The sequence below is a fragment of the Canis aureus genome, chromosome 26, assembly GCF_053574225.1.
Source record: "Canis aureus isolate CA01 chromosome 26, VMU_Caureus_v.1.0, whole genome shotgun sequence".
NCBI lineage: Eukaryota > Metazoa > Chordata > Mammalia > Carnivora > Canidae > Canis > Canis aureus.
Genome location: NC_135636.1, coordinates 33,155,924 through 33,228,012, shown reverse-complemented (window position 1 = coordinate 33,228,012; position 72,089 = coordinate 33,155,924).

Here is a 72,089-nt window from a genome sequence, read left to right as displayed (position 1 = left end):
AGTAAGTGATGGAGCAGGGATATGAACCCAGGAATTCTGATTCAAAGACAGAGTCATAATCACTCTGTCTTTGAACCACTCGTCTACATGACGAGAAAGAGTCATGGAGCCTGACACACCTGAGTTAGCATCCCAACTCCACCAGTTCGCCTGCATGGTATTGGACTATGACTTATCTTCTTTGAGAGGTGTTTTAGGACTGATAAGGATGACGATGACGGGAGGAGCCCTTACTTCTAAGTGCTGTTGGGAAGAGCAAATAAAGCCAAGTCTGTAAAGCTTGTGCCCTCAAAGAGGGGGTACAACCCCCAGCCCATACAGTCCCTCAACTTAGCACAAGGGCTGGTCCAGTTCTCTTACACCTGCTCTGACCCAGCCCCACTATGCTCCTCCATATTGAAATACAGAAAATGATAGAAAAGTGAGACATTGTCTTTTTACTTTCACAAACCCAGATGTCATTGCTACCCCATGGCCCTAGAAATTAGTACACTAAAGGGATCCTATCTTCCTTGCCCTCCTGAGAAGTCCCAGTATTCTGGTCAGGCCCCATTACTGGGAAGCTAAGAGGATCCTTCACTCCACAAAATAGTCATCATTCATATTATGCACCAAGCCCTTCACTTGGTGTCAGGATCTAAGTGTGAGCTATATATAGACACAATCCTCAACTACACAGAAATCACAGTTTACTGGAGAAAATGGGCTGCATGAAGGAAGGGGGATTCATAAATGAATACAATTGTAATCAGTGTCTCAAAAGGCACAAAGGAGTGCTGAGATATCCTTTAGTATGAGTGGTCAGGGAAGGCCCTACTCTGTGGAGGAGACTTAAAGGATGGAAAGGAGAAAATCAAAAGAAGGGCAGGCAAAGGGCATCATGGTCAACTGAGACATCACCTGGAAGATGCTCCCCTAACTCCCCAGGCTTCCCTGGGGACACATGAGAACAGAATTCCCTAAGCTCTTCTACTCCAGCTGGAATCTGCCATTCCGACTTACTCAAGTAGTTTTACCTCCTCTTGGCATCAGTTTCTCCATCTGTACAGTGGTGCTAACACTTGTTTTGAATGAGTGGAGTTTTGCCAGGGATAATTAAAGGACATGGTGTTATTGGCTACTATTTAATAAGAATGTTATCACATCTCAGTGTGGGATACATTAAGAAGGATTCAGACCCACATGACATCTTCCACACAAGGTCCTGTTCAGGACATGCTCCATACTGGGCTTCTGTCCTCCCAGATGCTGTCACCTAAGTGACCCAAAAAGTCTCCCCTGATGCTTTTGGTGACTTGAAATGTGGTTCAGGTTTTGCAGAGATTATGACAGTATTGTCCTGTATTTCTCTGAGTTTGTCATGAAAATGGTAAATACTTTTCTCATGTCTGTCTCCCAAAATGGAGGTGCCCATTTGGTCAGGAACCCAGAAGGGGCCCCTGAGCTCTCCAGACAAAGGCCTCATTCAAACCTCAGGTCATTCTCAGGCTCAAGCTTACAGCAGAGAGACCCTCTAGGATTCCTAGCCAGCTGAAAGGACGAGGGGAACTCTACCAAAGTCCTTGTGGTGTTCCTTTGTTTGAATCCAAATAGTGTTAATGTTCCATTTCCTTTATTTACCTTGGTTCCTGTGTTCGGAAAACCTTCCCTTTCAGCCCCCACCTTCCTTTTCCCTCTGGCAGCAGTTCACCTTGGCTTCCACCAAACAAAGCTGGGTTTTCAGGACTCACAGCCCGAAAGTGTGAAGGGAGCCTGCCACTAGGCCCCTCCCTCATCTTGCCAGTCTCAGAGGAAGCTCCTTTGACCTTTCACTGTTATTATTACTATTATCCTCATTATTGTGACAATTGCCACCCTGGGCCCACCCTGCCTCCCAACCCCACTTCCCAAAGTCCCATTGTTCACGGTTTCCACAGTCACTTCTCTGCCTTAGCCACTTCCTGCTCGGGCTTCACACCCACACACCACAGACCAAGCCCTTCAGGTAACCCCAAGGCCCCCAAGCCATCCTCCAAGCCCTGTTACTCATCTGCTTTCACCATCCGCCCTCCAGCTTCCCAGCCACACTGATCTGCATTGCTGATTCACTTTCTTTCTTAACCTCATCCTGGCCCAAGTCTAGCCACATGTGGCTTTTAAATTTAAAAGATTTAAAGATTTAAATTCGTTAAAATTAAATACAATTTAAAAATCAGTCCCTCACTTGCACCAGCCCTGTTTCAACTACTCCACAATCACAGCATGTGGCAAGTGGCTGCCATATTGGACGAGGCCAGTATAGAACATTTCCATCTTCCTAGAAAGTTCTGTTGGATGATGCTGTACTAGAGAATGGGCAGTAGTAAAAGTGCTCTTTCCAAAATGAAACAATAATGGACATGGCCCTCTGAGATGTCAATCTGGTTGGGAGAATTAAGTCATAAAGCAGAAATAATAATTTCTTAAGGATAATTAAAAGAACCCAGATAATTCCTACTGACCACGGCTCTCAACCCATCCCTCTCTGTTTGATCAGGCCTGCAGAGTTCAGTCTGCTGTCACACAAGGGAACACAGAATTTACCAGTACATTGATGATCACTCAGTTGTTCAGTTACATTAAAAGGATACATTTTTGGAGCTGCTCTGGGTCTTCCACGTGGATATGAGGCTAACAACTGGCTGAGATTAAAAGCCACTACTCATCAGGATGCTATTTTTTTGCAAAACAACAAATAATTGGTTTGGTCTGATTGTCTCTCTCTACTGTGTTGTCATCATTTGGAAGTCAATCTAGAAAAGGAAGGAAGGATGGGTCTGCTGACCATTTGGATTCATGTCCCATCTCTGCTGCCACTTAATGGCAGTGCCACCTTGGTAAGTCACGACATCCCCATTTTCTCATTTTTCTCATTCATAATAGGAAGGTGACAATCCTCATGCTAATTCTGCATAAGTGTTGGGAGGATAAAATGGGATAATGAAGGGTGGAGTATCCTATAAACCGAGTATTCAGCTAACCAAAAAGGGAAACAATCCATTTAATGCAATGGCCAAACTCAATTTATCAGTCTAGCCGCCTAAACTGTGTAACCGGCCTAGTGATTCACCTAGGAGCTGCACACCAGGTACAATCATGCATTTCTCCAGCTTCTAAAATAGTGCTTCCCAACCTTGATTTTTTTTTTTTTTGTATTTTTGTGCCACACTTTTGATTATTTGAAATGTTAGCAGAATGCCTTGCAGAATTAAAATCCCTGAATAGCAGATTTTAACAAGTCAGCCATGACAATAGCACAATCACTACAGGGTTATAAAAATGTCTCACGAAGTCTATGGAGAGTCTGACAGACTTGCTCTGTACATCCACGAATTTGTCATGAAAATGGTAAATACCTTCCCCATGTCTATCTCCCAAAATGGGGGTTACTGGCTTGTGCCTCTGCTTCCCCTTCGTCTCTGCGATGCTGCTGGAGGATGCCTTTCATGCTTGTGATGAGATGCTGTTCTCATGCATTTCAGAAGGGGGTCTTTCCTTGCTGCTGGTTTGGCATCAAGCTACAACTTCTAGCTCTTAGTCATAAGACATTACACCCCATCATAATTCCATTGAACCTAAAAATCCACACAGCCATAATACCCACCGGCTCTTACGTGTTGATCGAGAATTTGACAGCGTTGCCTGCTGTGAACTCGATTACACCCCAGGAGCAATGACATCCATTTGAGAACTACAGCTCTCCAGTGAGCCGGGATTCCAGAACTAAGAGCAGGACACTAAAATCTACAATGCAAACTGGTTTTAGAACCCAAATTCCAGAACAGCTGCTAGGTTTTGTCTGCATCATTGCACAGGCATTTGGACAACCCTTTGCCCATCAAAAAGAATTTTTATGTATATCATCTCTGATAAAGTCCTCTAAAGCTCTATTGTCTGATGATTCCCCCACCCACCTGGCATCACCTCTGTGATATCATCTCCTCCTACTCTCCCTTCACCCCATCTACTTGGCCAAGGCAACTTCTCGATTTTCCTTGCATAGGCCAGACTTGCTGCTGTTTCAGAGACTTTACTCCTGTTTACTCTGCCTGGAATGCTTTTCCCCTAATTATCCACATGGCTCCCTCCCCCACCTCCTCTTCAAAAGCTACTGTCTCCTGAGGCCTCCCCCAAACATCCCAGCTAAAACTGTTACCCTTGCTCCCAGCATTCTTTATGGCCCCCACCCTTACCTATCCCCACTTAGTACTTAGCACCCCCTGAAATACAAATACAACATTATTTCATTTATTGTTTGCCTTTCCTCCACCTAATGATAAGTTCTACGAAAACAGGGATATTCATTGTATTCGTAGCACCTGGAAGCATTAATTCTGGCACAGAGTTAGTGTGCAGCGAATATTTGTCGAATGAAGGAACGAACGAATAAATGCCATCTGGCCTTAACAATAACTCACTTCAGGGAGGAAAGCGAGGGCCAGAGAGTCGGTGGTTTGGCCAAAGTTACGCTATTAAACACCAGTCAGGCCTGGACTTCAATCTAGACTCAGGATTTACAAACTTTGTGGCCTTTGGCCTGATCGGATTGAGCCGAACTTTCTTCCTTTCCAAAGTGGGCATTGTAATCCCTCTCTCCAGCCCTTGCAAACATCCTGCTCAGAAAGCTCAGAAGCAGCTGGGAATGGGGAGGAAGGGGATCGAGCCAGAGGGAGCCTCAGGTGGTCTCAGGAAACTGCCCCAGTCATACCAGTGAACCAAAGTCCCAGGCAGAGGGAGGAGCCAGCATAGATCTGCGGGATTCTATCCTACAGACCCCTGGCTCTTTCTGTGTTTCTCTGGGAGGCTGCGCTCTTGTTAAATAAACACTGAAGAGACTGAACGCAGTCTCTAGTTTCCACCCACTCTGGCTTTTGCAGGCACATATGGCACGGAGAAGGCCTTTCTTTGAACCAGGCCCAAGATGCCCCCTAAGCAGAAGCAGATTGACTGGTTTGCATACACCTACAAGGCTGGCCCTCCTCCAGTTGTTATCGTTTTCCCTTTTTAGAAATGGCTGAGTTATCATCCCCTCCTTTCTAAGCTTCCCCTCCGTGGCAGGGAATATGGCTCAGAGATCAGACCTGAGCTGGGCATTCACCTCGATCTGACATGTGCCCTCTTGCCGCGGTGTAACTTGGGAAAATGTCAAAGGGATGAAAGAACACATTTGCACTCTGCCTTTTAGTTGGCCATGTTCGTGGGTGCTCAAATTGCATCCTAAAGGAAGTGAGAGTTTGGGGTTTGTGATTTGAGCTGAGAAGCCAAATGGCTTTTCGACAACTTGCAGCAAAAGGCCCAGAAATGTTGATGCCATGAGAAAAAAAGAAGTAAAAATACACAAAACTTTGAGGAAATCAAAGTTAGTGGCAATATATTTATTTTTCGACCCCTCTATGGATGAAATTTCCCCCAGAGTCTCTTGGAACTCTAATAGCCTCTATTTCAAGCTAAAAGTCATTTTATTATTTTAGAAACAATTGGAAAAAAATTTATTTGATCCTACAGTGTTATCACTTACTATATTCCCTAGAAAATAAGTATGAATTTACTAACTGATTGCCTCTGTAAAAACTTTAAGTTGCTCTATACATTAAATCACGCCTTGCTAAATTGGAAGAATCTACATACTTTAGATTTCTTAACACTTGAGAGGCCATAGACACGGACAAATAAGAGCACCCTTCAAAACTGTTGTCAGACCCAGCTACAAAACTCACTCAACTTCACATCAACAATCCTTCAATATAAGTAGGTTTATAATTTCCCTATCTATACAAAGGCAAGAGTATATGGTCACTTACCTGCCCTGTGCTCCATACCAGGTATCCGGTAGCTGAAATGCACATCTCAGGGATATATGTATGTACATTAACTTATTTGTTATAAAATCTCACCAGACATGTGACTTCTGATACACAATACAGTGTGAGGAGAGTATTGCAAAACATATCACTGACGTATACGAAAATCAGGTTATTTGCTTTAAAATGATACGTTGAATGTAATCTATACAGAGAGCAAAGCAATTAATGGTAAACTTGATAAGGCACCTTTTAAAACAGATGCTATGCAAAATGCATTTAGTCCAAGTGTGTAACATATCATCTATATTTTTGCTGTTTCACTTGTTTTAGAAAAAGAAAAAATTCTCAGAGCTCCTCCTCACAGCCATACTATAAAACAACAAAGAAAATATTCCTAGGAACTCATTAACAGACATAAAGGCATCTGATAAAGCCTCTGCCTTCTCAGATTCCCAGTGGAATGCCCAAAAGACTATAAACATGTACTAAAGTCTGCCCCAGCTTCAGACATGTTCTAGATGGTAAGGGAGACAAAGAAGGATGGCAGATCCCAACTTCACCTATAAAATGGCCCCCCATCTGGAGAAAGAAGGGAGGAATACTGAACATAAATCCATCATTGGGCTGAGAGCCACAGATAAAACAAGCCATAGGACAATGGGGTCCCTCTCACCCTGGGGGTTAGCAACACCTGGGTTCCACTGCTGGCCTTGTTGGTCTCACACCTCCTCCTGGTCCCATCAGCCACCATATGTAGCATACCTACTGGTTTGTAAGACCAGAAAGTGGGGCACTGGACACCATGTCAAACATAGAGAAGATATGGTATGTCCCAGCCACAAAGGCCATCATCAGGTCCACTTCTGTTTCTAGGTCTACCTCTGTCCTGAACCACTGGAAGCTTCTGGGTGTCAGAATCAGAAATGGCAATTGAGAGTAAACCCAGGCATTTCTCTTCTAAATTTCAACCTAAAGGAGTTTGTAGACACTTAGGGGAACTTATATAAAGAAACTTTTAACCGATCTTATTTAACTAGGAGCTAACACTGGACAAGCAGTGATGTTCTTTACTAGCAGCTCCCTGGGTTTATAGAATCTTTGTTTAAAATTTATCTTCTAGGATCCTGTCCCCAAGATTGTGATTAAGTGCAAGGAAAAGAAGACTGAGAAATTTTCAATTTTAGAAAGAACTGCGATGCTTCTAATGGTGGTAGCCTATGGCCAACACTTTGAGAAGCATTGCTCTAAAAGCTAAGAGGTTTTATAAAGACTGAAAAGACCCTAATTCTAAGATAATTAACTCTGTTTCAAAAAATGATGGACATTCAAAAGAATCAGGTTAAATATCTAAGAAACAAGGCAAAAAAGAAAGTATTCTTATTCTAACAAGAATCAAAAAGATATTGAATTTATCAAACTACTATTTGAGATCAGGAAAAATTGCACTGATAAACAATGATTAGAGAATTTTAAATTAAAATGAAAAGATTTTGAATTTCTGAAACAATGTCAGGTTAAGGGTGATGAAAATCTCCTCCTTCCCATTATGGACTGATAGAAATCCTGGATAAATTACAAGATATTTTTAAAGTGCATACATGAGAGTCCTCAAAGAAAAGAAAAATAAATCTCAAGAGTCTGAAATAGGGGAAGGAAGTATATGAGCTAACACGGCATGGTCCTGGACAGGTTCAGATTTAGGTAACAGGTCTCAGGAGCCCAGAGGTTTCACTGTCCTTAGGAGGATGGTAATAGAGATCTTCCTCAACTTACGATGGGGCTGCATCCCAATGAACCCATCATATATTGAAAATATAGTAAGTCAAAAATGCATTTAATGCAATAACCTACCAAGCATCACAGCTTAGCCTAGCCTACCTTACATGTGCTCAAAAGACTCACATTGGCCTACGGTCAGGCAAAAACATCTAACACAAAGCTTATTCTATATTAAAGTATTGAATGTCTCATGTAGTTTATTGAAAACTGTCCTGAAAGTGAAATACAGAATGGCTGTACAGGTACAGAACGATTCTAAGTGTACCAGCTGTTTACCCTTGTCATTGCATGGCTGCCTCAGAGCTGGGCTTGCTTGCAGCTGCCCTGCATGGCAAAAAGTCTCCTACCCATATAGGCAGGCTGACCCAGGAAAAGATCCAAACTGAAAATCCCAAGTGCAGTTCCTACTGTACTTTCGCACCATCATGAAGTTAAAAAATTCTAACTTGAACCATTGCAAGTCAGGGATCGCCAATGCCCAATTCAAGGCCTCCACGAGGCATGAGATAGAATCAGCAACATCTGTAAAACCAAGATCCTCGAAGAGGTGTTCAAACTCTGATGGAGACCAGAACAACTCCAAGCATCACCATGAAGTTTCAGTAAGAAAGCTTCTATGACACAAATTGGGTAGATTCTGACAGAACAACCAATCCTTACAGAAGATGAGCTCAGAATCAAAAATCACAAACCAGATGGACAGACCACAGCTATGGAGAGCCACTGGGCATAACAAATAGAACAATTAGGAAGTAGTAGCTTGTTATCTCAAAGACATGATCAAATAAGATATATTACAAATAACTAAAGGAAATAGTAATGAAAGAAAAAATGGGGATGAAAAAAGGGAGCAAATCTGAAACAGATTAACTTCTAGACTAAGTTAGAATTTAATTTCTAGAACTTAAAAATATAGACAATGAATCATAGGGTAGCCTCTTAAGTAAAACATTAGTGAACTGAATGCAATAATGTAATTATTATTATGTATATAATATATAATGATGATCAAGTTGGAGTTAGGCCAGGAATGCCAACATGATTAAACTTTAGAAAAACCCTATAATGAAATTCACCTCATTAACATATTAAAGGGGAAAAAGTCATATGAGCATCTCAAAAGATGCCCAAAAAGCATTTGATAAAATTTAATAACTGTTCTTGATTTTTAAAAAAATAGTCTTAGTACACCAGAGGCAAGAGAGGGAGAGGGGAACTTCCTGATACAGCATATATACAGCTGTATATCTCTGTACAAGTTCTAACACAAACCATATAGAATACTGAGCATTTAGCAGCATTCTCTTTAAAGTCAGGACAAAGGAAAAGGAATTCTCTTATCATTGTACCTACTCAGCATTATGTAGAAGGTCCTGGTCAATGCAGGCAAGCAAGGAAAAGCAAGAAGTGGTATAAAGGATTCAAAAGAAATATTTCTGCTAGTCATGTAGACAACACTTAAGACAATACAGAAAAGTAATATCAGAACTATTTAAAAATATTTAGCATCACTGCCAGATATAAAGCAGTATATTAAAATTAGTATCATCCTTAGGTAAATAACTAGAAACTATAATAAAATTAAAAACTTCATTCTTTGGAACAACAGAGGTTACAGGGTATCTAAGAATAAATGCAACAAAGGAAATGAAAAAAGTAAGAAATTTATTAATGAAATTATACATTTTATTTGAGAACATAAAATGAACTCTAAATAGAGATACACCATATCATCAGATAAAAGAACTCAAATTATAAAGCAGACAATAATCTCTAATATATAAGCACATGTTTCCAATAAAAATTACAAGGCTTTCCATGGCAATCAATAAGCTGATGTTGAAATTTATATGAAAGAGGAAAGGATCAAGACAATTTTGAATAAGTATGGGTGATCTGCCCTACTCTTTATCACAATGAAGCCACAGCAACTAAAACAATGTGGACATTGCTACAGATAAAGTACACTGACCCAGAGAACCAAGTAAAGAGCTTCAAGAAAGCTCTTTCATATACCTACCAATATACGGTGGCATTAATGAAATTGATAAGAAAGAATTTATTTCATGACATTGTAGCAACTGGCCATCCAAATTGGAAAAAACAATGAATATAATCCCTACTTCATGCCATATATAAGCAGAAATTCCTTATGAATTAAAATCCTAATTGTGAAAAGTATGAGTATAAAACCATTAAAAAGAAATATGGGGAAATATCTTTATAAGCTAACAAAGAAAGATCTTAAGCAAAGGATAAAAAGCACAAAACATGAAAGATTGACAAACCTATTATATTAAAATAAAAAGCTTTTATGAGAAAAGACAACATAAGCAAAAAGAGAAGAGAAGCTGCAGGCATGTGGAAGTTATTTCTAATGCATATAATAGGAAAAAAATCTAATCCAGAACATAGAAGGAATGCCTATAAATCAATATTAAAAAAAGACAAACCAATAAGGAAGGTCAAAGGCTACAATCAAAGATTCATGGAAGCGAAAGCAAGAATGGCCAAAAAAGCTTATGAGTAGTGATCAATATCTTAAGCAATGGGAGAAATATGAAACTTACTACAGTAAGATACTGTTTTACAACCTTCAGATATACACAGATTTAACAAGTCTGATGATACTGTCTGATATTCGTGAAAATGCTGTAATTGGAAAACAAGCCAAAAAAAAAAAAAAAGCTTTCTTTCCCAGGCCCTAGAACATTTACAAAAATATGATTACATAATTAGGCCTTGATGAAAACCTCAAAACGTTCCAAAGAGGACAAGTCTCTTACCGTCTGTGCTCTGACCACAGCAGAGGAAAACCAGAGGTTTGTTTCTAGAATAGGAACCAAGAAAACAGCCACTGGGACATGTGACCTAAATATGAAAGGGGAAAATGTAAAACTTTTCAGGAGAAAATATAGGAGAATATAAAATACACAAAACCTCTCCAAAGTAAGGATTAGCTTGGGTAGAAAATCAAAACTGCAAGTTCAGAATATTTTGGAAATTATAATAATAAAAGAAGCATAACAACACTTGAAAATGTAACTGAAAATGGTAAGATTTCAAATGCCTATGTTTCCAACATTCAGTTGGTCTTTCTATAGACATCTAAAAATAAGTAGAAAAAGAAGGAACTGTTTATACAAATACACATACGCATATGCACACATGCTCACCTGTACACTTGTGTACATATATGCATATGGATATGTTCACACATGTGTATACACATATATGTATGCAAATATATTCAAGTATACAATGTAATCTCTGTTTTGAATAAATAGCATAAACACTGAAAGAACATAAGAAATAATAATGGAAATACCTATTAATAGTATAGTACCAGTGCCACATAATTTGTGCTTTATTTTGTGTTTCTCTAATATTCAAAAGTAAATCTATAACGATTTTACAGTTAGAAAAATAAGAATACATTCGCTAATTAGCAAAAACATCCTTGAATTTTTTTTAAGCAGAAAATGTCTAGGTTTTAGTTGCTTTTTGGTTTTACTTTTACTTTTTTTTACTGGTATTTGCTAATTAGACAATATTTCTAATATTTCTTCTTCACCTCCTGAAATTTTCTTCTGTTATATTTTTGATTCTCACTTCTCTTATACTGATTCTGGTCTGTTCTTCATTAGTACGAGTTATATGACTATAAGATTTGCTCCTCGGCCATGACATTCTCTTTCTGTTAATGAATGTCTCTCTGTCTTTAGCCCTCAGGTTATAGGAGAGTTTTGTCAGCCTGTCCTCTCCAGCACTGACTCATGAAATATGGAATCAATTATTTTGTTCTTATAATGTACATTCAATCTTTCTATTGCACATTTTTCTTTTTTCCCAGGTTTAATGAGTTATAATTGACATATAACATTGTGTAAGTCTAAGGGGTACAAGGTGTTGGTTTGATATACTTATATATTACAAAATGATGGCCACCACAGTGTTAGCTAACACCTGCATCATGTCACACAATTACCATCTTTTTATTGTGGTGAGAACATTTAAGATTCACTCTCTTAGCAGCTTCCAAGTGTATAATACAGTATTATTAGCTACAACCACAGTGCTATACATTAGATCCCCAGAAGTGATTCATCTCCTAGCTGGAAGTTTATATTCTTTGACCAAAATTTCTCCATTTCCTACACAGCCCTCTCCCCTCACCAGCTCCTAGCAACCACCATTCTAGCCTCTGTTTCTAGGAGTTCAGCTTTTCGAGAATCCACATATAAGTGATATCATACCGTATTTGTTCTTCTCTATCTGACTTATTTCTGTTTCGATTCCATACCATTTTCCCTTACTTCTCAATCCCTTTCAGTCCCCAGTGCTTTTTCCCAGGTATCCCTGAGTCTATGATCCTCCTTCCCCCTTTCATGACACTTCCTCTATGGCCTTCCTTGACCCCCATGGGCTTAGTGAACCAGGACCCTTCTTAGATCCCGCTATACCCAGAACACACACCATCACTGCACAGATTTTCCAATCACTTCCTCACATTCTCTCAACGCTTCTCCATTTGATGCTAAGTCCCTCAAGACCAAGATTCTTGGGGCTAGCATGGAGTCCATTTTCGCCAACACTTGGTATTGTCAGACCTTTTGAATTTTGCAAGTCTGTTGGTGGTTTAATGATATCTAATTATGGCTTAGTTCACATTCCCCTAATTACTGAAGATATTGTACATGTTTTGGGGGGGGGGCATTCTCACTATCTCTTCCATGAATTTATGACTATAGCCTTGCACTTTTGCCTATTGCTTTGTCTTCTTATTGATCTGCAGGAACTCCTTATATCATTGTATATTCTCATTTCATTATATATAAAATCCTTTAGAGGCAACTGGGTGGTTCAGTGGTTGAGCATCTGCCTTCGGCTCAGGTCATGATCCCGGGGTTCTGGGATCGAGTCCCACAACAGGATCCCTGCAGGGAGCCTACTTCTCCCTCTGCCTGTGTCTCTGCCTCTCTCTTTGTGTCTCTCATGAATAAATAAATGAAGTCTTTAAAATAAATTAATTAAATAAATAAAATCCTTTATATTTAAAGGATATGTGCATATATAGCACACACACATGCATATATATAATCCATTATATATAAAATACCTTGTCCATCTCTGAGGTTTCTTTGCTTTTAGCATATGTGTACTTTGTTATACAAAGCTCCTATTTCATCTTACTTGACCTCTCAATGTTTTATTGATGAAAACTTTTCCTACTGCAAGATCATACAGATGTTCTCTGATATTTTCTCTCGAAGACTTAAAAACTGTGTTCTTTCTATTTAGGTCACATTTCAAAGTGGTCACTCCAGTAAGTGTTTCTGAATTAATGAAACAAAGTAAGCTCAGTTCTGTACTTGGAGCACCTGATCCTTGGGAAGTCAGAGAAAGATCTAGACCAGGATGTGGCTTTGCCTCTGAGTTAGAGAGCTTTTTCCAGGTTCTGCTGTCATAATCAGTGTCCACATACTACTTTGAAAAACAAATGTTTGTCACTCATATCACACATTAGCTGTTGTTCAGCTATGGCTCTGAGACTCAGCTACGAGCTGTGGGACGACTGCAGGTCTGCCCATTAGGGGACCAGGCTGAAGGCACAATCTCTATCTGGTTGCCACATGTTGGGTATCATGGTGGAGGAGCAGAATAAGAAAAATTGTTGGAGACTTTCAGTGGCTCTGCAAGCTTCTACTTAGATGTAGCAAACAGGTCGTTGGGCAAAGTAAATCATATTATAGGCCTAAAGTTAATGGGATGGAGAGAATATTTGGTCCACAGAGAAAGGTGACAAGGGCAAAAAGGGGATTAAGTACTGTAAACAAATAATACATTCTATCACAACTGCTCCTTTCAAACCAGGCCAGTTGTGTATTTATTAAAGAGACTTCAAAACTTGAGCTTACGCTCCACTTTGGGTCTGGTGGAAGTGTTGACACAGTTCAAAATGGCAAGCTTTCTTTGGCATCTCCAGCCTAGTCCCCCAGCTGTGGCTCACACACACATTCACTGCTGGTGCAAAGGAAGGTAAGATCTCCTCACCGCATGCCTCGAACAAGTTCTACATTCCAATATGGCCAAGGCTCAACCACCACATGCCAACACCCTGGGCCCCATCCTGGCCAGCCTAGAATTGGCCACAGAGCTTCAGGTTGAGTGAAGTTGTGATGATCAGAAATGGAGAAAAAAGAAAGAAAAACACAAGTCCCATTGGCAAGGGAAAGGCTGCCTGGCATCCAAAATGTGCAAAGAGCTCTTCTGTAGTTTGGCTTGGCTGATCTTGGCTTAACCCACATCCATTCATTACCTCCACCTGGCCAGGCTGTGACCCACCCTCATTCTGTCTGTAGCAACAGATAATGTGGATAGGCATGCCTGAGCAGTCGCCTGTCAGAGTTCCCACTTCAGTTTCTCAAGACCTAACCCAAATGGGAACACCTCCCTCGAAGCAGCCCTGTGGGCTGCTCGTGACCACACTCTGCCCTTGATAATTAGAATGGAATCTGAGCTCACCCTGGAATGCATGGGACGTGCAGAAAGAGCCCAGCAGCATGGTTCCTCCAACCATATGTCCCAGCCATAGCAGAGAGGCACATGGGGTGGAAATATGCATGGGGCGGGCAGGGGGGAGGGAGCACAGAACCCAGCATTTGCCTGCTCTTCTCTCTGCACTAAGCAGCTCAGAGGATTTAGCTAAAGAGCACTTCTGCTGTGCAGTAAGCGTCTTGGCCCTTTGATTTAAGCCTTGGTTCTCTAACTGTGGTCCCTGGTGGTCCCTGGATCCATTGACTGGAAACTCGTTAGAAATGCAAATTCGCAAGTTCTACCCCACACTTGCTATGTCAGAAACTCTGAGGTTGGGTCCCATCAATTCGTATTTTAACAAGCCTTCCAAGGGATTCTGATGCATGCTAAAGTCTGAGAACTACTGTATCAAAAGGTAAACTAGTCCTTGGGTTCACTCCAGCACAAATCCTAATTTGGGGCAAATTGCATCCTAAAGGAAAGCTTTGTCAGTTATAATCCCTAGTAAAGACCTAAGTCAAAGTTTCTCATTGGAAACCATCAATGTTAGACACAATTCAATGCAGAAGGTAATAGAAATACTTCACAATGAGAAGAGGAGGTACCATAGCATGAGTTCTGAGCATGAGTAGGAGGCTCAGAGCATGAGTAGGAGGGTCAGATTTCCTACATTTGAGCTCTAACAATATCACTCTTATACGTGACCTTGAGCACATGACTTAAACTCTAGTACTGTTTCTCCATCAGTATAATCGGAGAGTAATAGTATCTTCTTAGTATTGGTGGAAGGCAAAGGTTCTCAAAGTGCAACCCCTCCTCCAGACTGGCATCATCAGCATCCCCCAGGAGCGTGTTCGTAATGGGAATTCTCAGGCCCCATCCCAGACCCACGGTACTAATTATCTCTTGCTGGAAAAACGCTACCCCAAAACTTAGCAACTAAAAACATCAAACATTTATTATCTCATATCTGCATCAGAAATCTAGACACACTTGCCACATGGACCACCCTATAGACCTGCCTCACAAAATGGCAGCTTCTACCCCCAGGAAAAATCATGCAGGAGAATGATGGAAGCTACAACAGTTTTTATAACTTTATTTCAGAAGCAACATCCCATCTCTCTTATCATATACTGCTCTTTAGAAGCAAGTCCCTAAAACCTGTTCGCACTCAAGGGGAAGAAATTACACAAGAGCATGAATAACAGGAGGAGGACCTCTTGGAGGCTGCCTACCACACCTGTTGAATCAGAGACTCTGGGAGTGAGGACCAGACACCCGTGTTTTAACAAGCCCACCAGGTGATTCAGATACATGTTGTTCAAGACTGCAGTGAGACGATGGAGACAAAGCACCTCACGCGGTGTCTGGCACATGAACATTCAGTAAAGGTTATTTATTTAGTTATCGGTGTGATTACAGATGGGAACATCTGACTATGGCACTAAAGTTTTCTGCCTGCATCCAGATATCAGGTGTCTTAGAGACCAGCAGTTCTCAGATTTAGTCAAACGTTAGAGTCACCTGTGGAGCTTTTCAATGTCATGTTGGCAAAGCTTCAATCTTGATGATTAAATCCGAATCTCTAGGGATGGGACCTAGGCACGCATCAGTATTCTTTAGAGATCCCCAAGTAATTCTGATACACATTTCAGGTTAAGAATCACAGAAATACACTCAGAAAGCAGGTGAGTTAGTCTACCTTCTTGGAGCTAGACTTTGGCAAAAACAAGCATTGACCCGTGGTTGAAAAATCAAAATAATGAAACAGGCACACAGGCAAATAAACAATCAGGCTCTTTTGCGTTTAACCTGGTAACTTGCTTAACATCCTTCATGCCCTCTGGTCCTGCAGCCCATTCCTGTTTCACTCTTGCCTAGAGCAAGCAGCCTTGCTGTCCCGCCAACTGAGAAAGTAGAGATGGGAACGTGCATGTATTTGCACCACGGCACATGCCTCAGATGCTGGGCTTGTGCCCCTTGCAAATCACAATGTTGGAAGGAAGAAGGACACAGTATGTTCTCTCTGGTCTTGAAGGAAAATTATGCAGTCACTTAGCTCCACCTGAGATGGCTAGAAATCAAGCTGCCAGGCAAGAGGGACAGGGCCACGGGCCAGTGCAGCATCTGGGGTGATAGAGCCACTCTTGCCGTGAGTTCTCTATAGAACAGAGCTCAGCCAAGCTGTCCTCCCTGAGCTGCCCACTCCCAGCCCCAGAGCCTCCCTGACACAGGGCAAACTTTCGTGAGGTCAGTCTGTCTCCCCCACCAGCCACCGCCCCAACTAACCCTAGGGATTAGACTTTGGAACTCCGACCTCTGGCAGTTCTGGTTAGCATCGTGATCCAGCTATGCTGCCCAGGGAATTGTCAGATGCTCAGATGCTGCTCCAGAATTATTTCTTGGAAGCTCCTACCAGAGGGCTAATTTGGTCACAAGTCTACCTTTCACAGGACTATTTAAATAGAAGCAAAGAAGTCACAAGAGGGGAAACTTTTTTTAATTAAAAAAATAATAATAAGCCTCCACTCACAGAGTGCTCATTAAGCAGCTCAGTCTTTCATGACTCAAGAACCAAAACCACCACTGCCAGCTGGAGAGTGGTGGGAGAAGAACAGCCTCGGGGCAGGGAGAGGACAGCTGGTGGGGCCAGTGGGGCCCCAGACACCATGAAGGTGAGCAAAACCTTTGGCCTCAGACCATCCTGGGTCTCCTTCCAGGCTCTGATGCTGCATCACCCTGACAGGTCTCTCTCTCTGCTCCTGTTCCCTGGTCTCTAAAAGTGGAATTATAATTATAAGGGCAGCTTGAGGATTAAATAAGATCATACACATAAAAGGACTTCGTGGGTGTGTGGCATGAAGTGAGTTTCTTTTCTGGGACCAGAAAGGAAGAGGAGGGGGGAGGAGAGGAGAAGGAGGAGAGGAAGGTGGCAAGCAGGCAGCAGTAAGAAGCTACCTCTGGCTAGAGGGAGGACTCCACAAGTGTCAGGAAGCAGGAGGCCCAAACTTGGGGACTCTCTCAGGCAAACACACAGTGCACGTCTCCACAGCAGACGGCCGAAATGCTCCCCTCCAGCAACCATTGCTAATCAGTCAGAGTGGACATGGGAGAAAATGCCAACCTACAATTCTTGGAATAGGCTCATAATTTAGTGAAGGAAACCTCCACAGACTACTTCTCACTCGAATTTCTCTCAATACTTGCTTTTATAATTCTTACGTCTCAGTCTGCATCCAAATGATGTCAGAGATGTCAGAGATACATGGCCAGCATATATAGGGTCCTGACCCAAAAAAGTAGGAACTAGCTGATGAGGTGATGGCTCAGCAGTGCACCTCCTGGCACAACGACTTTTTTCTACTTCCATGACCCACTGCCTGGGTGTCCTGCAGGCTGTCTCTCTCTTGCCTGAGGCAGCCTCCATCAAGGAAACAATCCTGTGTCCATGCAGCGCCAGGTCAGCTCCGTGGCTATTTTTATGATCATAATGCAACAATGGAGTCACAGCCTAGATCAAATCCTTCTCATATACTCTGTCTCTGGAAAGTTCCCCTTTCATGAACTCTGCAACAGAAGGGCTGAGGCTGACAGTTCCAACACAACCTTCAAATCCCAAGACCCCAGAAGAAAAGATCTTTCCAACTTGACATCTGTAACAATTTCCTACATCCAAAATACATCAGCATACACGCACTGTACAATTAAAAATAAAATTGGGCTGGATGTTCAGACATTTGCAAATGATTCCTTATTTATGACAACTCCTTGTTTAGGAAAAAAAAAAAAAAAAAAGTCTTCCATGACAAACGTTTGCCTCCCTGGCCGGAGGTGTGCATCCAGGAAACGTTCCCTGCCCGCTGCCTGCGAAACCCGGAGTCAGGGCCCTGGCAGCCTGCAGGGCCCTCCTTGCCCACTTGTAATGAACTGTAAGAAAGGACACCATGGCCTACTTTTGAGGAAACCTGCTGCCAAATCCAAAATAGGGAGGGGAAAAGAGATGGGAGGGAAAAGGAACTTTGATTCTGGAAATTATGACTTGCTGAAATCCTTCTTCTCTTTCCTTATAATCTGTTTCACTCTAGACACAACCTTAATTATAGATGGGCAGGTGGGACCAGGCCAAGAACAGGGCTTCAGCTGGAATGCGTGCCATGGAAACGCTGGGCTCAGAGTCCCCAGCTTCTCCTGGTGCTTCGGCTGCTTCTGGGGCCAGCAGCACCCTTCTCCAGCAATTTCCAAATGCTAAATGAACAACGGGACTCCATGTCCTGATTCAATACTCTCAGGTCCCCCCCTCAACAACAACAACAACAAAAATCAAGGATTATAGACTCTGAGAAAATAATTGATTGTGTCTTTGTGGAAGATGACCTGCAATAAAGCCATTTTACTCTTATTCCAGCCACCGTGAGTCTCAATTCCCATCTCTCGCCCTCAATAAAGCATAGAGTGCTACAAAAGAAGTTGTGAAATCATTATCTAACACCTCATCCAGGCCAGTCACTTCCTTGTGTCTTTTCTCATTGAACTCAGGTGATAGGCACGTGAGGCTTGATTACCCTCCCATTTTAAAGATAAGGCAATTGGAGGTCAGTAAGGCTGAGTGACTTCTCCAAGGCTACACATCTGTGAAGAGAAAGAACCAGAATCTGAAACTGGGGATAGCCTGTCTTCCTGCCTCCTGGCTTCGCTCTTTCCTTTCCAATGTAGTCCTTCAAAATCTCTCCTCTGCTTAAAATCTAGAATAGTTCCTCTTGCCCGCAGGATCACGTTCAAAGCAAGGCAGCACATCTGGAAGGGTTGGGGTCCTGAGCTGGGGGCGATGGCAGGGAACGAGGCAGCAGTCCTGTGTGTGCCCTGTTTGGTGGTCAGCGAGCTACGTGTATACACGCATGGAAGCCAGAGGACAGGAGTCCACACCTGCCACCAGGTTGTTATCCGTTCCTCATGAATGAAACGAGAAAAGTGTGGGGCACCTGGGTGACTCAGTGGTTGAGTGTCTACCTTTGGCTCAGGACATGATCTCAGGGTCCTAGGATCGAGTTCCACATGGGGCTCCCCTGCCTGTGTCTCTGCCTCTCTCTATGTGTCTCTCATGAATAAATAAATAAAATCCTTAAGAACAAAAAAGAATGAGAGAAGGAAAGAAGATATGGATGAAGGAAATACTGGGTAGGTAGGAATTCCTTCCAATCCTCTGGGCTTGGTTTTCACTATGTCCCTGCTGTAGGGAACCACAGATCTTCTGGGTTAGTTGCAAGAAGACTTTGAAGAAGGAAGTCAGAAAAGTGCCCCACCCCAATCCTCTACACACACACACATACACACACACACACACACAGTAAAATAATAGCAAATCATGTGGGGTTTGAAAAGAGTTCCCAATACTCTTTTTCTTGGGTGCCTTTTCTATTTAAGACCATGAAAAAGTAAATTGACCATATGCTGCAGATTTATAAAAGACCTTTTTCAAGCAGTTTTTGCAGCAAAACTGAGGGGACGGTAAGGAGTTTTCCTATACCTGCCCGGCCCTCACATGCATAGTCCCCCCACCCCCCATCACCAACAGCCTCCGGCAGAGTGTACTTTTGTTACGAATGATGTACTCGCATTGTTCCATTGGAACACCCAACGTTCATTATTCATTCTTGGTGTTGTACCTTCAACAGGTTTGAACACATGCATAATAACACGTATCCATCATTATAGTATCATACAGAGTATTTTCACTGCCGTAAAAACCCTCCGTGCTCCACCTATTCATCTCTCCACACCACCCAGCACCACCACCCCCAAATCCCTGGCAACCACTGATCTTTTTACTGGCTCCATTGTTTTGCCTCTTCCAGACTGGCATGTAGCTGGAAGCTTATAGATGAGAACTTTTCAGATTGGTTTTGAACCTTCACTTAGTAATATGCATTTAAAACTCTTCTTTGTCATTTCATGACTCCAGAGGTCATTTCTCTTTAGTGCTGAATAATACTCCATTGTCTGGATAAACCACATTTATTTATCCACTGACCTACTGAAGGACCTCCTGGTTGATTCAAAGTTTTGTCAGTTATGAACAAAGCTGCTGTAAGCACGCATGTGCAGGTTTGTGTGTGGACAAAAGTTTTCACCTCCTTTGGGTAAATATCAAGGAGCATAACTGCTAAGTTATGTGTGCTAAGAATATCTTAGCTTTGTAAGAAACTGTTAAACTGCCTTTCAAAGTGGCTGTACTATGAAAATCTTTTTTTTTTTTTTCTATCAGAAACCATCTCCACACATCCGATCAGCCCCCAGGTGATACTATAATGCTCCAAAAAGGCAGGAGCCAGGCCACTGCTACACTCACCCTTGTCAGACACTTCCCATGTTATGCCCTTCCGCCTTCTTAGCATCCCTTCAAGGGAGGTTTTATCATTTTTCCCACTTCTTACAGTTCGAGGAATGGGGAAAAAAAAACCAAAAACAAAAAACAGAGAAGATGAGTAACTTGAGTAAGGCCACATAGTTAGTCAACAACCAAACTGGGATCCGAGCCCTATAGTCTAACCTTGCTCTAACCAGAGGTGACCAGAGCACCACAGAAATTCATGGCTGGGGATTGACAACAAATGTTTACCAACCACATTGAAATCATGGTTGAGGTCAGAGGATTCAAAAAAAAGAAAAAGATGCTTAGGAATTACTGAGTCTAATTACATCTTTTCTGAAATTCTGAATCACACCTCTGCATGATGTTCCATGGAAGAGTGAGTAGAACATAAAGTGATTCTTTAAGAATGGTCCATTTCTTGTCAAACTGATAGGAAGAAAAAAGGTGAGGGTGGGCCACAGGTAAGGATGTTCTGGGACCGGGGCATGAAAGCATGTGGAGACATCAGTAAATATTGTTACGGGAATGAAGGAATACCTCTGGAATGAAGACCCATCAGCGAATGGATCTCTCGGGCAAACTTATTTGAGTTACCTTTTTAAATGAGACAGCCTTTCTCAACCATCCTGAAAACCAACAAAAATATCCTCAAATCTTGCTATAGTCCAGGCTTTGTGTTAAATGTGGGAAGGAAACACACACACACACACACACACACACACACTGTATTTCTGTAATCAAGGAGTTATATATTTGTAATGTGTACTTAAGCAACTTATTGACATCATAAAACTGGAACACTTAAGATCATTTACTTACACAAGGAGAGAAAGACAGTAATCTGTCACTTCTCCCAAAGGATCATCAGCTAATGAACACGCTCCTGAAGAATCCTCCCAAAGAGGGAGCAGCAGGACTGGGGACAATGGGCTTTCAGGATCAAGACTCAGAAGAGCTGCAGGAAGAGGGGCGATATCTCGTAACAGTGTCTCCACCCCAGGAATGTCCAAAGAAAAGGACAAGACTGACCTTTAAAGCCAAAGTAAAAGAAAATTCCCAAGAAAGGAATCCTAGGAATATCTACAAAAGGGGATTAGGGACTAAAACCAGGAACAATGGATACAAACCAGAGGAATCCCCAAACATTTGTTCTTTCCCTACATTAATGTGTACCTTATTTCCAGAGTTGACGGCCATTAAAACTTCACACGACATTTGTCAAAATGCACTCCATGAAACATGAGTTCTATAGCATGTTCCTTCACTCATTCCTTCATCATTTGACAATTTTTTTATCCAGCACCTACTATGACCCTTCATTATACTGTGTTAGGAGAGACCAAAATGGTTATGTCCCTACCCTCCCATGGCACATGTTCTAACACAGGAGCCAGGTAATAATAAACATATAGATATGTAGAATGATGGCAGGTAGCACTACATGTTTGGGTGAAAAATGAAATATCAGGGATCCCTGGGTGGCGCAGCGGTTTGGCGCCTGCCTTTGGCCCAGGGCGCGATCCTGGAGACCCGGGATCGAATCCCACATTGGGCTCCCGCTGCACGGAGCCTGCTTCTCCCTCTGCCTGTGTCTCTGCACCTCTCTCTCTCTCTCTGTGACTATCATAAATAAATAAAAATTAAAAAAAAAAGAAAAAAGAAAAATGAAATATCATGAGAAGGGAATGACTGACAGAGTCTTTCTTTAAATAAAGTGATCAGGAAAGTCTTGCTTGCTTTCTTGGTTCTTTCTTTCTTTCTTTCTTTCTTTCTTTCTTTCTTTCTTTCTTTCTTTCTTTCTTAGAAGGTAACATTAAGTAGAGTCCTGAATTCACTGAAGGATCAGACCTAGGAATTTCTGGGGACAGTGTGTTTAAGTAGGGGAGAGAGAAAATGTAAAGGCCCTGACATCAGAATACTCTTAGTCTGTTTGAAGATCAGCAATGGAAGTTAATGTGTGAGGGGAGACAGTAGTAGGGAATGAATTAGTAGATGGGGGAGGGGAGAGATTAAGGAGTGCCATGCAAAATAATTTGGATATGATTTTTAAGTATGATGGGAAACCATTAAGGGAAGCCAGGGAAGTGATGTTAACAGGTGTTAGCCCCACCTCTCTTTGTAATGTCACTAAAAACCAAACAAGGTATTCTAGGTAAGGAGTGATCAGTGCTAAGCCAACTATCCCCTCCCACATTACAGATACAGTACTTCTATTAATATGGCCTGAAATCTTCTTAGCAATTTTCACTGGGGGGTTCTCCCATTTTTGACTCAAACTATACCATCATCTGAAATCACAACTCTTTTTATTTGAGTAACTGCTTAACTGCATTTCTTCTATTATTCTACACTGGAACAGGAGGATTTTTTTTTTTCCAGCGGAATGGTTACTCCTGGTTCTTTCTGTCACGTTAGATTCCGTCCATTATTCCTGCCTGTCAAGTTCTTTGTTCTTCCTGACTGTCATCCCCTGTGTTTGTTCTCCCTCCCTCCCAGCTCTGTATCATTCATATGTCCTCTGTATCTGCCTCCAAGGGGGAAATCAAGGTGCTGATTGGATTAGAAGGTCAAGGATGCGAGGCTGGGACTCCCCGCTGGAGACCTCTCTCCTAGCATATCGGCCTGTTTTGTGTTTGACAGTTCACAGATGTGATGATGTGATAATTTTATGTGTCAATTTCACTGGGCTAGGGGATGCCAGATAACAGGTAAAAACATCATTTCTGGGTGTGTGTGTGTGTGTGTGTGTGTGTTTTAGAAGAGATCAGTATTTGAATAAGCAGATTGAGTCAAGAAGATGGCCCTCACCCATCCACTGAGCACCTGAATAGAACCAAAAAGGAGGAGGAAGGGCTAATTCACTGTCTGTGCTTGAGCTGAGACATCCACTTGTTCCTGCCCTCAGACACCAGCCCTCCTGGTTTTAGATTTCTGGATTCAGACCTGGGCCTATACTATCAGCCCCCAGATTCTTAGGCCTTTGGACTTGGACCAAATTACACCTCTGGCTTTCCTGGTTCTTCAGCTCACAGGCAGAATGTCGTGGGATTTCTTGTCTTCCACAACCGTGTGAGCCAATTCCTATCATAAATCTTCTCTTATCTATATATCTATATCTATCTATGTCCTATTGGTTCTGTTTCTCAGGAAAACCATGACAAACACAAAATATTAGCAAACCATTTTAAGACCTGACAGTGTCTGACATGCTGTAAGCATTCAATAAACGTTCACTATGTTTATTATTACTGCTATCATTATATCTTCTAATCCCTATTTATCCACCTTGTTCAAAGACGTTTTACGCGACTCTTTTCCCAGGTCCAGCTTATCTCCCAGATTCTAACAACAAACTCACTTCCTTAGTCGATAGTACGTCCATGTATAAAAGGAAGGGTTGGACTTGACCCAGAAGAACTTCTGAGTGCGCACAGGCTGAGCTCTCGTGGTCCTTCTTTCCCTTCTATGTGTTCACAAGCTCACTCCTTCTACAACCCTGTCAGGGATCTTTGAGGATCGACCGCAACCTCACTGAATCGAGGTTTCTGGAACCCACACTCGTCTCCTGTGGAGGGGTGGGGGTGACATTTATCTGCCTCCAGACGTCCACACCTCTCATTTTTTTCCCAAGGACTCTCTCAGTATTCATTAGCACTGTTCAAGGATCTCCCTCCCGCATCCTCTCGGACCCTGAGTAGACCATGCAACGTGAGACCATGCGGAGAAGGAGACCCTCTCTTCTGGCTCCTTCCCCTATTCTGAGATAGTGCCTCTGTGTTCTCATCAAAACCCTGTCACATTTTCCAGGCTTTGGTTCTCTCTCTCCCTGTCCCCATCCCTCCCCGGGACAAAACCAGTTGCTCCCCTCATAGACCTACTGCCTTATCTGGAGGTGACTTCAAGCCCCTTTTGGATGATCATCTTTTAGGAGATGACTGTTCCTCTGCTCTCAACACAGTTTAATCCTCGGCTCCTCCAGGACACGGTCTTCTGGTTTCCCTGCCACCTCTCCCATTTTGTTCCTCGGCCTGAGTTCTTTCCATCCTTCTGGTGCCTCTTTGCCCAGGCACTCATCGGGGCTCCCTGGCTAACCGCACTGGGTTCTCTGGTTGCCTCTCCACGCTCTCCCTCCACCGCTGGAAAAATTCACACAAGCAGAATTGCACCGTGGAGAAATTTTCCAGCCACTGTCACCCTGCTTTTCAAAGCCTCACCCCACAGATCCGAGCTGACTTTTTCCCCTCACTTAGAAATCCACCTTCCCATCAACTAACTGTGCCCAGTTTTTAACTCCTCACTTCATCATCCCTCCCAAGCTTCCCGTCGCTTCCGCTCAGCCAAATGATGCCTCTTTGTTGGTGAGAATCTGGCGGAACAAGTCAGTGACCCAGATCACTTCCTCCACCCCATGGAAGATTAAATTTTCAGGGAGGAAAGACATGAAATCGTCAAAAACCCTGCTTTTAATTCAAAGAGACTTTCAGCATGTATATGGACAACCAAAGTCCCCGTCACTGTGGTTATTTATCTTGTGGGGACAGTTTTGATCTGCACCTGAAATGCATTTTCCATTTGCTGCATTTGCATTTGCTGGGTGGCCTTTTGTGTGCGGCATGTAGATTCTACAAATACATTAAGGTCATTCCTTTATACAAAAACATGGACAGATCCAGGTCAAGTCTGCGCTAGCAAAGGCAAGCTTGTAGCAGCAAAAGGAAAGAAAGTAATTTAACTGGAAAGATACAGGGGATTGAGGCAAAATGTTAATTTGTCTCAATTTTCTCCTCCCTTTTCCTGCTTGGCCCAAGGTGAGTTCCCTTTGCTTCTTCCAGAGGCTACATAGGAGCCTACGCTTGTTCCATTGAATCTATAAAATGGGAATGATAAGTTTTCCCCATGTACTTCACAGGAATATCGTCTTGCACAAATGAGATAAAGCAGTGAGAGACTTTTCTGGGAGAATTACAAAGTGCTCAATAAATGCGATGAATTTCATAGGATATTTTCTCCGATTTGCTAGGACTGACTTCCTGAAAATTCTCTGTGGTCAGAGAACTCATGATAGAAGAACTTAATACCTTGTGTGAAAAATAAGGTTAAGGAAAGCAAGAACATTATTAAACCCAGTGAAGGGCATATATATATCTTCTATATCCAAAAATGAAACGCTCAAAGCAGGACATGAAGTCGGTAATTATGTTTATAACAATTCTAGTTGGAAGAACAAATAGGGCACCAAACACAGGAAGGTGAGAAGCTGCGTGGAGAGTCAGACCAGAGCCCAGGTTCCCTGACTGCACAGGAATCATGTTTGTCGTGTTCCCAGGATCCGGAGCTCAAGGGACATGCGCTCGAAGTGCTGGGCCCCCTTGCTGCCTAAAGACATAATAGTCCAGGCTCTGGCTCCTTGACTTCTGCTCCCTGGGAGCTCCTGCCTCCATTTCCCCAACAACACCAATCTGTGACTGCATCCAGGGGGCTCAAGGATGGGCTTGTTGCGCTTGATTCACTGACAATCTGGCTGCTGGATCATGCACAACTAGGATATTAACTAAGAAAAAAAGCTGCCTAAGGAAACCACACTGCTCCAGGTCTGAAGCTCATTTCTAAATAACGATATTAACTCATAAAGACAGGGGTCGGCATTTTGGCCTTACTAGAGCTGACTTACTAAAACCAAGAGAAATAAACACGTACACACGTATTCACATAAAACGTTCAGAATTCAGATTTTAAAAGTCCAGGAATATTGAAAATATAAAATAAAACCAGCCATAACTGGAACTGCAAATAAAGTTTGCATCTTGCTAGCAAATGTGAGCCATAAAAATTCCAAGATTCTGTGGTCTGGTTGAGGGCAAGACTATTTCCAGAGCTTCACACAGAGATGCAGATATCCATACAGTCGGTATTAAAAAGTCTCATAAAACAGACACACATAGGCAGCTACAAATCCACACATACAATAGCACAATACAAATACATTCACACACAGATATACACACGGAGCTCATGCTTTCATGCGCAACGACACAATCATCCATCTATTTTCACAAACACACTCATAAATAACCAGACCCAGCAACTCAGACATCACCATGATAAAACACATAAATGCATACTTATAGATAAATACAAAAAACTACAGTTGAAAACACCAATACAAAGGCCTTATAAACACACAACCCCCCCCCCCCACACACACACACACAGAGTGGTGTGGATGAATCACAAGCAAGATGCAAATACACCCCATTCACTAACGTACCATCGAGTGAGCACACACTCACAGGAGGCAGAGACACGCATGGGCTGCAGGGGCTCCCAGGCATGCACAAACACAAATGCACATATACGCATGTGCCTAGATACTCTTTAAGGCCCTGGATGACCCCAGGTCCTTACCTGCCTCTCCAACTTGATAGAATAGCACACTCTCCTCCCCTGGCAGCTCTCCTTCTGTTCTAAGAACATCCTAAGTGCTCTCCTGTTCCAACACCTTCACACATTCTATTCCCCTAGCTCTTCACATGGCTCATCCTTTCTCACTCCTCAGGCTTCAGGCTCAACATCACCTCCCCAGTGGGGCCTCCCCCACCACTGCACCACGTAGTAGGTCACTTAGCCACTCCGTAATATACTCTGTTTGTTTAAGTCCTAATGGCATTGAGAGCAATTTCGGAATTACACATTTTTGTGTGTCTGTTCCTCTCACTGGACTACAGGTACCAAGGCTGTTTCTCTCGTCATTTATATTCTGAGTCTAGCAGAGTGTCTGGTAAACAGTGGGCACTCAATAAATAACTGTTGAATACATAATTTATTGGAAAGGAAGCCAACGAGCAATGTGTTTTTAAGCTGGCTACCATGAAGAAATTCTGGGAAACAGTGTAAATTATCCCATCCTGGGAGCAAGTGATCTGGAGCATTGATATACTGATGCCTGACAGTCATTGACTGGGGGCTCTTCCTGGAACATCTGGTCTGCTGTGCAAATGGGCAGAGCAACCCTCTATGGTTGTGAAGGGGGAAAGCCTTTAGGCACAGAGATGCAGATCCAGGCAGCTTAAAGTCAGTGAGAGGACACTCAAAGTCTGAGGGTGGGGGCAGGGCACCAATAGCTTGTGCTCCCAGCTTCCTCAGCGGACTACCTTAACTGATAAGAATCAGCAGACAGCAAGTATATGGGAAAGGGGACCCTGCTGGTGACTGTGAATGGAAATGAGATCAGGGGGTGAAATAGTTCTTTAACTGGCAATACTGCCCAAAGTAAACAAATCTGGGAGCACCAGTGTGCCAAAGTCAGTGACAGTGACCAGGTCTAGTAGATGAAGCCACTATGGCTGGGTTTTGGCTAGGGACAGCTTATGGCAAGTCATTCCCAAGAGAGGCGAGATGAATTCTGCTAAAGATACGACACCCCACACTTGGAAAACTCCAGGCCCTTTTGAATAGAAGACTCTCCAGCTGCAGGATGGGAAATCTTGTGGTTGGGACAATGTTCTGCAAACAACTCTAAGCCTTTGAAATACATGTGCAAAGCAAGAGTCATTTGGGGATGGAAAATCTAACAAGCTCAGCTGGTCTTCTTGAGACACATGATGTACTGCACAGTAACCTCATGACAGGGAAGCAGGCAGCTGGATCTGCTGCCTCTTTGTTCCCTGGCCATTTCCACTGTACCCTTGCCCCCAATGCTGATGCCGATGCCAAGTATAAAGTCAGCTTTTCTAACAGAAATAGAAATCAGGTCACGATTATTTTACTATGGGTGCCAGTCATCACCAGAGACAAAGACTATGTCACCTGCACAGATGGCCCTGGGTTTACAAGATGCACTATTCAAAATGCCAAACTCCTAATGAGATCATGTGGGGGGAGGGGTGTGCTCTTAAGGAAGGCTCCCCGGCCCGTGTTGACTTGCCACGTGTAAGAACAAGGCATTGACCTATTATAATTGAGCTCCCTTATAAAAACTCATGTAATTAACTCATGAAATCCAGCTCCAAGGGAAGGAAAGTCCTTCGGAGAATCTGCTGTGAACAATGAAATTTAGGCCTCAAGGCTGCCTATCTGGGAAGGATGATCGAGAATCCACCAGCCCACAACCAGCAGCAACACTTTCCTATCCCTGGAAAATACTCACCAATAAGTGCTCCAGATCAGTGTGTCTCGGAGTACCAGGTCCAGACCAGCAGCATTAGCGTCAGCCTCACCTGAAAATGTGTACAAATCACAAACTGGGGTGGGGGTACCCCTTACCTACTATCTTAGTTCATGCTGCTACTGTAGACTGGATGGCTTAAGTAACAAAAATGTATTCCTCCCAGAACTGGAGGCTTGGAAGTCAGGATGAAAGCCGCAGCAGACCCAGTGTCTAGGGAGGACTGTCTTCCTAGTTCACAGCTGGCCATCTTCTCTCGTGTCCTCACATATGGAGAGCATAGTGGTGAGAGGGAAGGAGAGAACGCCCTCTTTTTTTTTCCCCATAAGAGCACTCATGCCATTCATGAAAGTTCTATTCTTATTATTTCATTACCACCCAGAGGTCCCATCTCCCAACACCATCAAATTGGAGGATAGTGTGTCAATGTGTGAACTGAGGTTGAGGGGGGCGTCACAGACATTCAGTCCATAACGCCTACTGACTCAGAAGCTTTGGGAGGGGAGCCCAGCCACCTGTGCGGTAACAGGCCCTCCGGGGGATTGTGTTGCATGTTCAAGTTGGAGAAACACCTCTGTAGATTGACAGACAGAATTTTCCACCTCCCAAACCCTCTCTCAGACACCCAAATAATGCTGTTGCCTTGGGAGAACCAGACAGTCAGGTCTGGTCAAACTTGCAAGGACTTTGCATTCAAAATGTTACAAGCGAGTCAAATAGGTTTTGTTACAGTGGAAGATGTGTTGGCAACAGATGTAGGGAAGAAAGCTGCTGCTCTAGACTCCCTGTTTGAGGGTCCATTGGGTTACTCTACCCAGGTAAGGGCCTTTAAAAGCTAGGAGTCCCCTCCTTTCGAGTGTCTGAGGTTCTTTATTCAGTGGTATCTTATTTTAAATAAACATTACATAACCCCATGCAATCAAGAGGCAGATCAGCAAACAGACAACAGCCAGCACCCCCGAGGTTTCTAGAATAAGTAACAACCATTTTTACATCTTCCCCCATCAATGAGTTTTAGCTCTTTTAGTACTTGCTTTGAAGGAAGCCACTCAGTATCTATCTCTTTGTGTCTGTCTTCTTCCACTCAGCATTGTAACAGAGAGATGTGCTGAATACAGCAAGAGCAGGAGAGTTTCAAATACTCCGTATCCTTGGCAACACTTGGTATTGTCTATCTTTCTCATTTTTATCATTCTGATGGGAGTGTGTAGATATCTTATGGTGATTTCTATTTGCATTTTACTAATGACTAATGAAGCCAAAACACTTTTTCGTAGGCTTACTAGCTACCTGGATATCTTCTTTTTTTAAAATTTATTTTATTTGGGGGGCAGGAAGGGGCAGAGGGAGAGAACCTTCAAACAGACTCCCCACTGAGTGCTGAGTCTAATGCAGGGCTGGACCTCACAACCCATGAGATCATGACCTGAACCAAAACCAAGAGTTAGACACTTAAGGACTGGGCCACCCAGGTGCCCCAGTCTGGATATCTTCTCTTGTGAAAGGCCTCTTCAAGTTTTATGCCTATTTCCTCTCGGGTTCTCTGAGCTTTGTTTTGTTTTGTTTCCTTTTAATTGATTTGTAAAAGTACTTTCTATACTCTGCCTATGAGTCCCTTGTTGTAAATATATGTAATTTAAATATCTTTCACCTTATTGTTTGCATGTTCATTCCCTTAATGGTATATTTCAATAAACACAAGTTTGTAATTTTAATGAAGACCAATTTAACGATCTTTCTTTTTTATGGGTTGTGTTCTATCTTCCTTAAGAAATATTGGCCTACCTAAGGTCATTAAAATATTCTTGAATTTGCCTTTATAAAGTTTTATTGTTTTTACTTTTACATTTTAGAACTATAATGCATCTGGAACTGATTTTTATGTATGATGTGCAATACAGCTCCAGATTTTTTTTCCTGTGTGAATATCCAATTGACCCAATATGATTTATTAAGGGGGAACTTTCTGCACTGCAATGCAGCATCACCTTTATCACGAATCAAGGGGACTTCTATGTTTGGATATGTTTCTGGATCTCAATTTGCTCTCTGTTTTATCTTGTGTTAAGACCCCAGTGTTTTAGTTACTGTAGTTTTAAGATAAATCTTGATATAAAGAATCAAGTAATCCTTCCAACTTTGCTGTTGTTCAGAATTGTCTTGGCAATTCTGAGCCCTTCATGTCTCCAAATAAATAAATATCTTTGTTTATATGTTACTATTCAGATAGTCTCTTCTTGGGTTAATTTTAATTAATTATGGTTTTTCCTGGATCTTTCATAATTTATCTACATTTTAAAATGTATTAGCACAAAGTTGCACATTATAACTTCCTTCTACCACAACTCTAACTACATTCCAAATGCTTTTATATATTTCTGCATACATACACACACACACACACATGCACACAAGCACACACACACGAGGACATACAACCAAAGCTAGCTAATATTTTTAGTAGGATTATATAAAATCATAAGCTATTTGGAAATAATCAACATCTTTATAATATTGAATCTTCTAATGTATGAACATGCTATATTCCTCAGTTTACTTCTTTAGTTTTTCTCAACAATGTTTCATATTTCCCTGTGCATAGGTCTTATAAAGGTTTTGATTTATTCCTAGGTAATTGAGGATTTTGATGGCCCTATAAACTATAGTTTTTTATTATTTTTATCTTTTTAAGATATTATTTATTTATTTATTCATGAGAGACACACAGAGAGAAGCAGAGACACAGGCAGAGGGAGAAGCAGACTCCCTGTGGAGAGCCTGATGTGGAACTCTATCCCAGAACCCTGGGATCACGACCTGAGCCAAAGGCAGATGCTCAGCCACTGAGCCACCCAATGCCCCAACACTTTATTTTTAAAATGTTCTATTTGTTTTATAGTAATATAAATATAATGGATTTTTAATATTGACTTTCTATTAAGTGGTCCTGCAATATTCAGTTTCTAATTTTATAGCACATATGTAAATTATTTTGAATATTCTACATGTACATTCATATCCTCTATGAATAGGTTAGCTTTATTTCTTTCTATCCAATCTTAGGCCTTTTATTTTATTTTTTTTACTTGACTTATTACATTGGATAGGACCTGTAGCACAATTTTGACTAGAAATGACAATCCTCAGCTCATAAACATTTTCAGAGAGAAAATTTTCCACATATTTCCATTAACTACTGAGTGATTTTTGCTGTAAGGTTTTTTTGTCAATGTTATTTATCAGGTTTTAGAAATTCCTTTCTATTCCTAGATTCTTTAGAATTTTTATAATGAATAGATGTTAAACTTTTTTATTATTGAAGTAGAGTTGATGTCCAATGTTATGTTAGTGTCAGGTGTACAACATAGTGATTTGGCAAGTCTATACTCACTGCTCACCACAGTTAAGTGTAGTCATCATCTGTCACCTTACAATGTGATTACAGATTATTGACTACATTCCCTGTGCTATACTTTTCAACTCTGTGACATATTTATTTTATAACCAGAATTTGTACCTTTTAATCCTCTTCACCTGTTTCACCCACTACCCCCTCCCCAACCACCAGTTTTTTCCCTGTATTTATGAGTTTGTACCCGGGTTTTTGTGTGCTTGTTTTATTTTTTAGATTCCACATATAAATGAAATCATATCATATTTGTCTTTCTCTGTCTGAGAATCATACTCAGCATAATACCCTCTACATTCACCCATTATATATACATCACATTTTCTTTATCCATTCATCCATGGAAAGACACCAAGTTTGTTTCTATATCTTCGCTATCATAAATAATGCTGCAATAAACATAAGCGTGCACCTATCTTTTCAAATTAATATTTTTTAATTTTCTTTGGGTAAATACCCAGTAGATGTTGAATTTTTCAAACACTTTTATTGCACCTATTGAGATGATAATTTTTATTTTATGTTATTAATATACTAAATAATATGGCTATTTTTATTTTATTTTTTTTAAAGGCATGAGTATTCTTTTTTTTTTTTTTTAAGATTCTATTTATTTATTCATGAGAGACACAGAGAGAAAGAGAGAGGCAGAGACATAGGCGGAGGCAGAAGCAGGCTCCATGCAGGGAGCCCAACGTGGGACTTGATCCTGGGACCCCAGGATCACGCCCTGGGCTGAAGGCATGCACCAAACCGCTGAGCCACCCAGGCGTCCCAATATGGCTATTTTTAAATGTTAAACCAATCTTGCATTCCTGGACTGAATTCAACTTTTTCTAGGTGTATTACCCTCTTTAAATACTACTTTATTCCATTTGCTAATATTCTGTTTAGGATTTTTTATCTATATAAAAAAGTGGCCTATAGTAGCCCTTTGTGTAATATTCTTGTCAGGTTTTACTGACCTCATAGCATCCCTATTCTTCTAATTCTTATCTTTGGAAACATTTGTGTAATATTAGTATTATTTCTTCCATAAATATTTTTAAAATTTCACTGGTAAATTAACTAGCACTTGAGGAATATTTTGTGTGTTGGAAGAATTTAACTTATAGTTTAAATATCTTTATTAACAGGTAACTATTCAGATGGTCTCTTCTTAGGTCAATTTCAATAAATTATGTTTTTTCTTTTTTGTATATTTTTTATTGGAGTTCTATTTGCCAAAATATAGTACAACACCAAGTGCTCATCCCATCAAGTGCCCCCCTCAGTTCCCGTCACCCAGTCTCCCCTTCCCCCTGTCTACCTCCCCTTCTACTACCCCTTGTTCATTTCCCAGAGTTAGGAGTCTGTCATGTTCAGTTACCTTCTCTGATATTTCCTACTCATTTTCTTTCCTTTCCTCTTTAATACCTTTCACTATTTTTTATATTCCCCGAATGCATGAAAACATATAATGTTTGTCCTTCTCCGATGGACTTACTTCACTCAGCATAATATCCTCCCATACTATCCATGTTGAAGAAAATGGGTATTTGTCATTTCTAATGGCTGAGTAATATTCCATTGTATACATAGACCACAGCTTCTTTATCCATTCATCTTTCGATGGACACCGAGGCTCCTTCCACAGTTTGACTATTGTGGACATTGCTGCTAGAAACATCGGGGTGCAGTTGTCCCGGCGTTTCACCGCATCTGTATCTTTGGGGTAAATCCCCAGCAGTGCAATCCTGGGTCATAGGGCAGGTCTATTTTTAACTCTTTGAGGAACCTCCACACAGTTTTCCAGAGTGGCTGCACCAGTTCACACTCCCCCAACAGTGCAAGAGGGTTCCCCTTTCTCCACATCCTCTCCAACACTTGTGGTTGCCTGCCTTGTTAATTTTCCCCATTCTCACTGGTGTGAAGTGGTATCTCATCGTGGTTTTGATTTGTATTTCCCTGATGGCAAGTGATGCAGAGCATTCTTTCATGTGTTTGTTGGCCATGTCTATGTCTTCTTTGGTGTAATTTCTGTTCATGTCTTTTGCCCATTTCATGATTGGATTGTTTTTTTTCTGCTGTTGAGTTTAATAAGTTCTTTATGGATCTAGGATACTAGCTCTTTATCTGATACGTCATTTGCAAATATTTTCTGCCATTCTGTAGGTTGTCTTTTAGTTTTGTTGACTATTTCTTTTGTTGTGCAGAAGCTTTTTATCATGATTAAGTCCCAATAATGTTTTTTTCTTAGAATTTTCATAATTCATCTGCATTTTAAAATGTATTAGCATAAACTTCTACATTATAATTTCCTTCTACCACAACTTTAGCTACATTCTAAATGTTTTTATATATCCTATTTTTATTATCATTTATTGCAAAATAATAGTGAATTTTTTCTATAAGTTCTTCTTTGACCTACTGATTATTTAAGTCAATTGTTAAACTTCCAAGCATTTTAGCATTTCTTTCTTTTTTTTTTCCCTTCTGAACATTTCTAATGTTTTTCATGTTTCTTTATTTCTAGCTCATTTCAGCTCTAGTCAGAGGACAAGTGCTAAATAGTTTTAATGTTTTAAGTTTGGTAAGACTTGATTTCTGTCCAAAAATATAATCAATTTTAGTTAATAGTCCATGTGTGATGTTAGGAAGTATTCTATTAATATTCAATTAGTATTCAATTAAGTCAGCTAGGTTTAGTCAATTAAGTAAATTAGGCTAATTTATGTAAACTAGGTCAAGTGTATCAAAGTGTCTTTACTTTTAAAAAAAATGTTTGTTCTTTTGGCTCTGAAAAAATATATTAAAGTCACCCACTGTGATTGTGCATTTATTTATTTGAAATGTTTTTAAACTATGTTAATTAGCTAAGTATGATTTTGAGTTGTTATATCTTTTTGATTATTTGACCCTTTCATCATTAGGAAACATCTATTATTACCTCTGGTAGTACTTGTTTTCTTAAATTAGGCTTTGTCCTCATATAAGGATAATTATTCCAGCTTCCTTTTGGTTAGTTATTGAAGACTTTTACTTTCAAATTTTATACATCCTTATATTTAAAGCCCATATTGTATAAGCAGTATACACTATTTTTATGAAAAAAAATCTTGCCCTTTTAATTGCAGAATTTAAGCCATCAGCATTTAATAAAATTGCTGATATATTTTTACTTAAGTCCAACATTTTACTACTCTTTTTCAACTTTTCTAATTGTCTTATGCCCATTTATCTCTCCTTTCTTGTCTCCTTTGAGATTAATCAAGTATTTATTATTATTATTATTATTATTATTATTATTCCATTTTCACCTTGGTTATATTTTCAGATATATATTCCTTTATCCTTCTTTTTGCAAGTTTCTCAAGAGAATACAATATCTTGAATTATTCACTTTATGGAATTTACCACTTTTACCCTACCCAGATAGTATGAGATTTCTAGAATCATTCAGCTCTAATTATATCTGTCTCCTTTTGTTTCAAAGTTGCAATGACAAAACCTTATTACCATTCCCTTTTTTTTATAAATTTATTTTGTATTGGTGTCCAATTTCCCAACATATAGAATAATACCCAGTGCTCATCCCGTCAAGTGCCCACCTCAGTGCCCATCACCCAGTCACCCCCACCCCTCGCCCACCTCCTCTTCCATCCCCCCTTAGTTCGTTTCCCAGAGTTAGGAGTCTTTCATGTTCTGTCTCACTTTCTGATATTTCCCACTCATTTTTTCTTCTTTCCCCTTTATTCCTTTTCCTTTTAATAGCCAATATTCATTTAGATAAGCTCCCATATTTAGCCCTGCTGTGGCTCTTCATTCACTAATAATTTCCATGCTTTCATGTGGGATCATTTTCCTTCTGCCTAAGTCATCCTTTATAATTTTCTTTAGTACAAATCTACTAGCACACATTATCTTGGATTTTGTCTATATGAAAATGTATTTATTTCACTTTCACTTTTAAATAATATTTCTGGGTATAGAATTCTAAGTTGACAATTATGTTCTTGACTATATCAAATCTATTGTTCCATTGTGTTCTGACTTGCATAATTTCTGTTAAGTAGTCAGCTCTAGATATTATTTACACATCTTTGAAGGTAGTACACCTTTTTATTCTTTGGTTGCTTTTAAGATCTTTTCAGTTTTCTTATTTTTGCAAGTTTGTCTGTGATGAAACAACTGTAGTTTTCTTTGAGTTCACCTTACTGGTTCATTATACATGGTGTCTTTCATTATATTTGGAAAATAAGGGCTATTAGTCTCTTCACATATTTCTTCTGCTCCATTTTCTTTCCTTACATCTTCTGGAATTTTGATTAAACACATGTATTCACTAGATCTCATATTACTCTTACACTTCTCTATAATCTCCCTCTTTTGAAGGATACTTAATTCTGTAGTTCATTTTCAGCATTTGTAAAAAGAGTGTATTAATGGTTTCAGACAGCATTCTTGTTGTTTTTTTAAATGAAGTTACATAAAGTGTACAACTAGTGCTTGTTAGACAGTCGTCACTCAGGAAATATTAAGTATGTTTGTGTTTCTGTTTTGGCATCCTATTGGCCAATGATGCTGATGATAATAGTGGTTATACTTTATTACACTTTTCTTATAGGAGAGGCAGGATTTTTGGTTTCTGACATATATTATTTCAATTTCTTTTACAGCAATTCTGTGAACTGGCATTATGATATTCATTATAGAGATGATCAAACTGAAGCACTAAGAGACAAAGGAAGTTGTTTGGCTAGATTATTCTGGTTCAGGGTCTCTCATGAGGTTGCAGACACACTGTCACCCTATCCCCATCACCTAAAAAGAGAAACTTGAATTTTTCCCAAAACTCTTCAGTTGAACCACAGGAAACTGAAGGTATTTGGCCATATTTGGCCTGCAAAATGTCACTTTCATATGGTTCAACCTAATAATTTATGCTTCCCAAACCGGGCCCCAGGACCAAGATGGTACAGTAGAATAGAACAGAAGGGATTTCAATCTTACTAAAGCAAAAGCTATTTTTTAAAAAAATTTCTATCCACCTCCTTGATGTGGTAAGAGCTATGGGGGCAAGGCCAAAACTCAAGGAAGGAACATCTGGATGAAGCAGGAGGGACCAATTTTTCTGTGGTCTTATGATAAATTAGCAACTAGAGCTTTAAGAATCTGGGGCCAGAAAAGATTCCTCTTCCTCCATCTTCATCCCCCCTGTGCTCTCCCCTCCCCTTCTTCTCTCTCTAGCATCCTGTCCCAATCCACCTCTTCAGAGTCTGGTTTGAGTCCTCTAGGGACTTGGAGAAGTTGTGTTACATTGTCTGGAATTCCCCAGAAATGCTTTCTGGTTTTCATAATATCTTCATTTTATAACCAGCATTGTGGCTGTTTCAGGATTCACAAGAAGGGGATTGCAGAGCAGAGTCCTTAATCTGAGGGAACTGACCTTCATTAGGACAGTCCATGCTCTAAGGAGGAAGCTCTCAAAGTTGAAGCTATCATAGAACTCAGAATAACCTAAATAGCCACCAAGAGGAGAGAAGAGGGGTTAAGCAATGCTAAATTCATACAGGGTAAATTTATACATTTGAAAGAAATGAGGTAGAGTGTTGTGTAACTTACATGGGAAGAACTCTAAAACATCTTGTAAAGTTTTTAAAAGTACATTGCTGGTCAATATGTAGACTTGATGGTGTGTGTGTGTGTGCGCAGGCGCCCGTGTCCATGTAAATATGTGGGAAGTGTCTGGAAGAAATAACAACAATGGTCATTTCTGGGCAGGGAAGGGATTGGCAGAGAGGGTCAAAGGAGACTTGGGAAGTAACTGCAAAACTTATGAAAATATATTCATGTTCACATATACAACTGAAAATGATCAACTTTTAAAGTCATAAAACATTCTTTTTTATAACAGGCTTATGCTTAAAGTTAAGAATTACCCTATTTTGGCTTCCCCAAAAGCAGACTCCGAGACAAGGATCCAAGTGCAGGTGTGTTACATGGGAAGCAATCCTAGGAAATAACCAATAGAAAGTGGAGAAGTAAGACAGGGAAGAGAGATCAGTTAATAAAGTTTTGTTAACAAGCAAGTTCTCACCGTGGGCAACTGGAATGTAATCTGGTGGGGTGGGGAACTTGTACCTCAGAGCCATCTCACCTGAGGAGGAAGGGAACTGGGGTATTTATACACCAGATTCCATCACTCATTGTTACATTCTGCACCTGAGGAGCATGAATTCCCTGGCATGTGTAGCCTGCCACACAGCTGAGCCACGTGGACTCTAGTGGATAAAGAAAATACTTAAGAAAAGGAATAAAGGGGCTGGGGGTTGGAATTTGGGCTGGCATACTCTTGAGTGATAAGTACAAAGGGATTTGGACAAGATACTGACATCTACAAATCTGGATCTATACCCCACCGTAACTCCCTGTTGGTCAGGCAGTCTCTGAGATTCTCTCTGGATATCTGAGCTGAGTGTCGCCTTCGGAGGAACAAACATCCTGAGAGAGGTTCCCAATCCTGCTCACGGCTAAAGCTCCACATGGGTGTCATGTCTCTGCCTGGGAAATCCCAGCCAGCCAATCTCCCTGACTTCCATAGGAAACCCCACAGTCTCAGCTCCCCTTATAGGAAAGGAGGGATGATACAGACAAAGCAACCTCCTCTTCCTGAGGAGCTGGCTGCAGATGAGTTTGATAAGGGAACCAATACTGAGTATTACTTTCTATAGGATTATTATCTATAGGATTTCTATAGGATGCAAGTGACCATATAAGATGGTGATTAAAAGCCTAGATTCAAACCAAACTTTTCCTAGTTGCATAATGTGGACAGGTCACCCTTCCTCCCAAAGCCTCATCTACTGTAAAGTACATGCCATGCGCATATCCACCTCATAGACTTGTGTGATGTGCAGATACATACTTAGCATGCATAGAGAGCTGAGCACAATTCATGGTACACAGTTAATATTCAACAAATGTCAGCTGGTTCAGAAGCTAAACTGTGAAAATTTTATTTCACACCAGCTGTTTTCAGAACTTTGCTCTTGGAACTGTGGGAAAGGAACAAGGAAAACACCTCGTCCCTCCTCAAGCAGCAGTAATCTGTCCTCATGAGTCACAAGGCTGTGAGTCCTCAGACAGGAAGTCAGGTCCCCTGGGACCTGGAGAGGCCACAGCCCGGAATGCAGAGGTGGAGCTGAAAGGAGAAACTGCTGGACAGAGGGGGACAGTCGTGACCCCATAACCTTGAGCAACAGGAAAGTACCCCCGTCCCTCGCATGCCTGGCCCAACTAATCTGAGTGCAGCAAACCTGTTTCTATTGACCTGCTTCTTCTTGCTCTGATTTAAATTTCAAACAGTCCATGGTTTTATTCTCCCCTCACCATCCCTGAGAGCTAACTGTTATGGATTTTACAGGCCTCAGAGCCCTCAGCTCACACACTCGATTTGCACAATCTTTGCATAAGGAAAAAGGCAGTCGATGCAAACTGAATTAATTGTAATTGACCATAATATGCTTACAGAAATGCCAAGGAGTTTTCATTAGTAGATAAGCCCCAAAGTATCTGCCGATGATTTACATCTGCATGAACACACTGCATGGCCACAGTTAATTACCAGACCTGCCACAGAAGGTGCTTCATCAAACCCTAGCAGAGGCCTTCTGAGGGCCAATGACACCTCCAGGGACCGACACATCTTGACTTGCTTCCTGTGAAGGGCTTTGAAGTCACTGCCTGAGACAAGGCAGAGCCAAGCTGCCCCTATTGGGTTCAGGCTGGGCCCTGCTTGCTGCCCCAGCCCTGGCCCCTAGATCTCTCTGTCCCCTCCTTGGAATTGCCAGTCCTCCCCACCCCACCCCACAGCCTCAGCCCTGCTCCATCAGTCATCATTGCTAAGGCTGATATCAAACTTCTGCCCTGATTCAGATAACAGACCTTCATTCATTTGTTCTCTTTTCAACAGAGATTTCCTAAATGGCTCCCTCTGTGACAGCCTCCATGCTAGGACTGGGGATATAACATAGATACAGACCTACCACATAGATCTTGAAGCACAGTGATAGACCAAAAGATTGAATAAGCACATGAGTGTCAATAGGTGCTGTTGAGATGAGTGAAAAACAAAGTGATAGGAAGGAAATTGGGACTCTTGTTTTTTTTATTAAAGAGTATAAGTGGAAAAGTTTTCTCAGAGGAGATGATATCTAACCTGAGACCTGAAGCACAAGAAGTCATCATCCAGGTGAGGTGCTGAGGCAAGAGGGCTCCCGGAAGAAGAAATAGCTTGTGCAAAGGCCCTAGGGCAGGAGAGCAGTGGGTACCTGTTAGAAGGAACATCCCAAGGGAAGCAGAGAATGGAGGCAAAGAGACAGAAGAATAGGAGGTGGTCCTGTGAACACAGGACCTTCCAGACCAGGCTCACAGGACCTTGAATTTAATTTCAAAATGTTTGGCAGCCATGACAGGGGTTCAAGTGAGAATAGAATAGATATTTTTTAAAATCACTCCAGCTATGAGGAGAGATTCTTGGAGAGCAAGAGTAAAAGCAGTTAGGAGGAGGCTGTTGGAGTCATCCAGAAACAAGATGATGGTGTCTCATGGCAAGTCAAGATGGAGACAAGTAAGGAGGGGACAAGGGCCTCTGCTTGAGGCTCTGTGGCAGAGTGCCATTCTCTGCCCAATACTGCCAATAATCAGTGCCCAACCTTGATCTCAGTGCCTCCTTCCCTGGAGTCTGCAGCCTCATTCCTGTACCCCAGAAAAACCCAGAATTGTAGCCACTGACAGTGACTACCTCCTGCCAGAATTCTCTAGAACAGTCCTATCAAATGAAAATACAATGTGAGCCACATATGGAGCTTTTTAAATCTTCTAATACACTTAAAAAATGTAAAAAAGAAACAGGTGAAATTCATTTTAGTTGTATTTTATTTAACCCAACCTATTCAAAATAGTATCATGTCAAGATGTAATCAACATAAAAATTATTAATGAGATACTTTATTTTCTTTCATGCTAAATCTTCAAAATCCAGTATCTATTTTATTCTGTTTTGTTTTGTTTTATTTTTTAAAGATCTATTAATTTATTTGGAAGAGAGAGAGCACATGCGCAAGGCAGAGAGAGAGGGAGAGAGAGAATCTCAAGCAGACTCCCCCACTGAACATGGATCCCAACATGAGCCTCATCCCAAGACTCTGTGATCATGACCTGAGCTGAAATCAAGAGTCAGACACTTAACCCACTGAGCCACCCAGGCACCCCTCTAGCATCTATTCTATACTCAGAACACACCTCATATGGACTAGCCATGTTTCGAGTGCTCAATAACCACATGTGCCTCCTGGCCTTATTATACAGTGCAACTATGAATCTGTTTACCTAAAGTCCTTCGCCATCCTCTGTCCACCTTCTAGAAAACTCATGCTTTCCAAAGAACCCTTTATCATCAGAACCCCAGGCATATCAGATCCTCTAATTAACAGATAATAGTACCACCCAGTCCCTGAAGAAAAGACCAAATGATCACATGGTCATGTGACATCTGACCCACATGACTACCAAGCATTGTGTTTAGTAGCTGTACACCCAGGCTGAAATTCCTTTAGCACTTGCATTTGGTCTACCAATCCACTGCAGGGCTTTCCCATAAGAAGGGACGAGGAGCTTTGTCATAGGCCCAGCTTCTTAATCATTACACAAACTGCTAGTGTGCACCTGGGCCTGACAGAGATGACAGGCAGGCTAGGCACCTGAGGGCCAACCTAGAGCTCCACAATGAAGTGGGTTGCAGTACAGACAGGCATCATGCTTCAGTGTCACCTATGATATTGACAACAATGATGGGAGTCATCATTATAACAGCACTTAGTATCTTCTTTAATTCTTCTATCACCCTGTAAGCTGGGTACTATTATTTTCCATGTTTTACATAAAATGAAACAGCCTTGGATAGATTCACTGACTTGCCCAAGGTCATACAGCAAGTAAGCAAAGGATCTGTATACTCTGCCTCCTATAACCACCCCCACTTCTGCCCCTCCCACTGCAACATTTAGAGCTCTGTAGGTACAGACATGGCACTACACACTTCACCAACATGCACCCACTGAATCCTCAAAAGAAACCTGTGAAGTGGCTATTAATCCATCACATCTGCTACCATTGCTGCTGCCACAACCACTATGAGCAGCAGATAGTACACCCATTCTATGGGTGTACCTATGGGTGCTCTACGTCTCTTCTAATCTTTGCAATATCCCAGTATCAGAGCTATTCCTCTTAACATTATATAATATAAGGGGAGGCTGAAGACAAAAATGGTTACCCATCTTTCCCAAGGCCACATGGCTGGTAAGCAGTTGAGTTGAAACTGGAGTCGAGAGCTGTCTGCTGAACAGTGGTGTGCTAAAGCTGGCTCTGATCGACCTGAGAGCCTTACCTCCTAAATTTTCAGAAATTTTGCAAACCAGTTGTTAAACACAGCCACTATTAAAAACTAAATTATATAAACTTATAATTAAATAAATTACATTCATAAAAGGTAAAAAAAAAACTTAAAAGTCATCACTTTCTAATTATTATGTTGTCTATTGTCTATGTTCTCAAGGTTATTCACATCTGTTGTATTTAGGGTATGATGGTGTGACATTGTCCACCTCTTCTCAGCTATTTATTCAATGGCATTAAATGAGTAGCTTGGGATGGGCCACAGGGAAAGTATTTACACCATGGAAGTGGCAAACATTACAAACCAGAGCTTGTCACTGGAAATCATGTATAGGATCTATATCTGCCCCACCCTACCTTGCAGTCTTACCCATCATGAAGTTCCTGCTACGAATTAGTGGTATATGCTGGTAAAAAAGACATGTAAAAAGACCAGTAAAAAGACATGAGGCTCCACTTCTGGAGGTACAGACTTCAGACCAGTAAAAAGACATGAGGCTCCACTTCTGGAGGTACAGATGGTCCCCCCTGCATGGCCCTGGCCTTCTTGAAGATGGTAAGTGCTGGTCAGGCAAGACTTGCATTGGAGACACCCTTCCTCCTGAGTCCACAAGCTTCTCTCCAAGCTGAATCCTGCATTCAGAGACGTTCAGGTCTTTCCCAATTTTCTGGTGAGAAGGACAGAGATCATCCCCCTAAGCCATCTGTAAATTCTAGGAATTTCCAATCAAAATCCATTTGGGATTTCCCCCACCAAATGGAATAGAATCAATCATATATATGGTAACAGCAGAGCATGAAACCAAGTAAGGGGAGACATCTGAGCAGGGGTCTCTGTGACAGCGAGACTCACATGCCCATGAAGCTAAGTCTCGAGGGGCACCCTTCCTCCAAGGTGTGAGGTCAGCAGTGGTCAGTGGCATACAATGGAAACGTGGAGGGGCAGCCAGGAATGAAGTCATGGAGACTCTCTTCCCCCTAAGGACAGGTACACATGTGCTGTGACTAAAGGGATGGGGATGGAAGAAAAGCAAATAGATGCTGAAAGATGAAACAGGGGACTTCAGAAAAGCAATCAATTAGTCATGAATCCTTTTTTTCTGAAAATGTGCAAATTCCCCGTGAGGACGGTGTAGCAAGCGGCGGAGCTGAAGCACCTTTGAGAGCCACGCAGAGTTTGATGACACACCACAGCATGCCCGTTGGCTGCCAGCCTCCCCACATGACTGTTAGCTGCTTATTTCAGGGGTCCCTGGCTGTTCTCTAAAATCAAAGCTCCACTAATAACCATATTTAACATTGAACAGGCACTTGGTATTTCCCGAGGACTTCACAAGCCGTAATTAGTTAATAATCCAATGTAGTTGCAAAAAAGGCACAAATTGCAAGTCTGCAAGAACCAGGTGCCTCTCCTGTTCGTGGTGCAGGGAAAGGGTCCTTACTCCAGGATCAAAGGTGAGTCCTGGAACCATCTGCAACCACTGTATGTACGAGCGTGTGTGTATGCATGAGTGTGTAAGCGCATGCACACATACATGTGCACACAAATGTGTGTGAAAACACCTTCATCAGATCCTCATAGGAACATTTTAGCCAAAAGGAGGATAGAACTATAGCAATAAAGAAAGAGCTTAAGATAAAGACTCAAGCAACATAGGTTAGGAGCCAGGTTCATCCACCTGCTGATTGGGCCCTTGCACAAATCCACTAAGTGCCGGGGTTTTCTCATTTGTAAAACCAGAAGAATATCTTTCCCTTAAGGTTGTGAGGATCACTTGAAATCCTCTAAGTACAATTCCTGATACAACATCAGAATCAATCAGTGTCTCAACCCCTCGTCTCCCATTTCCTCACTCATTCCATGCCCACTCTGTAGCAGGCACTGTTGTTGACCCTGAGGATCCAGTGTAAAGAGAGCAAAGGTCCTGTTCAGTTGCTGTTTACATTCCTGTAGATAAATACCAGCATATACAAGAATAAGCAATTCCATACTTAGTGTCAGAGGACAATAAGCAGAAGAAAGATGAAGCAAGTCATGGGATAGGAAGGGGTTCCGGGGTACAGCGAGGTAGCTATGTGAAATGGGGTAGGATGGTCTGGGAGGACATCTCTGAGAGTCTTTGAGGAAAGATCTAGGGAGGCGAAGAAGCAATCTTGTGAAATCTGGGAGAAGGTCACTCTTGGTGGAGGGAGGAGCCAAACCAGAGGCTGTGAGGTCAGAGCCTTCTTGGCACCTGGGAGGACGGCAAAGATCTTTCAGGGATGCTCTCACCCCGACAAGATAGGAGAGCCTCTTGGGTTAGGGAGTAACACCCTGCCCTCACCAGTGGGCTCAGGTCAATTTCCCCCCTTGGATACTGGATGAGGGAATTCAGTCGGGGCTCTGTACACACACACATCCTGCCTCTAGTTTTGCCTGAACCCAAACTGGAAAAGTAGGTATGCTAAACATTCCCTAATATGTTATTGGAAGGCCCTGAGGTGGCTGAGCACCCGACCCCAGTCCTCAAAGAATCACAAGGTAAGCCAGCAGGAGTTCTTGCCCCCAGAAGACTTTGTGGCAGCTGGAGATGACTCAGTCCACTGCTGTCCAACTGGTGGTGGTCCGCTGGGGGAGAACTGAAAGTGAAGGCATACCTCCCTGTAGCAAACATCCTTCAAAAACCAAAATTATGCTGTGCACAAGTGGTGCAAACCCACCCAACATCCAGGTGAGTTGGAAGTGGTCACTGAGGAAGACAGGGATGAGGTGGGAAGGATAGACGCCCGCAGCCTAACCAATGCAGGGATGGAGATCGCACAGGAAAGGTGAGTATGGAGCTCCAAGTTAGCTCCTCATCTTGCGAGGAGGAGGAAGAGGGAAGAAAAGTGCAGATAAGAAAGAATGTGATGAGAATGGCTTGTCGGAAACTGAGGAACCTACTCCCAATGGAAGGAAAGTGGTGGAAGCTCCTAACACTAAAACTAATGTTGCTGGTTTGCCGACCAGGACTTATGATTCTTAGAGCATGTGGGATGAGCATTTCCAGATGCTGCAACCGGGGTTGTGAGGGATGAGGAGCAACGGCAGCTTTTATCAGCTGAGCACATGTGTGCAGACCGCAGGCAAGACTATTTCCATACCCCCTTATCTTGCACCCCCCACCCCTACCCACGCATTCAGCTCCCCTGTGCAGCCCCGCTGGGTGATAGAGAAAATCGTGGGTTCTGTTGCAGAGGAGCGGTGCTCATAGGTATCTGCTGTTGCCTTGCTACGTATAAACTGTCATCCTAACGATAGACTGGAATTACACGGGACGCCTCACCATGTAACAAGCAAACCTCAGAATCCATCCTAATGATTGCCTCTGATTTTAAAGAATTTACCCAGAGGTGTGACCATTGCCCCTATTCACCATGATGTACAATTTCTCTAATAAAGGAACTTGCATGTTTATGCAATTGGTTGTAAAAGTGTTGTCACCAAAAAAATTAAAATAAAATAAGTTTGTGCATCTCTCTGAGGACTGTACAGACTGTCTCCTGCTCTGTGTTTCCTGCCTCGGTACATGGAAGCTCCCATATCACTCGCTGCTAAGAAACCTTGTTTCTTTAACGCCGTCCACAGCCATCCTTCCATCAATCGTTGTCTCCATGAGGATCCTTTACAGAATTTTAGTCTGATTTGCACATTCAGAACCTCGACCACATGGGAAGTGAGAGAGCCAGACTTCAAAGTGAGACCTGTAGTCCCTGTTCTGTCCTGGACACCACCTGGAATCTTGGTGATTGGCCTAAAGCCAAATGCCTCAGGGAGATCCTGTAAGAAGTATGGGTGGGCAAGGGGACCCTGTGTCCGGCCTCTCTCATAACCACACTCTTATGCCTGGAAATGTTAGGACCCGAAAGGCTGAGAGCAGAGAGCAGGCTCTCTCTGGGTGGCCTGATTGAACCCACTCACACCAGGGAAGGATTTTATTTTTTTTAATAAATTTATTTTTTATTGGTGTTCAATTTGCCAACATATATAATAACACCCAGTGCTCATCCCATCAAGTGCCCCCCTCAGTGCCTGTCACCCAGTCACCCCCACCTCCCCTGCCCCCACCCCTAGTTCGTTTCCCAGAGTTAGGAGTCTCTCATGTTCTGTCTCCCTTTCTGATATTTCCCATTCATTTTTTTTCCTTTCCCCTTTATTCCCTTTCACTATTTTTTATATTCCCCAAATGAATGAGACCATATAATGTTTGTCCTTCTCCGATTGACTTATTTCACTCAGCATAATACCCTCCAGTTCCATCCACGTCGAAGCAAATGGTGGGTATTTGTCGTTTCTAATGGCTGAGGAATATTCCATTGTATACATAGACCACAGCTTCTTTATCCAATCGTCTTTCGATGGACATCAAGGCTCCTTCCAGGGAAGGATTTTAAAAGGTAAAGACATCGAGGAACAATTTACACATCAAAATAACACTAGCAGGGCTCCTGGGTGGCTCAGTGGGTTAAGCATCTGCCTTCTGCTCAGGCCATGATCCTGGGGTCCTGGGATCCAGCCCTCTATAGGGTTTCCTGCTCAGCAGGGAGTCTGCTTCTCCCTCTCCCTCTGCAGCTTCCCCTTCTGGTTCTCCCTCATTCTCTCTCTCTCTCTCTCTCTCTCTCTCTATAAATAAATAAATGAAATCTTTAAAAAAAATTTTTAAAGACTTTAAAAAAAGAAAGTAACACTGGAATTTGGGTAGAGGGTTGATATAGTGATCAATGACCAATAGTGGGCAGATCAGCTAATACAAAATTCTGAATTCAAAATTAGGCTATTACTTGAATATTTATTTAGAGTATAAAAATCCTACAGACTACACTTTTTTTTAAAGTGACAGATAACACTAACATCACAAAATCCCAGACAATAACATCATATTTGTATTAATGAGCACACAGATGCAACTCCGTAATAATTCTTCTTACCTTTGGTCGGCGGCGTATTCTTTGATCTCTTCTCAGTGGGATGATGAGGTTATAACATCATTTTCTAGAGAGAGGACAGAAAGGGAATGCAGACTTTCTGAATTATTTTCATTCTGGTGTGATGAAGGGAAGTTCATTTCTTTCAACTTCACAGATTCATTCTTGGAAATGCCACCTAAATTGTTAGGATTATTGACAAATTTGAGAATTCTTTTATCAAGTTTATTTCACGTATGAGCTGGGAGATTTTAAGGGATGTCCAAAGTTTTCTTGTACAATAAGGCAACCTGAGTATTGTTTGGATTAACCCCATCCATGAGGCAGGGCCTTGCAAGGACCCCATGCAAGTGAAAGACCTCGAATTTAAATGTCACAGGTGTCTCAGCAAATGCCCATCTGATTGGCTTACAAGTTCATAGGTGCCCCTTCCAATTCATAACCTATCACATCTCCCTTGTTCGCTTTCTCCCTAGTTCCCTCATTCCCTCTTTCCCACTCTACCTTCCTGGTTTTCACCTAGTGTTCACACTTTCTGCCAGTTGCTAGACCTTTGCACAGGCTGTGCCCTCTATCTGGAGCTCCCTTCCTACTACAGGACTCTTCATTTTGCTAATTTCAGATCTTTCTTTAGCTTTGGTCATCATTCACTTCTGGATGCCTTCCCTCACTGCATCAAAGCCCCTACCATAAGCTTTCTTAATACCGTACCCTCCTCTCTCAAAATACCTGAGGCAAGTTTAAATGCTGTTCTAGGATCATCTCATTAATCTCTCTCTCTCTACCAAGGGAGCTCCAGGAGCATGGGGACCCCATCTGGTTTCATTCCCTCATCATATCCCTAGCACCTAGTACACAGTCTGCTTATGGTAAGGGTTCAATAAATAATTACTGACTGAATCTGGAGAACTAAGGAAGAAGAGACATAAACTGAAAGTGATCAGAGATCTCCCACTTCTCCTTACAAGGAAAAAAAATCAAGAAAACAAAGTTTTCTTCCCCTTTGGCACCATATCACCTGAGGCAACTGCCTGTTGGTGACTCCCAGATGTCTAGCCAGTCTCTATAAGAGTATCTTCATGCACTGTGAGAAGGCATAGGTGTTGCTATAAATACTAAGGGGAGTCAAAATTTGAAGTGTGAGGTGAAAAGAAATATGAATGAGATGATTAATAAAATGATTCCTGAAATTATTAATAAAATAACATTCTATTAATAAAATAAAATATGTAGCATAGTTTTGGGGAGAAGTTGAGGTTGGACAGCTGTATTTTCCAAAAAAAAAAAAAAAAATCAAATATCCCTTGTCCTACCTTGAGATGCTGGCCCAGAGCATGCCTTATGAATGAGACTTGGCCTGTTCGTATGGTGAGAACAGTGGCTTCTATAAAGATTTTCCCCTCTGCTCTATTGGTCCTTGTTTCCACCATTAGAGATGCATTTCTTGTGATAAGGTACTGTCCTTGTAAGAGTTTTAGAGCCTGCCTTCTCCAGCTCCAAGCAACTCCCTTACCGAGGCCTGGCCTTTTCTGACTCAGTCCCTCTTGGTCCTGAGCGATGCTGATCAGAAGAGACACCCTCAGCCCACCAAAGAGTATGATCTGGAATTATACATGCTATCCATAGATTTCAAATTGCAAAAGATCCAAATACCCACATGCCCCTTAACTAGTTGCCTCTTCTAATAAAGGATGGTTAGTGGGTTTCAAATCACATGCCAACTTTGTGGCTCATCTGGGGTGGAAGTTGAGAAGGATCCCAAGTTGAGACCAGGCTCACAGAGAAACAATATTGTGTTTGATTAGCAATGTCTGCCCTCATCAAGAGAAAGGAAGGTAATGACATGAATGCCACATAGTTGGTTTCCCTGTCCTAATTCCTAACATTTGGTCCAAGACTTATGATTGGGTTTTAGGCCAACTTTAATTTAATTTCTCCAGAGTCTGAGGGTCTGCCCTGAATCCAATTGACATGCTCTAGTATAATATTTCACAAGTGCTGCCCTGACCCAATTCTGGAATTATGGCTAACAACTCTCAGTTCTCCTTCATGGGTAGTTTGCTAAGCCCCTGAAGCAACCACCTCCCCTATTCAGGTCCCACTCTCCAGGGCCAGGTGCCAAACAACCAGCTAGGGCCAGGCCCTAAGCCCAGAAGCTCACATAATTATTTAAATTAGCCAGTACCCTGAAAGCCTTCAGATCCACTCTTCTTGCCATATGTAAGCCACCCCCTATAGTCCCAGCTTGCTACGATCCTGCCCCCAGGTGCAACCCCTGCTCATCCTGCATGGCAGCCGTCTCTTCTTCTTTCAGTTGGAGACACAAGGAAAAGGAGTTTTGTCTTTCAAGCCTCCGTGAGTATGGTGTGTCCCATCATGCGCAGGATCTTTATTTTTTTTTTTTTACTTTTTTTTTTAAAGATTTTATTTATTTATTCATGAGAGACACACAGAGAGAGGCAGAGACCCCGGCAGAGGGAGAAGCAGGCTCCCTGCAGGGAGCCCCATGTGGGACTCGATCCTGGACCCCAGGGATCAGGCCCTGAGCCGAAGGCAGACGCTCAACCGCTGAGCCACCCAGGCATCCCACGCACAGGATCTTTAGATCTCATGAACTACTTGTGTCTGAAGGCCTCACCCTGCCTAATCACTGTCATCCCCAAAGAACTGACACTCCCTCAAAAAATACCAGGAACATCTGAGTGTTTGCTTCATATCATGTTACTCTTGTTCCCTGGGATGATTTCTCGAGCTTCCTATTCAACATCTCCCAAGTCATCCTACCTAACACTCTAGATGATGTTTGGCTCCAGGAATCATCACTTGCACATCTGGCACGGGGGCATATTGATTAGTATTTGGGGTCTGTGGAGGCCCCCTGAGGGGCTGCATTTTGTACCTGAGGCCCTCCCTCCTTCCTCTGAGAGCTCTGGTCCACACACAGCTGTGGAGCCCAGCACGGATGCCACTTTCTAAGCATCCACAGGAGAGACTGCACCAAGGACAGGGAGACTCCATTCCTCCTCCTCATATTTGTCAATATTCTCCTTCTTCCCTCACCTTCACTGCCTCTCCGGTTTGCTTGTATCGTGCCATGCTTTCCTTTTTATTACTTGTTCTCAGGACAGACTTCCTCCTCAGACCAAACAGTATAAACACTTTTACGACCACAAAATGGTCAATTCTGAGAACTACCTAGCATTCTGTAATGGTAGATGCTCTCACTGGGACTCCTGGGATAGATCTGTGTCTTTGGGAAGGCAGATAGACACCATGAGAAAGGACTGGTGGAAGCTCTAAAGTCAGTGGAAGTTCCCCTGATCCACATGGGTAAGGGCCAGATCTGTGGGGCAGAAAAGTGAAATGGGGGAATTCCATGGAAATCCCTACCAAGAAAATTTTACCAGCGGCAATTGAAACTGAGTTTTTGGGGCGCCTGGGTGGCCCAGTTGGTTAAGCATCTGCCTTCAGCTCAGGTCATGATCCCAGGGTCCCGGGAAATAGCACCACATTGAGCTCCTTGCTCAGCAGGGATTGGCTTCTCCCTCTTTGGCTGCTGCTCCCCTTGCTTGTGTTGTGTGTGTGTGTGTGTGTGTGTGTGTGTGGATGTGTGTGAAATAAATAAATAATATCATTTTTTAAAAAGAAACAAGGAAAGAAATCAAATATCCTTTGTCCCACCTTGAGATGCTGGCCCAGAGCATGCCTTATGAATGGGTCTTGGCCTGTTCATATGGTGAGAACAATGGCTTCTGTAAAGGTTTTCCCCTTTACAGACAAGGACAAAAGGGACAAAAAGAAAGAAAGAAAAAGGAGAAATGAAAAGAAATGAAATGAAACAAAATAAAATGAAATGAAACGAAACGAAACGAAACTGAGTTTTCTGGCAGATGTGTCATGCTGGGAGGGTAGTTTCTATTTCTTCGAGTCATCATTAAAGAGAGATTTGTAGTCCAAGATGGAGGGGGCCTGTGAGAATTTCCTCAAAAAAACAGGAACTCTGAACTTGATAAAGAGATAGTTTATGCTCAAAAAGGAAGGAACTAGAGCAGCCTGCTTAAGAGAGGACAATCAGAGCTAACATCCACAGAAGGTGCACAAGTCCCAGACACTTCATATCTTGTACCTCATGTGAATGCACCTCAGAGGGGAGGTACCCTCATTGTGCTTACCGAACAGAGGAGGAAACCATGGCTCAGGGATACAAAATGATGTTCCCAGGTGACACAGCTAGAGGCCAGAGCCAGTATTCAAATCCAAGGATTGGCACCAAAATCAAGTCTTTTAGCCACTGCCCAATCTCTCAGTGAACACGTGTCTCTCATGACACCACACTTCAGCAGGACCCACAGTTTGCTCTCAGTGTGACCACCCAAGCTCCAGCTCCTCTTATCCCTGCCACCTAGGCCCTGGCATTGGAGGAGCCTCAGTAACAGCTGCCGTGTTGATCCCCAGAATAATGAAATGATCAAACTTCAGGATATATTTTTATGTGAAAAGCAAGGTGGAGAAAAGTGCGTCTTGGTATGGGTGACCTTAGAAGCAGACCAGGAGACAAAGATTTGGGAACAAGTAGTTTATTTGAGAGGCGATACCAGAAAACTGGTAAGGCTGGGAGAAAGTCAGATGGAGGAGGGAAAGCAGCCAGTGTGTGTTCTCCAGCAAGTTTCCATGGTGGGTAACTAAGCCTTAATACTGCTAAAGAGCTCTGGGAGTCAGTGTACACTGTGAGCGTAGAACATGCTGCTTTGTAGATTTGACCTGGAACAGTGTATGCATTTTACGTGATTATAAAATAATTTATAACTGGTTGTATAGATAATACATATTATTTATATATCAAACTATCATTTTAAAATTACAGTGCCAAGAGACAATCCCTATAATATTCAACTAAAATTAAATAAATGAATAAATCTATGTCTTCAGCTGATGGTACACAGACAGACCTTTGTCAGGTGATTTTAAAATACAGTAATCTGGGGTGCCTGGCTGGCTCAGTTGGAAGACCAAGTGACTCTTGATCTTGGAGTTGTGCGTTTGAGCCCCACATGGGGTGTAGAGATCACTTAAATAAACAAAACTCTTAAAAATAATAATTGAAAAATAAATAAACAAAATACAGTAATCTGACTGTTCATCCTCTGTGGGATATGCCCAGCCTATATCAGTTTAATGAGGCAAACAACAACAATTTGGGCTGTTATCAGTAATCATAGCATTAGTGGTGTGGTGTTATTGTTACTCTGACACAGTTGGGTGTCTACAGTGGCATAAAACAAATGTGGTTTCTTTGGGAATTGGAATATTACTTGATGGGAGAAATAGGAAATACAGATGTAAAATTAAAGAGGTAAGTAGAAATGATACCAGTTTTAATCAGAAATTTCAATATAAAGTCAAGATGTGTTTTCTCTTTAAAACAAATTATGTATGTCCTACCTGTACCCACCAAAAGGCCTTAGAAATAATGGCCAACCCAGAGCAATGAGCACCTCAAAACCCATGACATAAATGTCATGTGCCACTGAAAGGAACAAGGGCTGAGTCTGGGTTTGGAAAAGAAAATGTATAAGATGAATCTGGAACATATTGCCAAACCAAACAGAGAGAAACCCATGTGGTCAAGTCAAAAGGACTCAGGACTCAAACAGTCTCCTAGGGGCCAGGGGAATTTGGATCTCAATAAAAGAACAACTGCCAGGCAGTGAAACCCATCAAATACTTTATGTCCACGAGTGGAAAATGAGAGAGATAACAGAACAAGCTCTCTGGTGTCCTACATCGAACACTACAGAAGCAACTCATTGTAAACCCTAGAAAATAAGGCAAAGAATCAGCCATTAATTTTTCTTTCCCCAGTAAGCTCTATCTCAGGATGATGGAGAAGCTTTTCTTTATAAAGTGATTCAGATATTGAGTGACAAAGAAAGGATGGGCTTCAAATTATCATTGATCAAGTGACCATCAGGGGTTGCTCCCAAGAGAAGAGCATCAACCAGACTTCCTAATAGGGGTACATGGTATCCTGCTGTATGAAGTACAGCTGACCTTGAATAACACGGTGGGGGAGGGAGGGGTTGGGACCCCACCCCATGGAGTCGAAAATCCACACTTAACTTTTGACTCCCCAAGCACTTAACTACTAGTAGCCTACTGTTGACCTTACTGATAACATAAACAGTCAATGAACACATATTTTGTACGTTACATGTATTAAATATCGTCTTCTTACAATAAAGTAAGCTAGAGAAAAGAAAATATTAAGAAAACCAGAAGGAAGAGAAAATCCATTTATGGTACCATGCTGTATTTATATTTTAAAAATCTGCATCTAAATGGACCCCTGCAGTTCAAACCCCTGTTGTTCAAAGGTCAGCTGGATTCTTGCCAGACATTAAAACTGAATCTGATCAGAACTCTAGATCTAACTGCTAATTTACAGGAAATACCAGGGGTGAAGGAACATGTGAAACCACACCACTGAAATGCAATCAGCAAAATGCAGACTGTGGGGAATTCTTTAAGAAAACAACCTCGTTTTTCAACAAGTATATCTCAAGGGGGAAAAGGAGATTAAAAGAGACCGAGAAGACCAATGAACCGATTGCAATATATGGATGGCATTTGCATCTTGACTCAAACAAATACATTCTTTTTTTTGAATTATGTAATAAGATTGGGAAATTTGAACAGATTGGATATATAAATAATAATTATTAATATTTTGGTTATGATCAAAGGATTTTGATTGTTTTTTTAAAAATAATCTATATTATAAAGATTTATACTGGAGCACTTGGAGATGAAATGACATTTGGGACTTGTTTTAAAAATAATATAAGGCAGGGGATGAGTGGAGGATACAGTAAAACAAGACTGGTCTCTAGTTAATTTTTTGTGCTGGGCAAAGGGTGCTTGAAGATCTGTTATACAATCCTGCCTACCTGATTTCTGTCTAGTATTTTTCATAATAAAAATTAAAGGTAAACACACACACATTAAAAATTAGTATCAGTGGCCACTTTTGCTCCAGAGAGGAAGGGAGGGGAGGAACCCAGCAGAGGTAAGACTGGATGGAGCAAGCAGCCCGGCTATAGCATCCTTTGCCTCTACAGAAGAGGAGGGTTTGTTGCCTCTGGGATGGTGAGGACCTCACAGAGCCACATATTGGGATGTAAGGGCATGGGCTTTGGCATCAGGTGCTTCCCCAGCTCTATCACTTAGTTACCTAGAGGTGCTCCAGTGTCCTCATCCGATGGGCAGGGACCACCTCATCTACGCCAGAGGGGATCTGGTGAGCTGATACATCAATAATACTTAGCAAAGCTCCTAACTCCTAATATATGATTGAAAACTTTGTAACTGTTCTTACATTAGCATATTATTGTATTATTATTGCATCACTCTCCGCCTTGCCTGTGAGTTACCATGGCCTGAGCAGAGGATATGGGCCCCACAACTCAGATGAACCACAGCAGGTGGCCCAGACTCCTCACCTGGGCCTCCACGGCCCCCCTGTGATACGTTTGCCAGCTAGAAAACCGAATGGAGCTTTCCCCTCAAACCTTGACTTTCCAGAGCCACCCTCTCCCTTGCTCCCCCCCTTTCTCCCTTTCTGTCTTTGCTCCCTCCTTCCATCTTTCCTTCTTCCCTCAAAGCAGCACTTTCCACCATGACGAGTGAAGCGATAATCTCAGCAATAATTTAACTCCTTGCTTCCTACTTAAAAATCCCCCTAATTACTGGGTAATGGGTCCACAGAGGCACTTGGGCTGGGTGAGCTCTGCCCCGCAGGCACAGCTATAGTTCATCTGTCTGTTCCCTAATAGCGCTCTAAAGTTCACCCTTATAAACATGTCACTGAGCCCATAATTGAGTGACTGGTCATTAGGTTCCACGCGCGGTACCTGTGGGTCACCGATCACTCAGGGGTGATGGATCTTTCTCCGATACCTCGGCTGGGCAGGCCACAGAGCTCTCTATCACCTCTGAGCAGAACATTACTTTCCTGGAAGACCATAGTGAGCCCCGGGGGGCCGTCTTCACTGTGGAGTTCCATCGGGAAGGGCCAGATGGAGGAGAGGTTAGGGCAGGAGCATGCCCTATACTCCTATTCCAACCACAGACCTTCCTGGAAGCCTGTCCTGGAAGGGTCTTCTAGGAGACACTGAAACCAAGACACTGCGAGGCTTAGAGATTCGGTGCAAGAATAATTGCTCTGTGGGGTTAGAGTCAATTGAAGAAGAGGAGTTAGTCTAATACAAAGAAAAGGGATTGGAGTTTTGTTCCTTAGACTTGGCTTAATCCCTGACCCACTGCACCAGAAACATCTATCGCCCCTGAGCTATGTAGCTTTGAGTGAGTCACTTGACCTCTCTGTTCCTCAATTTCCTCATTCATGAAATAGAGACGATAGTACCTACTTCCCTCCCAGGCTCATGCTGAAGACTGACAGTCTGAGTTCAACACCTATGAGGTGATCAATAAATGTTGGTTCATTCTAAAAAGCCTACCATTTCCTTCTGTTTTTATCAGAAATGCTTTGTTTGTGTTTTGATGATGGAGACAGAATAATATAGTGGCTAAGGGCACAAGCTTTGACATTAGGCCGATTCAAAGCAAATTCCAACTGTCCCCCATAATTCCTGTGTGGCCCTGAGCAAGTCACTCAACCTCTCAGAACATCGGCTTCCTCCTTCATAAAATGAGAATATTAACAGTGGCCAGGACTAATCTCATAGAGTTCCTGGAGGATGAAATGAAATAATGCATGTAAATTATTTAGCAGGGTGACTGGCAAGTATCTGGAATTAAGTAGCCCATTAGATGAAGGTGACAGCTAACACCACAGAACGGATCAGTTTTCTGAGGGTGGAGGAGCATGGAATAGGAAGAAAATAGAGCCTAGAATAGAACATTGTTGGTCACAGAGATGACATGAATTTCTTAATCATAAAAACGAATATTTATCAGAACCCAGTTATGGGCCAGACATTCTGCGGATGATATGAATCCAGAAGAGAATAAAGCAGGTGCATTCCCCTGAGCCCTGGAAGACCTGAGTGTAGAAGAAAAAGGGGAGCCAGGATGAAATTATAACCATAGTCACTATTTACTGAGCATTTACTATATGCCCAGCACTTGGATGAAAGCCAGACGCGGTGGGCCTTCTTTGGTACCCTTGATCTGTATCCCACCTCACCTTGGGGCTGTGCCCAAGAGATGAGATGGGCACTGCCATGAGATGCCTCCTGCCCAAGATCCAGATGCATGATGCATTAATGGGAAATTGATACCTTGCTGAAGATCTCCCAAGGACATGGGAAGGAAAGCTTCACATTGCTCATTTTCTAGGAGAAACACAAACAGATTCCCTGTTCTTCCCCCAGCACCCCAGTCCCATTACGTCATGTTTCTTTCTCCTGCCTCCTGCCTCACCTCTCCTCTCTCTCTGCCTGACCATGGCCGTGGCCTCTCCAAAACCACTCTGGGATACTCGTGCAATCTCATTCCTGCCTCTGGTTTGTGGGTCCCACTTATCCCAGCAGGGACCAAATGAAACTCTGCTGCTCTTGAAGCACGTGCCTGGGGGAGCCTCCTCCACATCCTCCCTCAATCCCAAGCTGCTTATCAAAGACTTTTGTTGTTTATGGTTGAATTCTTCAAGAATTCATCAAACCAAGCAGGCCTCGTGGGGGAAGCAGGAGGAGAGGCAGGAAAAGGCAGAAAAGATTCTGTACTGAGAATATAAGATTTTCAAAAGATATGGAGAGAGCAGAAGTTTTTCTCCCCACTTCCCTATTATCTTGAATTCAAACATCAGCCCTGAGCAACATATCATTATCCACATTTTATAAAGAAATAAATTGGCATCCCAGAAGAATAAGAATTTTTGGAAGACCAGAAACAAGGACACAGCAGAGCTGGGACTCACATCTATGACTCTTTCCACTTCTCATCAGTGAGAAGGAGCAGAGGAAATAGGAGAAAGGGGGCAGACCCCAGGAAATCCTGCACTCAGACCCTTTGTGTGTGCCTCCTGAGAAGCTAGTCATGTGCCACACTTTTGGAGTTGTGTGGGGGAGAGGAGGTTCTGGTTGCCTTCCTTTTCATATCTTTAGCGGTAGGAAATAAGAAACCAAAATCAACTGAATTGTTTGTAGAGTAAGAGTTAATGGGCCCTTAATAATGGGGTTTCCTGAAAGAAACTATGAATTTTGTGTCCTCAGCTACTTTAACTTCTCAGAAAGTAGTAGGAGTGCTCTAACTAAGAGGGGCGATTGCATAAGTCACACCAGAAGGAGCTAGGAGACAAACCGTGGGCCCCTGGCTCGAACCTGACCACCGGTTTGTCTGTACCTGGGCAAATGATGGGCTGTTGCTATGTATGTCCATTTACTCATGAGTAAAACAGACCTCCTAATGCCTTTCCTGCCTCCTCAGAAGGCATGTATGTTAAATTAATACATAGAAGAGGAATTTCAGCAGCGTAAAGAAGCTTATGAATTAAGAACATGATCACCTTTAAAGAAAATGAATTAACATTTTGTTTAAAAAGTTTTGGAGTGTTCCAATAACGCCCAGGGTGGAAGTACCTGAAACATTAACGATTCTAGTTTCTTTCTAGAGTAAGTTTCTTGAAGCTCTTAATACATACAATACAACATCCCTTCCTCACCAGCCCTAAGAACCAGGTCTGGAGTTTGTCTAAAAGCTGTCTTCATTCCAGATGTGGCGCAAGGACCCAAGATTGCCTTTGCCTCTACTTGAGTACTTCAGACATGATATTCGTGAGGCCATAAGAGGGAAGAATTGCTAGTCAACAGTGATTCGGTTAAGGTTATCAGGAAAAAACAGGTACTGGAGACCACAGGAGACACACACCAGGCCCTCCTCATCCTCTCTCTCATTGAATCCACAGAGCACCACCATTGGAGGCAGGCAGGCCAGGTTTCCACAAAGCCAGGTATAGACAGTGTTAATACCTTCGAGAAACTTCTCCCTGTGTGTGACAGGCAAATGAGACTGGTTCTCACCTTTTAAGAAATGGAGCCTTTCCAAAGGCCTGCACTGAGGAGTGTCAATCATGGCATGATGGGTGGCTGTCCTATGGCAGGTCACCAGCGATCTCCCTGCTTAGTGAGCCCCAGCACTTGGACACATGAGAGCTGACAGCCAATCCACAGGGCTTCAGTCCAATCAGGACTGTGATTTCTCCAAATTAAGGACCCCTTCAGTGTGGCCTGTCCCACTCCCCTCCCTGGACACTTCCTTCCACAATATCTGCACTACTCCTCCCACCTAATGATGGCACAAGTTAGCATGGAAATGAAAATGATTACCTATCTTCTATGGAGTTCGTACTATTATATATCAGACTGTGTGCTTTTATTGGATTATTAAATTATATAATAATAAATGTTATCATTATTTCTATTTTGCAGATGGGAAAACTGAGGATCAGAGAGGAATCATATAGTAAGTGAGAGAGATAGATTTTGAACCCAGGCCATTTGATTTCAAAACCTGAACTTTAACCACTAAGTTATATGTAATTATCTGCTGAATTCTTACTATTGAGATGTGCATATCACAATATATGGCATTTGTTAAATTGTATATGTACTATATCTGGCTATATGAGATATAATCTATGAGTAGTGGAAATTTAGGAATTTTCAGCTTTTGTGCTTTTCTTATTGAATGTTTATGGTGAGCATGTGTTACTTTAAAGTTATTTAGTTTGGCTTTTTAATTATGAAATGTTCCAAATATTAAGTACAAGGACGAATACAACAAAACTACATACCGATCTCTCAGATTTAACAAATACCATTTTGTCGTATTGGTTTCAAATTTTTTTAAGAAAGAAAACATTCCAGAGGTGCCTGGGTGGCTGAGTGGTTGAGCATCTGCCTTTGGCTCAGGTCATGATCCCAGGGTTCTGGGATCAAGATCTGCATCAGGCTCCCTGCTCGGTGGGGAGCCGGCTTCTCTCTCTCCCTCTGCTTGCTGCTCTACTTGCGCTTGCTCTCTGTCTGTGTGTCAAATAATTAAATAAAATCTTTAAGAAAGAATGAAAGAAAACATTCCAGATAGAAATGAGAAACTCCCCCTTCCACCCCCGCATCCTGTCCATATGCCTCCAGCCTCTGCGGTATTTTGAAGTTGGAGTGCTGCCTTCTTAATTATGTTTTTATATCTTTACACGTGTATGTATTCTCATCAGGAAAAAGCGTACTACATATGTACGTTTTTAGAAAGAACGTTTAAAAATCCTGCTGGCTTTTTATATGTACTTTCCTTCCACAAGCATCTGCAATTGGCTTTTTTCATCCTGCTAAGTTACCCGCTGTATCTCGTCCACAGTTTGTCAACCTTGTAATGGCTCGAGATTACAGCTGCCTCCTTGTTTCATGTGAGAGAGAGTTTGTGCTTCCGTTTATCATTTCCTGTGTTGTTTGAGGCTACCTTCAAAAGGAAGAGGGGAGTATGGAACCACAGCTCTCTGATTCTTGTTCTGCATCTATTTTAATGAGCCTATGGTTTTGATTCTTTGGTCTGACAATCGTATGAATTCCATGAGTAGATTTTCCCATGTTAAACCATCCCTGAATTCCTAGGATTGGCTGTAACGTTCATGGTATGGTGTTATTGTTCTTGTTTTGCTGCATTGCCTTGTTAATATTTAATTCAAGGTTTTTGCATTTATATTCATAAGTGAGATTGACCTATAATTCTGCTATTTAGCTGTCTTTTTCCATCTTGATATTAAGGTTAATTTGCATCATTAAGTAAATTGGAGACCTTTCCACCCTTCTGTATTCTCTGAAATAACTGTTCATTGAAGGTTTGGCAGAAGCTGTCCATAGAACCATCTGTGCCTAATGCTTTTGTGAGGAGATGACTTTTAGTACTAATGCAGTTATTTAATGAATGTGGGCTTCTTCCTAGTTCTATTTCTTCTGGAGATAATCTGGGTCATTCCTCATTTCTGAGAAAATTGCCCATTTCGTCTATATTTTCGTATTTTCTTGTTTATGATCCTCATCTAGCTGTAGCTCTCTACTCTTTTTATTTCTAATATTTTTAGGTCCACCCTCTCTCTTTGTCTCTTGTCCAGTATTATGCATGTTTCTAGTCTAGAAAAATAGAGAAACGAAACTTTCTGGGATGCCTGGGTAGCTCAGTGGTTGAGAGTCTGCCTTTGGCTCAAGGCCTGATCCCGGGATCCAGGATCGAGCCCTGCATCGGGCTCCTTGCGGGGAGCCTGCTTCTCCCTCTGCCTGTGTCTCTGCCTCTCTCTCTCTCTCTCTCATGAATAAATAAAATGGTAAAAAAAAATTTCTTTTAAACTTTCTGTTACTCCAGTGCGCTTTTACATCCATACATTCCTACGTAAATTGCTTTACAGAATAAAAATGGCAGAACAGGTTAATTCTGCTTCTAGAAAGATCCTATTCTCACTAACATGAGGGAGTAAACCAAAGCCCCTCATGAAGGCAGCACAGCCTCATGATCTGGAAGAGGCACCTGCGTTCAGGTGAACACATGAAAGTAAAGATGCCCACCTCAAAGGCTATGGTAAGGATTACCCAGAAGAATCAGGCTAAAGATTCAGGGTGGATGAGTGAGTGAGGGAGAGTACGAGAACCAGAGCTAAGGAGGCCTGGGTTCAAATTCCTCCTCAGCCACTTGCCAGCTGTGGCCCTGGGCACCCTGCTAGCTTGTGAAAATGAGATTTTAAAAAGTTTTACTGGAGTTATAGAGGAAATTAAATTGTAAGTCCATTTGGCGTAATATGTAACACAGAGAGAGCAAATATTAGAGAATTGCTATTGTGGCTACCACTACAATTACTATCAACATTATTTGGGTGAAGGCCTTGGTTCAAAGCCATTCTGAGTGTAGGCCTAGAGTCACCTATCCTTCATCCCTTTCTCGGTTGCAGCCAGGCATGATGAGGACAGTGCAGTCCTGGCAGGTCTAAGTGTGGCTCAGCGCTGAGTCCAGAAGCCAGCACATTCACCCTAACAGCTGCCCCCAGCAAGTGGGAAGCCTCCCCTTTCTAATGGGTGGAAAGTGTGGGTTTGAAAATACAGAATTCCATAACCAGTGATTCCCTAGACCTTTTACTAAAACTCTCAAGAGTGGAATTATACCCAACGCTAGTAAAATTATACCCTGTGTCTACTTGTATCACTTAGTGGTTTTTAAATCAGGCTTCCCAAAGTCCTAAAGATTCCATAAACCAACCTTCCCTCTGCCTCTACCGCATGCTAATGTAAACAGAACACATTACCCTCCCTCCTTCACTTCACCCAGAATTTCAGATAATGGGCATTAATATGAATCTTCACCTAAAGAAAGAGTCTGCAGCTTAACGCCCATTCAGGGGTGTGACAACATCATTCAGAGCCAGGACTCTCAGTCTACCCTTTGGCCTCATATCCATATTTAATAGAAGAAAATATCATGAACTCCTTTGTGACTCAGTTTCTACATCTATAAAATAAGAATGATGATAACTGGCTGACAGCACCGTGTGAGTCAGAGATGAAGAAATTGGCATGAAATGGTCTGTACACACTGTGCAGTCATGTCCACATGTTCAAAGTTATTTCTCTCTCTCTCACACACACACACACACACACACAAGCACACGCATGCACACTAGCATCTTTGGTTATTTCTAACTTAATGTTTTCCTCTATGGAAACATGCCTAACTTGTCTAGAGAAAGCATGGCACAGTGAGGAAGTCCAGAAGAGGTGAAAAACAAGCATCTAACAAGCCCAAGGAGGATCTGGAAAAGTCACGGGAGAAACAGAAGGAAGCCACAGAGGCAGCTGTTGAAATACCCAGGTTGAGGGGCACCTGGGTGGCTCAGTGGTTGAGCATCTGCCTTTGGCTCAGGCCGTGATCCCGGGGTCCTGGGATCGAGTCCTGCATCAGGCTCCTCACAGGAAGCCTACTTCTCCCTCTACCTATGTCTCTGCCTCTCTCTGTGTCTCTAGTGAATAAATAAGATCGTTAAAAAACATGTCCAGGTTGAGCGACTGTCAAGGGTCTAGAGACCCCAGTGGAAATGGCAAAGAGGGGCCTCTGGGCAGCTCTGTACAGAATCACTGTGAGCAGAGCAGACCCTGAACTGCACAGCAGAGGTAGCCGCTGTCAGATGAGTCAGAAGGCAGGAGGGCTGGCTCTGGTTCAGCCATCGGTCCAGTTGAGCGGGGCACACTCAGATTTCCAAGACAATGAATGCCTGTTGGTTTCATCCTATGGGCAAATCCAACTGATGGGCAGTGGCTGCCTGGAACATCGTGCTGCTCACTAGCTTCGTGATTGCCTAGTGATGTTTCAGGCAAAAGATGAAGAAGCACAGTATCCACATCACCTATTTGAACCCTTACACTAGATAGGATTAAGTCTCCTTTTCACTTCTCCCATGTGTCATCTCCAAAGAGGATGGTTCAGATCCGGCTAAAATTATGTGCCAAATGCCATGGCAGATGCTTCATTTGTATTAGCTTCTTTCATCTGCTACAAACGCTGGAAGACTAATTGTGGTTTTTTTTAAGCCCCCTTCTTCTAGAAATACATATGAAACGTTAATGGACAAAAAACACAACGTCTCTGAATGTGAGACTTGCTTCATAATAATCAAGGAATAGTGGCAGGGAACAGTTGGAATAAGACTGACCATGAGTTCATAATTTCTGCAGCTGGTACATGGAAATTCATCATGCTAAGCTCATTACTTTTGTATAAGTTTTGTGTACGTTTGAAATTTTCCATTAAAATGTTTTCTTTAGAAGCTTTGTTAGACATTTATGATATTAGTTCCTTTTACATACATGAAAACTGGGGCTCAGAGGTTAATTACCTCCCTGAGGTTGAAGAACTAAGAAGCAGGCTACAGTAGAAGCCTGTGCTGCCCAAAAGCCTGTCCAGTGAACCACCCACTATCTGCAGCCAAGGGACAGACTCCAGCAGTCGGCTCCTTCAGTGTCTGTCGCAGAGGCACACGCCACGCCACCAAGGCCACGTCTTTCCTGGGGATGCCAACATCCCATGAGAGAGTGAAGCAAGGTTTTATAAGGGCTCAGCCATTCCAGCTTAACCTGGGACAGTTCCGATGGGCAATGCTCATCCCAGAGCTTTCTTCTGGGTCGGCCCAGCCTATGCTGGACCTGCATCCCGGGTCCTGCTGGCCCTCCTGCCTTTCGTGGACATTGATTGCAAACACACATCTTGCCTCCCAACCTGCATCTCATCACCTCTTTCTGAGGAGCCTAACCTGAGACACCCCTGTGTCTGACACCCCTGAGGTCTGAACCGGAGTCTGTCTGAATGTGTGGCATGAGTGCCAGAAAAGGGGGGGAAACGGCTCCCCCAGTAATCCCCTCAGTTCTCAGTGTCTGGCGCCCAATCTGCTTCCTCAGCCTGGTGCAGACGAGACCTGCAAAGATCGGAACCAGTGAACACCGAGAGACAAAATGTAAGAGCAGTCCCACATCTAGGACTTTCTGAGCAGCGGGAGGGCACCGCTGCTAAGTTCAGAGAAGACCTTCCTGGCATCAGCTCTCTGCAGGCCCAGCTGGATGCAGCTGCAAGACGACTTTGAAGGCAGCAGCTCCTGCCCTGGCCCCGGAAGCCCACCCGAGGCCTCCCAGCAGCCTGGTCTCGGAGGCCAGGCCCGCTCCCCAGCACCTCTACATGGAAGCGACTCCGAGAGCCGCCAGAGCCAGCAGGTGGCTCTGAAAATGCCCCATGTAATTAGAAATCTCATTTCCATTCCTGGTCCCTGGTTTGCATGGCAAAGAGAACACTTTTTCTGGAATGAATTATCCCCTCCCTGCAGATGTCTTCAAAGGCTTATAATCCAAAACGGGCTCTCCAAGACCTAGCCTCCCCAGGGCCGCCCAGGCACACAGGAAGTCACTCCTTTGTGGGCACAGATGGGCTTTTAAAAATGCACGAACGGTGCTGATGTGGCAGGAAAATGCTGGCCATGAGGGCAAGAGTCGGTGTCCCTGGTGCCCGGATCTTTGGAGAGCTCAGAGCACTTTGCCCTCATCCTCACTCGGGCTGAACTCACACGGTTTGCCTGGGATGGTTCCCGCTCTAGCACTGCATGTCCCGCCAGCCAACCCTTAGCACCGGGCGCACTTCCACTTGCTCCCTCTGCCTTCACTTCAGTTTGGCAAGGGCAAGATGGAGAGGAGCGAAGATCAATCAGATCCAATCAGTGGAGGCCTTTCTCTCCAAGTCAAATGCAAATTGATGTATATACTATTATCATATGTTATATATATTTTATATTTTTATAAACCTATGTTAGGTGCATTTTCTATATTTGTATATTTTGTTATTCATTTATATAAACAAATTATATAAATATATGTGGTATGTACAATTTAAATAAATTAGTAATATGCATTATATTATACCCATTATATAATGCATGTATAATATACATTATATTATTATATTATATGGTATAAATAATACTACTTGTAATACTACATCTATGTTTCACAATACTATGTACACCATATTATTTTTAGTAGACACATATTAAGTTCCTACGGTTAGTAATGGCCAAATAATGACACAGATTAAGGAGCACCCCATCTGATGTAGGGGTTTTTTAGCTGTAGGGGTCCATAGATGGCTTCCTGGAAGGTGGAAGTCTGTAAATTCTTTAAAACTACTGCAAAACTCTCTATGTTAAGGTGTCCATAATCTAAAGAAAGTTTAAAATTTTCTGGGTGAAGAAATATACATATAAATGGTTAACTAAAACATAGCACTGTTTCTCAAGGTGTGTTCTATGGACCACTAATATTGAAGTCCTCTAGTGCCTTGATTCGCAGAGTGGTGCACGAACCACAGCATCAGCATTATGCAAGAGTTTGCTATTATACAGATTCTCTGGTCCCACCCTGGTTCTACTGAATCAGTTTTCTTTCTCACATGATCCAGGTGACTCCTGTGCACATGACAGTTTGAGAGGCACTGGTTCTGCGGCAGCTGTTATATTGGGTGAACAATATACTTTCCAGAGGAAAGATGAGTCCCGGGCCTCAACTAGACAAAGCAGCTTCTGCTTTCACATTCTAAGGAGCTATGAGGCTGCATGGAGAGAGAAAGGCCCAGCTGTCCCAGCATCCCAGCCGAGCCAGGCCCAACCAACCCACTAAAGGTGTCTGCACGAGTGACCACGGTTAGGATCTCCCCAGGCAAATCCAGTCTAGATTGCAGAGTTGTCAGAAAAAAATGAAATGGGTACCTGAAACAGAAATTGCTGTAAACCACCCCCAAAACTTAATGGTTTGATACAATAATTGAGCATTGGTGGGATCTCTCCCTCCCCAAATGGTCTCTCCCCTCTGTCTCTCCAGAGGGTAGCTAGACTTCTTATGCTCCCAAGCATGCAAAAGGGGGAGTTGCCAAGACTTTTTAAGGCATAAGCACAAAGACACTTCCACCGCATTCTACCAATTGAAGGAAGTCACAGCCCAGTCCAGATCCAAGAGAAAGACACGAACACAGGGAAGGAGGGTTCATTGAGGGCTATCAGCAGATCAGACTACTGGAGTTCTCAAACAAGCTGCACATTGTGATGACCTGGAGGGATTTAGAATGTGCTGATACCGAGGTGCCTGGGTGGCTCAGTTGGTTAAGCATCCAATTCTTGCTTTCCACTCAGGTCATGATCTCAGGCTCATGAGATCAAGCCCCATTTCAGGCTCCATGCTCATCAGAAGGTCTGCTTCTCCCTCTCCCTCTGCCTCTCCCCCCACTGGTGGTCTGTCTGTCTATCTCTGTCTCAAATAAATAAAATATTTTTTAAGTGCCAATAACTAGGCTCCTTCCCCAGAGACTCTGATTTAACTATGGTCTGGTCTATGATGTGGCATGTTTTTAAGTTCCCTAGAAAGTTCTGATATTCAGCAAAATGTGATAACCACCAATCTATAGTACTTGCTAAGAAGTGCAAATTTCTGGGTCTCACCACGTACTTCTCAAATCTAAGACTACACACTGGCCCAGGGAAGGCCACTTTCTAAAATGGCTCCAAGAAATACCTGCCTCCTAAAACTCATACACTTCCATAACCTATAGGCCACAAGGAGGGGAGTCCTATCATCAACCACATGAGTAAATTTGGGACTTGTTTATTCCCCAGTCATATCTTCAGATGAGACCTCTGCCCTGGCCAGCACTTTGCCACAATCTCATGAGAGACCCTAACACAGGACCTGGCTGAGCCATGTCTGGCTTCCAGGCCCTTAGACACTATGATTTTAAATGTGCCTTGCTGGAGGCTACAAAGTATTGGCTACTTTGTTAAGCAGCCATAGATGACTAGCACAAAGTCTGGGAAAATTTTTAATGATCTCTCCATGCAGTTCTTCTGTGTTTTAAAGTTTTAGAATCACCCCAATGCATGAGGGAAAGTGTACCAATAAAGACTAAATGAAACATCCAAGGAAGCCTTTAGAAGACAGATAATTTTGGGCTCTGTAGGTTGAATAAGAAATGACCAGGTACAGAAGAGACAAAGATTCCAAAGAGCTGAAAGAGCATTCTCCTTCAGGCTGGGGTAATCTCCCCTCCACCTCCACCACACTTTGCCCCCAACTCATCCTCCAGTTGTCGGCTTAGATATTATTTTAGTTAGGAGGCTTTTCTATCTACCCCAGGCCCATGTAAGTGGCATGTTGGGTGCCCCAAAGCCTCTGCCCTTTTCCCCTGAAAGCAATGCCTGAGACAAAGGCTTACAAGCAGGTAATTTACTGGGGGGAGTGATCCCAAGAAGCAACAGCAGAGTACTGGGAAGAATAGTACAAGAGGGCGCTCAAGCCAGTCCAAAGATATGTTATGGTACTGTGGCTAACTGGGGTTCCATCCCTTAGGGGATCCTCTGAGGAACTATGGGGAATGTTTTTCAGAATTTCCACCCAAAGTACCAAAGTGGGGGCTCCTACCCTCTATTGGCCAAAAGAGCTTCATGGGTTTTAACTCTTGTGTTCTTCTAGAAATCCCCAGGCTTCCCAATTTCTGTTCCTCCAGAAATCCCCATGGTTTGTTAACTCCTGTTTTCTTCCAGAAATCCCCATTCCTCCCATGCATCAGTGGCAGGACAGAGCCATGGCAGATGGCAAGGGGCTCAGCTGAGACAAGAGCCTGCCATGCGAACCTGAGCATGGCAGCTTAATGGAGTGGTGCGTGGAGTAAAGGGTGCGAGGGGTGAGGAGGGATAAGAAGATCTGATGTCTGGCACAAGCAGACCTGATGTATTCCTACTGACAGTTTTATGACTGACTCTTCCATGATTTTCTTTCTTACTAGACTATACACTCTGGGAGGGAAGGGACTTGTTTCTTAACCTACGCTCATGTCCCCTGGCACCACGCCTGGCACATAAGAGGGTGCAACAAATGTTTCATTAATTAATTAATCTTAGCAGCACAGTACTTAAGGCCTGGAGCCTAGAGGGTGGGGAGAGTAGGTGTGGTTTGGGCATGGAGTCAGGGCCAAGGTGAGTCAACTCTTGAGAATGGCAGAGATGGGGGATCGTGGAGACTCTTGGAAGACCCCAAACATCACAGAAAACTTCTACCAGTTGCTTCAAGTCTACAAGACTGAAGGGGAAGAAAAGACCCCGGAACAGAACCTGAGAAACTGACTCACCACCAGCATGAAAGAGGAATGTGGTAAGTACAGCTGGTGCCCTTCTCTGTGGGACCATCTTGTGGACAGTATCCATCTTACTTGCAAATGCCTGGTAAGGCGTTTATCTGCTCCTTCCTTCTCCCACCAGAAAAGGTCCCCACCCACAAATGACCAAACCAGGGACACAAAACCCCCGCCCCCATGCCCCAGGGTAGACAAACTTGTGGTGTCACTCATGCTGCAGCATCCCCCACCCCTACCCCACGGATTTACGCTGAGGCTGGTCAAGCCACATGCACATCTCGGCCATCCTCCTCTGCCCATCCAGCATCCTCTTGCTTCTTCCTGAGTTTCTCCTGCAGAATATTCCCTCAACCATGTCAGGCTCTGCTTCTAGGGAACCTGACCCAGGATTGCAGATTCGTGAGTTGCCATCAACCTAACCACAGCCAAAGCAAGAACTTTCCTAAGGGGGATGGTGAGCCAAATTTCTGGGCACCTTTCAATCTCTGGCAAATTCGATTCAGTTCAACAGGACTTTATGGATGCCCACAATGTGCCAAGCCCTGTATTAGGAGATGTAGCATGTGTTCTCTTAATCCCCACAATAGTACTCCAAAGAGGGTATGTGTACAGCTTTTCTACTGCTGCATAATCAACACCACAAGCTCAGCAGCTGAAAACTATGCAAATATATTATCTCACAGTGTCTGTGGCTCAGTGAGCTGGGCAGTGGTCTCACATGGTCCTCTTCCAGGCTCATTCAGGTTGTCGGTAGACTCCAGTCTCTTACTATTGTATGATTGAGGTCATGTCAGCTCTAGGTCACTTTCAGTTCCTAAAGGTTGCCTTCAGGTCATAGCCACGTGCTTGCCTCCAGAAGCAGTTTACAATGGCTTTTGCTTTCTTCCAGGCTAGCAGCAGAGTATTTGCCATGGCTCCTCGTTTCAAGGCCTCACCTGATTAGGTCAGGCCCACCCAAGATGAGCTCCTTTTTTATTAACTCAGAATCAACTGATTAGGAGCCATAATTTCATCTGCAAAATCTCATTTGGGATATAGCATATCATAATCGTGGAAGATATCTTAAAATATTTTGGGGTCCTTCCCACACTCACAGGAAGGTGGTGGTATAGAGCATATACACCAGGAAGCAGGGATCCTGGATACCATCTTAGGATTCTCTCTGTTGCAGTATGATTATTGCCTCTTTGCTGATAAAGAACTTAAGCCTCAGAGCAGTCAAATTAGTTATGTGCCTTGGATCACACAGCATTTAAGTAGGGATCCAGCCTGATTCCCCTCTCTCAGCTGCCCTGGGCAGCAAATAGATGGAGTCTGACCTTTCTGGTTTCCAAAGATATACAACTTTTCCCTCTAAAGATGCAGGGCTCACAGCAGAAGGAGTAAATAAAAGCCTGGGCCAAGGACTCACCAACTCAAATGCTTGTTGCAACAAGCCAGGAAGTATAAATGAATGAAGCATCCATGTGTGAGGCAACAAGGAATGGTGGTTACTATAGCATGCCCAGCCTAAAGGCCCTTAAATTCAACTAAAACACTCACACATACATCCTCCCTCCTTCAAGTTAAAGCCAGCATGCCCGCTGGAGTAGCCCATCTATGCAGTAACTTGAAAACCCAGGTCTATCTATTTCTCCCACAATGATTTTGCTGAAAGAACCTCAAGGGAGAGGTTCTCTTTTCAAAGAAAAAAGGCATAAATAAGATTCTCATCTATTTGGGGCAACCTCAAAAGAAGCCTATAGAATCAGAACCTCCAACTTCTCAGTTTCCTACCAATTGGGTTAGAGAGACGCAAAAATGAGCCTATATGTGTGTGTCTGTGTCTGTGTGTGTGTGTGTGTGTGTGTGGAGAGAGAGAGAGAGAGAGAGAGAGAGAGATTGGCAAACATTTCTGCAAAGGGCCAAACAGTAAATATTTTAGACCCTGTGGGCCATATAGTCTCAGTCTCCATTGTTCAATACTGTTGATGTAACACAAAAACTGCCACAGACAACACACAAATGGATACAAATGGTTGTGTTCCAATAAAACTTTATTTACAAAAGCAGGCAGTGGGCCAAATCTGGCCCACGAGCCCTAGTTTCTTGACCCTGGGTGTAGTGCATAGGCTTTTGGATCACAAGTGACTTTAGTTGCTGGCTTTTCCTCTTCCTTTCTGTGTGGCTCAGAGCAATTTACTCAAATTCTGAACCTCTATTTCCTTGCTCATAAAATAGGAATGTCATTGGCAGATCGCACTAGGGACCAAACATGTGTGTGGTCCTCCACATTGCCTAGCCTCTCTTGCAGTTGGGCAGGGCCATGAAACTGCATTCTGGTCAATGGGATGTGGGTGAAAGTGATGTCAGCCACTTCTAAGCCTGACTCTTAGGCATGTTATATGAAAGTATCTAGTCCTCCCTTCCTCCGTTGTGGGGACCCTTGGGCCATGAGTTCCAGATGGTGGCCTGCAACATGGAGGACCACCCAGCCTCCGTGGTACTGTGCAAGAGTAAGAAAGAAAACCTTACTGTGTTAAACCACTGAGATGTGGGAGTTTGTATGTTGGGACAGCCAGAGCAATGACCTTATTAAGGTCATCCTGAGGTCTGTGTAAGGATGAAAGAAGACTGGGATGTCAAGCACCAAGCCCATACCTGACACATTAGGAGGCACTCAATATATAGTAGCTCTTATGACTTACTGATTTTAAAATGCATTACAAGTGCTTTATGAGGTTTTAAAATTTTTTATTTTTATTTTTTAAGATTTTTATCTATTTATTTGACAGAGAGAGCACAAGCAGGGGGAAGGGGCAGAGGGAAAGGGAGAAGCAGACTGAGCAGGGAGCCTGACATACAGTGCTCAATCCCAGGACCCCAGGATCATGACCCAAGCAGAAGGCAGATGCTTCACCAACTGAGCCATCCAGGAGCCCTTATGAGGTTTTCTTTCTTAAATGAAAAATCAGGAAACTTTCCTGGAAATAAGTCACCTAACATTTCCAAAAGATATCAAATCCATTGAGGTTTTTTTTAATTTTGAAAAATAACACTTTGATAAGGAAAATGCTGATTCTATGTGTTATACCTCAAAAAAAGGCACCACTTATTAACTCTCTTTAAGAGAAGGAAGGAAGGAGGAAAAATACTCTCTAATTTTTGCATCCCCATTCATGATTTTCTCCACTCATCATGAGTTTCCGGGGCAGGTCCACTGTACGCACGCCTTGAGCTGGCTGCTGACTCAGCCATCGCCCTGCTGCCCAGTAGTCAGAGCAGGTGACCACAGGGCTCTGCTGAGTGTTATCAGTCAATACAGCCAGGAGTTCCATGCCATGAGCAGGGGGCCACAGGCTGCTCCTTGAACCCATAGACCCCTCGCCACACATCCCAGAAGTGGGCAGGGTCAAAGCCCAACTAGATGTCAACGCAGCTTCCATCGTGGATGTTTCAAGCTCAAACTAGCAGAGGGAAGAGAAAGCCCAATTCCTAAGTTAAAGGAGAGTTGATATATTTCTGAGCTGGAGGTGGATTCTGAGAAGGGAATTTTGCAGGAAAGAAAAAAATGGGAAAGACGCAATGAAGCGAACAGCTTCAGCATAGATGTTTCTGAAAGAAATCAAGAAAGGAGAGAGAATCTTTGATCTTGTAGATGAGAAACATGTTGTCAAAAATGCAAGTGGAGAGAGCCAACGGGCCAGCTCACGGTTCATGCACAACAAGCTATGAAACAAGGTTTGCTCAGACTGGGGCCAAGCCCAAATCCAGTCTCACACACCTTCTCCACATAGCTAGTGTTTAATGAACACTCAGCAGGCCACACACCATGCCGAGTGCTCTGCTTCAATTACCTTTTTAAACTCAAACTCACCACAGCCCTGAGAATTAGGAGCCTTGTTATCAACCATCGTCCATGAATTACTG